The sequence below is a fragment of the Solanum lycopersicum genome, chromosome 1 (genome assembly GCF_036512215.1).
Source record: "Solanum lycopersicum chromosome 1, SLM_r2.1".
NCBI classification, from domain to species: domain Eukaryota; kingdom Viridiplantae; phylum Streptophyta; class Magnoliopsida; order Solanales; family Solanaceae; genus Solanum; species Solanum lycopersicum.
In genome coordinates, this window is record NC_090800.1 from 19309588 (window position 1) to 19381676 (window position 72089).

At 35.6% G+C, this 72089-nt stretch overlaps 3 protein-coding genes and 2 pseudogenes across 3 annotated transcripts; 2 read left to right on the forward strand and 3 right to left on the reverse strand.

Moving 5' to 3' along the window:
• Nucleotides 1-2553: 2553 nt before the first annotated feature.
• Nucleotides 2554-3293, reverse strand: LOC138341639 (uncharacterized). The gene is made up of 2 exons (XM_069293141.1): nucleotides 3193-3293; nucleotides 2554-3097 (listed from the first exon to the last, which is right to left on the reverse strand). The coding sequence occupies exons 1-2, from the start codon at nucleotides 3291-3293 to the stop codon at nucleotides 2554-2556; spliced, it is 645 nt and encodes a 214-aa protein (XP_069149242.1).
• Nucleotides 3294-10908: 7615 nt separating this feature from the next.
• On the forward strand, nucleotides 10909-11406 carry LOC138341640 (uncharacterized). Its single transcript, XM_069293148.1, has one exon. It carries the CDS (start codon nucleotides 10909-10911, stop codon nucleotides 11404-11406), a length of 498 nt encoding a protein of 165 aa, XP_069149249.1.
• A 20103-nt stretch (nucleotides 11407-31509) lies between these two features.
• Nucleotides 31510-34139, forward strand: LOC138341641 (uncharacterized). The gene is made up of 5 exons (XM_069293151.1): nucleotides 31510-32024; nucleotides 32322-32564; nucleotides 32663-32715; nucleotides 32969-33218; nucleotides 34049-34139. The coding sequence occupies exons 1-5, from the start codon at nucleotides 31510-31512 to the stop codon at nucleotides 34137-34139; spliced, it is 1152 nt and encodes a 383-aa protein (XP_069149252.1).
• Nucleotides 34140-42417: 8278 nt separating this feature from the next.
• LOC138341642 (receptor-like protein Cf-9) lies at nucleotides 42418-45823 on the reverse strand (annotated as a pseudogene).
• A 21-nt stretch (nucleotides 45824-45844) lies between these two features.
• LOC138340813 (receptor-like protein Cf-9 homolog) lies at nucleotides 45845-47188 on the reverse strand (annotated as a pseudogene).
• Nucleotides 47189-72089: the final 24901 nt, after the last annotated feature.

The following is a 72089-nucleotide window of genomic DNA, read 5'->3' on the forward strand; positions in this document are numbered from 1 at the left end:
ATTGTGAACACCTAATTTTTTATCAAAAGATAATATATTTTACACCAATTTGAAAAAGGTTATATTTAAAATAAAATAAAATAATAATAATAATAAATTGTAAAATAATAAAAATTATAAGATCAGTTATAGTTTAATAATAATAATAAAATTGATAAATAGAAGTTGAGAATTTAAGTTATTTGTTAATTATATATAGTATAAAAATCATTATAATATAGAAAATATTATGAAAAAATATTGAAAAAGAAAAGAAAAGAGGAGTCCTAAAAATTTCATATTTGTTTACCATATCCTAATTACTCCTAGCTTCCTAACTTATTCTCCTAAAATCTCTCATCCCATCTATTTATTTTTATTTTTTACTTCTTTTAAACAATTTTTTTTAAAGTTTACACATTTTTTTTTTATTTTTGGTTTGTTAATTTTCTATTATTATTATTTATTTATTTTACATCCTTATCTCAACCCCAATTTTTTTAACTAATTTTTAAATTAAATCCTAATCCCACCCTATTACGTTCCTTTTAATTATCACCAGACTATCACCCAAAAATATTATAAAAAGACATGTTCGGTTAAAAAAAAGATACAGAGATATATTGAGCAAACACAAAGAGAAGAAAAGTGAATTATTTTTTTGAGAATTAGGTTAGAGTTAGAGTTTTTTTGTGGTGATTTTAAATTCATGGCTCAAATAAGTAGATCGTAGCAGTTGTTTTCCGTGATACCCATTTTCGCAGCGAGGTAACTCAAAATTATCGCATTATTTAAATGTAATGTAACAGTATGAAAATTTAAATATAATAACATGAAGTTTTTTGAATCGTATGTTATTATTATGTAATAACAATCCGTGATGCATGTTATAATTTTTTTATCTATTTTTTCTCTCGATCTGAAAAACGAAAAAAAAATAAATTATTTCCATCTAACAAAAATAATATAAAATAAAAGATGTATCATACATTTTTTTGCATTTTATTAGTGTGTTATTTTTTATATGCAATTTATATCAAAATTTATTTTGTGATATTTAATAGCTAATGTTTGTTGGAGCCTAGTTTTCACTTAAGAATTATTTTTTTAAAAAAAATAATTTTTGTATATTTATAGGATTAGGAAATAAATTAAAGCTTAAGTTATTAGCAATTTGAAAAAGCTATACAAAACATGTTTCATTTTTTTAATATATTATTTTAATAAATAAGATGATTTTCCTCTGGAATAAACGTAAGATGTTCATCACTAATTCGTATTATATGAAATATAATTAGAAGTATAAATAATACTATTTTGAGAATTATGGTAAAAAAAATGACAAATTATTGGGAAGATTAATAAAAAAAGCATAAAAGAAAACAACAACCAAAATAATAATAATAATAACAATAACAATAACAATAATAATAATGAAACAAAAGATAAAAAAAAACAAAACAAAAAAAACAAAAAAACAGAAAGAGAATGTAAAAAAAAAGAGAGAAAGAATTAGAGTGAAAAAATAAATAGGAAAACATTAAAAAAAATAATATAAGAAGAACAAGTAGAATGTAAAATAAAAAATATAAAATCAATAAAATAGAAAGTTAAAAAAATAAATAAAAGAAAAAAAGAATGAAAAATAGAAGAACATACAAAAAAAATAATAGTAAAAAAACGTATTAAAAATAAAATAAAATAAAACAATTAGAAGAAAAATAAAAAATTAAAAAAATATAAAACATAATATTTATAAAATCAAAACGTCAAAAAAAATTAAGCACAAAAAACGTGTAAAAAAACAGAATAAAAAACAAAAAGAAAAGAGAAGAAGGAGAAATGAAAAATAGAAAAATATATATCTTTCTAAAAATAGTCATAATCTACTTAGACTTTTTGCCAAAACTAATATTTTATATAATATTTTTAATTTAACGAAAAATATAATCCTAAAATTATCAAAATTCTAACACTCTCATTCCTGCATAAATTATAATTCCTAACAATTTAATATATTTATATATTCTATTTATAATTAAAAATACGAGGTATCTTCATTTTCTTTAGAGAGAGATCATACTCACAAACTCTTTGCATAACTCGAACTTGTCTTTCGGTATCGTCTTGGTCAGCATATCTATAGAATTTTCACTTGTGTAGATCTTAGTGATGTGAATGGTTCACTCTCCACTTCCTCAGGAATTCAATGATATCTGATAACAATATATTTTGTTCTTGCATGGTACATGGAGTTCTTACTCAAGTCTATGACACTTTGGCTGTTAAATAGACAATATACTTCATCTGATTCAAACCAAGCTCTTGAAGAAATCTCTCTAGACATATCATCTCCTTGAGGGCTTCAGTAGCCGCAATATACTCAACTTCAGTTGTGGATAGTGAAACACACTTATGCAACATCGACTGCCATGATATAGCTCCCCCTGAAAAAGTAAACAAAATCCTGTAGTGAATTTTTTGCTATGAAGGTCACCTGCCATATCAGAATCTGTATAGCCTTTCAAGATTAGATTTGACGTTCCAAAACACAAACATTCATATGAGCTTCCTCTAATTCACAGTTTCCCAATGCTCTTTTCCCGGATTTTCGAGAAATTTGCTGATAGCGCCAACTGCGTGAGCAATATTAGGTCTAGTGCACACTATTGCATACATTAGACTTCCAACGCCGGAGGAATATGGAACTTTGGCCATGTTCTCTTTCCCCCCCCTAGCTGTTGGACACATTTTCTTGCGCAACTTCATATGACAAGCAAGAGGTGTACTAACAGGCTTAACATTCTTCATATTGAAGCGCTCCAGTACACATTCAATGTATTTCTTATGGAACAAATAAATCTTCCTTTCGTAGCAAACACTATTTGGTACATCACTTTGCAAAGCAACAACATGAGTTAGATCATTAACATGTGCAATGGTCAATAAAGCCTCACACCAAAATGAGTTCAACAACTTTGCTTCAGAAAGAAAACATCTAACCTTTCTCATCAAAGTCATGTTCATCATCCTCTCTGCCATACCATTAAGCTGAGGAGTCTTGGTAGGAGTCTTCTGCTGTCTAATACCTTGATGCTTGCAGTATCCGTCAAATGGTCTACAATATTCACCACCATTATCAGTACGAATACACTTTAGTTTCTTTCCATTTTCTCTTTCAAATGAAATCTGAAACTCCTTAAAGACCCTAACAATTGGTCTTTAGTCTTCATGACATAGACCCCAAGTTTTCTCGAGCAATCATCAGTGAAAGTGAAATAGTAGAGTGCACCACTCAATGTCTCTGTCTTCATTGGACCATATAAATCAGAGTGTACCAACTCAAGCAACTCTGTCTTTCTTGAAGTAGGATAAGACTTAAAGAAAACTCTATTTTTTTTTACCAGCCATGCAGTGCTCACACTTTTCTAATTTAGCACTTTTGAAATTTGACAAAAACTTCTTCTTGGCTAGAACATCAAGTTCTTTCTCGCTGATGTGGCTAAGTCTCTTCAGTCATAACGTTGAAGAGCAACCACTCTCAACCGCATTCACCATATCAACACAAGCAGATGCTGTAGTCCTGTATTGACCACGACGTTTGTTACCACGAGCCACAACTAAGGAATCCTTAATGAGCTTCCACTTTCCATCACCGTTGATACTAACATATCCTTCATCATCTAAAATACCAACATAAATTAGGTGCAGAGGAACATCAGGAGCATGTTTCACACTGTTCAAAACTAGTGTAGTTCCAAAACTAGTTTTCAAACAAATTTTACCGATACCAACTACCCTAGAAACAATCTCATTATCCATACTCAAGGTTCCAAAATCACCAGGAGTATAGAAAGAGAAAAAATCCTTCATTGATGTCACATGAGATGCGACACCAGTTTCCACAACCCAGATTGACTCATCACAAGCAATATTTATCGTATGTGCATCAAGGATAGTAACAAGATCTACGGTGGTAACGGTGGCTAGGCAATATTCATTGCCATCTTCTTTAGCATCCTCTTTGTTTTTATTTTCCCTCTTGAACTTCCTGCAGAATTTTTTTCTGTGCCATTTCATGCCACAATGATAGCACTCAATATCCTTAAGTCTGCCTCTGGATTTTCTCCTATTTTGTTCTCTATAAAAGATCCACGAGTTTTCTTTCTCACCCTAGGGCCAGATATCAGGACATCCGACAAAGAAGAACCTTGAGTTTTTGTTCTCATCTCTTTGTTCAAGAAACTACTCTTGGCGAAATCCATAAAGATCACACCATTCGGAGCATAATTTGACAATGAAGTTCTAAATGTTTCCCAAGAGTCTGGTAGGGCACGAAGTAGCAAGCCTTAAACTTCTTCATCAAATTTGATGCCCATAGCAGAAAATTGATTCATGATCTCCTGAAAATTATTCATATGGTCTGTCATCGGAGAACTATCATGATACTTTAAACTCAACATATGATTTATTAAGAACATTTTGTTGTTGCCAGTCTTCCGAGCATACAAACTTTCAAGATGCAACCATAGGGTGCGAGCATATGTTTCCCTAGAATTATGGTTCAACACATTATCTTCGACCCATTGCCTAATAAATCCACAAACCTGTCTGTGCAATAAATTCCACTCTTCATTTATTTTTATTATCAGGCTTTACAGTGGTAAATACTAGTTTGTAAAATTTCATAGCATAGAGCAGATCTTTCATTTTTTTTCTTCAAAATTATATAATTAACATCATTCAAAGTAACCATTCTACTTGTGTTGGACTCCATTATTTTCCCCCAAAAAATATAGTTATCGCAAATCAAAGTAAATCTTTTTTTTATGGAAGTTCAGACTGTGCTGCAGCCACAGAGCATACTCCGATAAAACCATGACTCTGATACCATTTTGTTGGGGGAAATGCGGACAAACACAAAAATATATATAAAAAAGTAATGGAAATAAAATGGAGAACGACACCAAGAAATTTACGTGAAAATCCTTCTAAATAAGAAAAAAACGGGCAAGAGGAGCAACTAATATTACTACAGTAAGGAGTTTTACACTGTGTAGTCACGAATACAATACTCAAAGTGACTGCTACACACTCAAAAAGAACAATACTCTTTTGGTTTCCACCTTACTAAAATATCGCTCACACTCTATTTTTCTTTACGTATTATTTTTCTTGTATTGTCTATTGAATACTTCACTTTGCTCTCAATATGGTTTTTCTCTCTAATTTGACATGTTCTACAAATGAGCAAGAATGTTCTATATATAGAAGGATAAAACCATTTCTATGTCAGTAATGACATAGGTAAATATAGCAAAGTCAAAAAATGATTGCAAGGCTTATCAATTTGCCAACCACCAAATCTTTTATTTTCAACTCCAATTATTATTCCTTTTTAACAATTGTTTGTAGCAATTGAATGGCTAAAGTTGACCAAAAAATGAGATGGATTAAACACAAACTGATATTCTAATAGTACTTCTAATGAATTTACATAGTGCCAAATTAATGCACAAAGTCATTGCAAAGAAAAGTTCAAATAAAACTACAAAAGAAAAATTGTATCACTTATAATTCATTTTGTTTGATATTTTAGTAGAAGAAAATTTTACAATTTAAAGTCTCTGCAGGTATTCCTGGTCCACAATATTAGTCTTACAAAAGTATTTTACAGTACTACATAACGTAGAATAATGCATAGTCGAAATTACATTTAATTTAGCGATAGTTAAGTAGAAAATTATTAGTTAATCAATTAAGTTTTTAGAAGAAATACAAAAAAAATGAAAAGTCTATGAACAGTATATGGTTATGTATGGTCATGACAAAACAATTGATTTCAAAATTCAAAAAAAAATGTTTGTTTAGTTAAGATAAGAGTGTTAGTTGTGTATGCACCTTGACTTGAAAGGTAAAAAAACATTAAATAGAAAAATCACTTCGGGACATTCATTATGTCCAGATATAAAAAAGATAGATGTGATGGATTGAATCTTATTTTAATGATGTATCTTGTGAACCGCAAATTAAACAAAGAAATATCTACAATTGTTATTTAGAGTAATCAATTTTGAGGAAGTCTCCTTGTCACTTTCATTCAAATTTTGAATTACCAATTTTATATTCTCAAGTCAATGGACAAGTCTGTGTAGCCCATTTTTGCAGTTAATCATTCAAAACTTGTTACTCGGTAGAGAAGAAATCAAGAAGTTTTTGCTTGTTCCGTATTTCAATAATTTTGATGTGGTATTATAATACAAATTAAGCAAAGAAATTTACTAGGGCAAAAAGAGAAAATCTATTCATCAATTTTGTGATTTAGAGTAGATATACCTCTCATTAAAAATGAAATGCATATATAATCGTGCCATTTAGTTAATAAATCTTTATACTTCTTTTCTTGTGGCTCACAACCTAACAAATAGTGAAGGGATAAAAATCATGACTTGGGTTTGGAACAAATCTTATGTCTCTTGTACTGGCGTTTAAAATTGTAGCATATTGCATATATATTGATTCCCAAATGCAAAAAATAAACCATTAATGCAATTCAAACGAGAATCTACTGGGATATTAAAGGGGAGTTCATCAAAACTCTCAATTTGAACAAGGTCCACATTCAACTGTAGTGGTGTGTCCATCTTCCTTTTGCTTATCAACAGTGTAACATGTAACAGATGGGCTTAGATAAATCCTAATATATCTAAACTATGTAATAGAGTGAGTAAGTCGTGATGTATTGAGAGACTATTTCTCCTCAATCTGTATTGCCTAGTTTTTATAGGTCTCTATGTTAGTCTACCTATATATTCATATTGCTGTACATATTTTATGTATGAATGAATATCTTATATGGTATCACAACCTTTTGTGGTTTAACGACTTCGTTCTTTTTTTCTTCAAAAAATTAGAAGTTCTTATGAATAATCAGAAACAACTATCGAATGGGAGATAAATTTGAGAGCTCTTCTACCCTTGTAGCTTCAGTTGTTTAAACGAATGGTATGGGAAACTACTATCCTACACCTAATCTCGCTCATTAGGTGCTTGTAAAGCTTACGTCAACAAATTTTTTGCTTTGGAAGACACAATTTCTTCCTATGATTTGCATTTGTGGTCTTAATCATTATATAGATGGTAGCGAACCAGCACCACCACGTGTTTTGGATGGTGATAAACCAACTCCTGCATATAAGGCTTGGGTACGTCAAGATCAACTCGTCTTGAGTTGGATAGTTGCTTCAGTTTCAGAATGTATTCTCCCTCAATTGGTGGGAGAGGAAACTGCTCGTGCGGCTTGGGACAAACTTGTTGCTGCCTATGCTAGTGGATCAAAACAATTGATTCGTGAACTTAAGACACAATTACACAGCTTGGGTCGGGATAATGCAACTATTGAAATTTACATGCAAGGGGCAAAAGCTATTGCTGATAAGTTAGCTGCCTTGCATCACCCTGTACTAATGATTATTTTGTAGAGTTTGTTCTTGCCGTATTAGGTTCTGCTTATCGCCCCTTAACAATGTCACTTGAATCATATCATGAAGGCATCACATTTGATGCACTTTATGGTATGTTATTGATTGAAGAAAGACAATTAAAACGTGAAGATAACAATATTGTTATTGACCCAACAACATAGTACATACAAAGCTCATTACCTACACATCGTGGACACGGCAGGGGGGGGGGTTATACTAATCGGGTTAATGAACGCTCTGCTAGCCATGAAAGTCTACAACAATCTCAAAGTTAGCATTATGCCACTGCAACTCATTCGGGAACTTATTGTTGAACTACCCCACCTTCCATAGGCTATTCTTGAATTGTCTGCCATAATTGCAAAGGAAAGGGACATATTGCACGAGTTTTTCCGTCAGTGAGGACTCTGAATGGTCGTCCCTCCTCAAATCTAGCAACTACATTTTATTCAATCAACCCGAAATTGGTTGATGGATAGTAGCACCACACATCATGTAACATCTAATCCTGACAATCTTGCTATTCACTCGGAATATCATGGTCCTGAAGAAGTTACTCTAGGTAATGGTTCTAATTTACCCATATCACATATTGGTAAAAGATCTCTATTTATTTCTGACAAGTCCTATGTTTTTGATAGTCTTCTTCATGTTCCACTCCTACCCAAAATTTGTTTGTTTATAAGTTCTTTTACTAATTCTAACCAACTCTCAGTTGAATTTTTTCCTCACCATTTTTTGATTAAGGACTTGGCAGTGAAGGCAGTTCTTCACAAAGAACCGAATGAGGGATGTCTATATTTCCTTCCTATATGGAAGTTCATTTTTTCACCAACTTCATATGCTCCTTCACTTGGTGTTTGGCATGCGCTATTGGCTAATGCGTCTTATCCAATAGTTCGTCAGAGTTTGACTTCTGGTACTGTTATTTAGTCTAGTTGTAGGTCTTCTAGTTTGTGTCCAACTTGTTCTGTTAGCAAGAGTCATAAAATTCCTTTTACTGATTCTAGTTTTCAGGCCACAAGCCCATTAGATTTAATTTGTTCAGATGTTTGGGGTCCAACACTAGTTATTTCGAATGATGGATACAAATATTATGTTATTTTCTTTGATCATTATAGCAAATACACATGGATCTATTTTCTTAAGTTCAAGTATGAAGTTCTTTCAATTTTTAATCAATTTCAAAAAATTCTAGAAAGATACATAGGTTGCTCGATTAGGAGTTTTCAACCAGATCGGGGAGGTGAGTTTCAAGATTTAACTTCTTATTTAAGAGACAATGGTATTACACAATGTTCTTCTTGTCCTTATACCCCGGAATGAAATGGTTGTGTAGAACGCAAGCATTGACATATTGTTGAGAATAGTCGTGCCTTATTAAAGCATGCAAGTGTTCCTTCCCGGTTTCGGACAAATGCTTTTGATACTGCTATTTATATCATAAAAAGATTACCAGCTCCCCGTCTCAATAATCAGTCTCCTTTTTCGCGTCCTATTTAATTTTTATCATGATTACTCCTTATTGCCTATGTTTGGTTGTCTTTGCTTTCCTTGGTTTCACCATTATACTAAAGATAAATTATCTCCTCGTTCTAAGAGATATGTGTTTTTGGGGTATACCAAAATTCACAAAGGTTATAAGTGTTTTGATCCTACTTACTCTATTTTTTTATTTCTAGTCATGTTGGTTTTTACGAAAAAGTTTTTCCCTTTGCTGCTCAAGACGATGCTACAAAGCCTGCTACATCAACCAATGTTGCCCCGCTCACTGTCCAGATACCTTCATCAATTCCACAATCAGTTGTGTTTGTTCCTTCCTCATTGAACTCCTCTAGTCCTTCTCCTGCAACACCCAATACAACATTATTGACTAATTCCACCTCCACTTCTACGTCGCAATGCTCTAAACAAGGTGGTGTAGCAGCACATCAGTCCCAATTATCATCACATGTTATGCCTACAGATGCATCTTCTCTATCTTAAGATATTCTGTCCAATACATTACCTACTGAAGGTGGAGACCAAGGGGTTGTTTTTGAACAATCTGGTCCATTGAGCACAATCCACCATCCTAACAGATTGTCATGCTCTTCATCTAAGTCTTATCCAATGACTACTGGATCACAAACAAGTTCGTTAAAACCAAAGCGGCCTACCTCTTACTTAGCTATGTCAACTGATATTGTTGAGCCCTCGTGATACTCTTAAGTTATAAAGTATGCGCATTGGCCTAGGGAAATGCACGACGAATACAATGCTCTCTTACAAAATGGAACGTGGCAACTAGTTCCACCTTTTCCTTCCCAAAAAATTATTGGAAGCCTGATAGGTCCGTTGATCGTTATAAGGCTAGACTTGTTGCTTAAGTATATCATCAAAGATCGGTTGTGGACTATGTTTATACTTTTAGTCCTATAGTGAAACAAACAACCATTCGCTTTCTTCTTTCCTTGGCTGTCTCGAATAATTGGCATTTTACTTTGTTGGATATATCTAATGCTTTCCTTCATGGTTCCCTTGATTAAGTATTATACATGTCTTAACCTCGTAGTTTTGTTGATCCAGATTGCCCCAAGAATGTTTACTTGCTCAAGCATTCCATTTACGGTCTTAAACAAGCTCCACGTATGTGGAATAAATGTTTAACAGATGCCTTGTTTTCTTATGGTTTTACTGGCTCAAAAACTGATTGTTCATTATTTAATTTTCCTCCAACAGTGATAAATTATTCTGTTTGGTGTATGTCGATGACCTTCTTGTTTCAGGCTCTCGTTTTTCTCTTGTAGGCTCTCTTGTTACTCGCTTGTGTTTGACAATTGACATTTTTCCAGCTTATTATTATTTTTACTATTTTTGCTTATTTAAATTTAGTGCTTCCTATTTTCTAGCTAGGATTAGTCAACTTTAGTTGCTCAACTTTTTGAAGTTAGTGACCCCATTACGGCTGTTAGGGCTCTCTTTTGTGGTAGATAGTGTCACATGTTCTTATTTTAGTTTTAATGTTTATATTTTTTTCTTTGTATAAATTCAGACTTTCTATAGATTAATATACACAAGAAATTTCATAAGTTCACTCTATTTTTATTTTTTCAAATTAGTTTCTTGAGTATTTTTGTTCTAACAGTGGCATCAGAGCCTCTAGTTGATCTTACAGGACAAAAAAGGTTTTAACCTACAACAGAAATGGCATCCAAAAACCTACCTTTAAATCCACCATTCACTTTCATTGGTGAAAATTACAAAATCTGGTCTGTGAAGATGCAAGCTTTTTTTGGAAGCCTATGAACTTTGGGAAACTGTGATGGAAGATAAACCACTTGCTGCTCTACCAACAAATCCTACCTTGGCTCAGATCAAATCCAACAATGAAGAGAAGGCAAAGAAATATTAATCCAAGTTGCTTATGCAGAATGTTGTGGCAGATACTCTGTTTTACAGAATAATGGCTTGTAAAACTGCAAAAGAGGCTTGGAATAGGTTGAAAGAAGAATATCAAGGCAGTGATAGAACACGTCAAATACAAGTGTTGAACCTTAAACGAGAGTTTGAGTCCTTGAATATGCAGAAGGATGAAACTATCAGTAAGTATGCTGATAGAATCTCCTTAATTATTAATAATATTAGACATCTTGGTGACGAATTTACAAATAAACAAATTGTGGAGAAAGTTCTTGTGACTCTTCCTGAGAGATTTGAATCTAAGATTTCCTCTCTTGAAGAATCCAAGGACCTGAGCAAACTTTCATTAGGTGAACTAATGAGTGCTCTTCAAGCACAAGAGCATAGGAGGGCTATGAAACGGGAAAAGTTCATTGAAGGAGCTTTCTCTATACAAAAGCAAAAAGGAAAGCAAAAATTCCACCAAAAGAATAAGGGCAAGCATGATGGAGGAAACTATAGTGGAGATGTGAAGCGGAAGTTCTCTTCTTGCAAACATTGAAAAAGAAATACACATCTGGAGAAGTATTGTTTGTGGAGATTTGATGCTATGTGCGACAATTGTAAGCACACGGGACATGTATCCAAGGTCTGCAAATCAAGAGCAAAGTCCTCTTGTGCTTTGCAAGCACAAGTACCAGAAGATGGCGATGCACATGAAGAGCAACTATTTGCAGTTTCCTACTTTTCAATAAGTGAATCTTCTGATTCATGGCTTCTTTACAGTGGTTGCACATATCACTTGTGCAATAATGTTGAACTGTTCAAATTCCTAGATGATACTTACAAATCTAAAGTAAAAATGGGAAACAGTGAGGCGGTAGAAGTCAAAGGCAGAAGTACAGTGTCTACCACAACAATATCAGGTATAAAAAAATATTTTTGATGTTTTGTACACACTTGATATCAGTCAAAAAATTTTGAGTGTTGGACAAATTCTAGAAAATAATTATTCTCTACATTTTAAGAATCGTGAATGTGTTGTTTCTGACCCCTCTAAAGTAGAGCTTTTTATGTCAAGATGAGCAACAAAATGTTTTCACTTGATCGGGAGAAAATAACTGAGCAGGCTTACACTATTACTTCACAAACATGTACAAACCTATGTCACAAATGGTTTGGTCACTTAAATATGAAAAGCATCGACGAGATGAAAAGAAAGGAGCTAGTGGAAAATATGCTTGAATTTCTTTCTAATGCTAGAGTTTGTGAAACTTGCTAATAGGGAAAGCAAACAAAATTTCCATTCCAAGAAAATCAAGTACGAAGAGCTAACCAAAAACTTTAGCTCATTCATACGGATGTTTGTGGCCCAATGAAAACAGATTCGCTGAGAGGTAACAAATACTTTCTCCTCTTTATTGATGACTACACCAGAATGTGTTGGGTTTATTTCATAAGACTAAAGACTGAAGTCTTTGATGTTTTTAAACAATTTAAGGCTTTAGTAGAAAATCAATGTAATTTTAGTATTAAGTCTTTAAGGTCTGACAATGGAGGAATACACTTCTTCTCAATTTGTGGAGTTTTGTAATAGCACAAGTATTGAACGCCAATTGACATTACCATACACTCCACACCAAAATGGCGTGTCCGAAAGGAAGAACCGGACAGTAATGGAGATGGGCAGATGTCTTTTACTCGAAAGAAAGATTCTTAATTAGTTTTAGGATGAGGCAGTCAATACCTCTATATATTTGCTGAACAGATTGCCTACTAAGGCATTGCAGGATATGACTCCATATGAATCTTGGTGTGGGAATAAACCATTAGTACACCATCTGAGAATCTTTGGGTGTATATGTTATTATTGAGTTCCAGAAACAAAAAGGATTAAGTTGGATAACAAGGCTCATAAAGGAATATTTATGGCCTATATAGTTCATCCAAAGGTTACATGATTTTTTGTATGAAATAAGAAAAACTAATTCTCAGCCGAGAAGTGAAGTTTGATTAAGCAGCTTTGGAATTGGAAAAACCAGAAGACCTCTTATGCTGATTCATTTTCAATAGAGCATCATCAACTTCATAAGACGAACTAGTGGATAATGTACCAGTGAGGGGAACTCGATCGTTAAAAGATGTCTATCAATGGTGTAACTTAGTTAGATATGAACCAACAAGCTATGCTGAAGCACAAGACTCTCAGGCATGGAGGAGATCTATGCAAGAAGAACTAGGCACGATCGAGAAGAATGGAACCTGGCAGCTTGTTGAGAGACCTAGAAATCGCAAGGTAATTTGTGTAAAATGGATTTTCAAGAAAAAACTCTATCTTGATGGAACAATTTGAAAATATAAGGATAGATTGGTGGTGAAGAGATACACACAACAATATGGTGTGGATTACCAGGAAACATTTGCTCCTATAGTAAGGTATGACACAATCAAGCTTATTCTTGCATTTGCATATCATAGTTCCTGGCAGATTCATCAACTTCATTTCAAATCGACTTTCTAGAATGGTTTGCTTTCTGAAGATATGTATGTAGAGTAACGTTATGGTTTCTCAACTCCTTGAAAAGAGGAGCAAGTTTATCTCTTTACAAAGGCATTGTATGGCCTAAAACAAGACCCAAGGGCATGGTATGAGAGGATAGACAATCATCTCATCCAACTTGGCTTTAGTAGAAGTCAAAGTGAAGCTACTTTGTATGTGAAAGTCAATGCTGCAGGTGAGTCCTTAATTGTCTCAGTTTATGTGGATGACATGTTTGTGACAAGAAGAAAAATTGAAATAATCCAAAGGTTCAAGAATGAAATGGAGAAAATCTTTGAAATGACTGATCTTGGAGTCAGGAATTACTTTCCCGGCATAGAAGTGTTGCAGTCCATTGATGGCTCATATGCCAGCATAAATACTTTTTAGATATTCTAAACTGGTTCAAAATGCAAGACTGCAAACCTTTCAGTACTCCAATATATACTGGTGTGAAGCTTGATAAGGAAGAGGATTCTGAAAAAGTGGATGATCGTATGTATAGAAGCTTTATTGGCAGTCTCCTATATGTAACCACAAGTAGGAGTGATATTCTATTTGTTGTTAGTTTTCTCTCTAGGTCCATGCATTCTCCTAGAGACACACACCTCACAGGGTCTAAAAGAGTATTAAGATATATTAAAGGAACTAGCAAGTTTGGAATTTTTTCCCAACATCTGCCGAAGTAACCATGAACCTGATTGAGTACTCTGATAGTGATTGGGGTGGTGGAGTTAATGATTCCAGAAGCAAATCTGGATATCTTGTCTATTTGGGGACAAGATGTTTTAGTTGGAGCTCTAAAAAATAAGAACTACATCTCATTCAACAACAAAAACTGAGTACATAGCTGCTGCATCTACTGTGAATCAAGTTATCTAGATAAGGAAGATGATAAAGGACTTAGGCCATGAACAAACAGAAGCTACCAAGATCATGTGTGACAACATTTCAACAATTTCAATATCAAAAAATCCAGTGTTTCATGGTCGAACTAAACATATCAAGATCAAGTTTCATTTTATCAGAGAAGTCCAACAATCTAATGAAGTGTTGCTTGTTCATTGTTCATCTGAGAACTAGCTAGCTGACATTTTCACCAAGTCATTGCCAAAGGAAAGGTTTGAAGATCTGAGACAAAGAATTGGTATTTGCCACAAAAATACCAACGAAGAGTGTTAGACAATTGACATTTTTTCAGCTTATTATTATTTTTACTAATTTTTACTTATTTCAATTTAGTGCTTCTATTTTCTAGCTAGACTTAGTCAACTTAAGTTGCTCGACTTTTTGAAGTTAGTGACCCATTATGGTTGTTAGTGGCCTCCTTTTGTGGTAGTTAGTGATATATCTTCTTATTTTAGTTTTAATGTTTATGTTTTTTCTTTACCTAAATTCAGACTTTCTACAGATTAATATACACAAGAAATTTCATTACTTCACTTTTAAAATCAGTTTCTTGAGTATTTTTGTTCTAAAAGCTTGAAGTCACACTTTGCTGTGAGAGATCTTTGTCACCTCTCTTATTTCTTAAGGTTTGAAGCATCATGGACCCTTACTGATTTGCATGTATAGAAACATCGATATGCTACTGAGTTGTTGCGAAAAATTACAAATGGATGGTTGCAATCCTCTTCCTACATCGTCTGCTTTTTCCTCTAAACTCTCATGTTTTTAAAGATCTCCTTTTCACGATGAAACGTTATATCGCAGAACTGTAGTAGCCATACAATATTTAACATTCACTCGTCCAGATATAGCATTTGCAATCAATAAGGTCTCACAATTCATGCATAGTCCAAGAGAGTCTCATTGGGTTGCTGTAAAATGCATTTTGCGATATATATAATCCACTTCCTCCCATCGTTTATTCTTTGCTCGCCAAAATAATATACTACTTCATGGTTATAGTGATGCGGATTGGGGTGGTTCTGTGGATGATCAGAAGTGAACTACCGGGTTTGCTATCTTTCTTGGGTCTCACTTAGTATCTTGGGCTTCCAAAAAGCAGCAAGATGTTGCACGTTCTAGTACTGACGAGGAGTATCATGCACTAGCCACTATTGCGTCTGAGCAAACTTGGCTGGAAGTCTTACTTTGTGAAATGGGGTGCTTTGAGACTACAACTCCTATAGTTTGGTGTGATAACCTAAGTGCCACTGATTTAACAACTAACCCTATCTTTCATTCCCTCACTAAACATATGGGGATAGACTTTCATTTTATCCATGAAAAGGTGAAGAAAAAATCTTTGGTTGTTCGTTATCTTAGCACGCATTACCAGGTTGCAGATGTTCTCACGAAAGCTCTTTCAAAAGCAAGATTTCAGCTTTTCAGAGACAAGTTGATAATGTCTACTTCCCCATTCAACTTGCAGGGGAGTGTAACGGATAGGCTTAGATAAATCATAATATATCTAAACTATGTAAAAGAGTGAGTAGGTCGTGATGTATTGAGAGACTATTTCTCCTCAATCTGTATTTCCTAGTTGTTATAGGTGTTTATGTTAGTCTACCTCTATAAATATTGCTGTACAGATTTTATTTATGAATGAATATCTTACATAACAAACTCCCCCTGCACCATGCATAAGGAATTTTGTCCCACCACAACGGGTCATAGAACGATAACTATGGATATCCACAAAGTTTGAATCAAATATAAGAAAATTATAGGATTTAGAAATGTAAATACATTAACGACTTAAAGAAAATCTATGAGAATATTTCAAACATTATTTTTTGAGGAATTAATACTCTTTTCCGACTAAATTAATCTTCTTATAGCGGCTAAACTTTTGCCTCTCCATTTCATTATAACATTTGGATTAGGATTGTGAAAAAACAACAATTGTGCGTTTTCAATTTGGTTGTTTGTTTTAAAATCCTAATTACAATATTACAAGTAGTTTTCTTGACTTCTTGAACAATTAATAAGTTTCAAGATTATTTATCTCATTGTTTATACAAAAATAATGAATAAGTTATCTCTGGCAAAGTCCATTTTATATAAATTAACAATGTAGAGGGTGTAAATAAATAAATAAATATTTGAGTCACTCCTACAATCAAATACTTAAACTAATTGGGATTTGGAAATGAAGATGGTATGGATTGGGGTTTTTTCTCTAGATTTGACAAAGCTAATTAAATCTTAAATTAAATAATACTTATATATTACTTGTAAGTTGGATTACAATTTTATTATTTATCTTGAAAATTATTCCTTTTGCATTTTATGTTTAAATAAGGGAAAATGTATAAGTATCTCCCAACCTATGTTCGAAATTTTAGAGACACACTTATATTATACTAAAATTCTATTACACCCCCCTCCGAACTTATATTATAAATATTGTTTTACCCCTTTTTGACCCACGAGACACTATTTTATAGGCCCACCACATTTTGACAACTTTTTCAATGATAGTGGCACGTAGGTTTAAAAGGGATAGAAAATTATTTATAAAAAATTCGAGGAAGATAGTAGGACCTTAGTAAAGTATAAATGTGTCCCTCCGAAATTCCGGACAGTGTGACTTTGGAATAGGATCTTGAAGCTGATTTTGTTTTAGAATACATGGCCTATGTTTTCTCCTTCGGTACTTTGTTTTTGTTAAGCACGTTCTTTAAACATGTTGGCTTATCAGGATCCTCTATTGGATGATGAGCTTCTCTCAGAATCATTTAAATATTCTCGTGGCTTCCCGACAAGTGTCTCAATTGCATTTACACATTTTGTATATCTCTTGTATTGGAATCAGTTTTTGTGAATATCCATTGTTGTCTTTCTATGACGTGTCCTCGTGGAATAAAAATTCTCTCTCCATAAAAGGAAAGCTTTTTATGCCTCCATTTTACAAGACTGAGAAATTTGTTGAACATGGCCCGGCATATTATTCTCATTTGAATTGCACTAATAGTTTTTTTTGCATTTCAGAACAACTATTTATACGACTTGGTGCGATTTCCATTGTAAGTCATTCTCCCTTATAAAAGTGCATTGATAACTATTAAAAAACAAAAATTCTCCTCAGCTCGACTGTTATTAAGAATATGTTTACTTGCAATTGAGTTCCGTATATGTATCTAAATTCAAAATGATAAATCTAAAAGAGGATGTCTGATATTTTTGTTTAGAAACTCAAAATTACGCTTCACACGTGAATTCGGGATTATAGTTCTTTTAAGTTATTTATGAATTACCTGTACATATTTAACAGTGAAGAAAACAAGTTGTTTTGACGACAAATCATGTTGTGGAACAGTACAAGCAAAAACACTGAGTTTTCACTTTTGGTAAATACGAGTCATGGAGAGAGAGTAAAAATACCCCTCCTTGTATGCGTACACATCCGGGGTTTACGTCAATAAGCTGCATACTTATGGTCCACAAGTTATGAAACAGCTTGAATTTGGCTGATGTATGTGGATTGATTGAAGAGTCAACACATATAATTGAATATCCGTGTTTTTATGAAGAAATTATCATTTGGAACCCGGGGTGGAGCTAGAGGTGAGACGAAGTTCATCCTAACCCTTTTGCCAAAAAATTACACTTTACATGCATGGTCAAATTTTTTGTTTATGTATATTCAGAAGACTATGAAAATTCTGTTTGCGATCCGCCACTGATTGTTAGTTCCACAACATTGCTTTTAAGAAATGATGGTTTGCTCATATTGCACATCCTACTTTCACTTTCTTAACTAATTATCGATCGATTGAGCATTGTGCTCCTCAGTAAATAGCCACAGTGATACTCAAAATAAGAGTAACACTATAGATTAGAATTTTCCGACGATCAGGCATTGTTTTATTTTCTGATAAGATTTTGTTCACACAATCCCCTGTGTTATCTAGTGGACAGTTCAAAAAGAAAACAAAGGCAAATGCTATTGTTCACAACAGAATGTATTTTACTAGTAGGACGCCACTTTGCTTATGCATTAAGATAGTCACAGAAGTTTACTATAGTGTATCTACTCAAACCGATTATATTTGCATCACTGGGTACATATATACTTAACTTGAATCTTGCAATTTTCAAAACTGAAAAATTGAACTTGAGAGTTTTATGGATGAATGAGATAAGCAAATTCATTGATAAAGATCAAATTTAATACCTAGAGGTAACACACTAATATCTTTTCTTGTGCCATTTCATTCTTGAAAGAATTTTGTGTTCCAATTTTACATCCATCCTTGAAATCCATCTTGGATATTTAGTTGACAACATTATGCATATTTTGGACAGTCCAATAATTGTTGGTTTTTAAAAGGTGTGAATGGAAATAAAGAGTTTATACTTTTATGAAGAGTTGCGATTTTCATGAAAGGTTGCAACTTTTATGAAAAGTTATGATTTTTATGAAAAGTTGCGAATTTTATGAAAAGTTGTGACTTTCATGAAAAGTTGTGACTTTTATGAAATGTGACGACCTTTCCCAAAGATTGTGACTTTTCCTAAGGTTTGTGACCTTTCCTGTAAGACACAATAAGATCCTTTTCGCACTACCATTTGTTTTATATAAATTGAGGAATTTCCTCTCATTTAAAAAAAAATACAATTTATGGACTTCTCTTCTACTCTAAATCTAGTATACTAAGTGTACTATGCTGCCGTTGAGTGGTTCGCTGACACCAGCGTTTTGGGTATCAATATACTGGTGATTGAAATCATTCTACCATGGGGGACGGGTTCCAAATCAAACCTCGAATACTAGAGGGGAATAATTTCCTTAAGGGGACACTTTGCATTTAGTGAGCTTAACCTTCTTTTTCTTTATGTTTTTCCAGATTTTGGTATGTGTTACAAATTTTAGATTTGTGAATTAATTTCAGTTCTTCTATTCTTTTGTTCTTCACTGGTTCATTAAAGTTTGGTAACTTCGTATTTCTGCAAAGTTTGTTGGAATTAGTAAGATTCTTTAGACACATATTAACAACAATTCTTCTTTAACAAAAATATTTTGTATATTTTTTCAAATCTGTTTATGATTCTAGTTTCGCTAGTAGTTTTAATTTTCTAGTTGTGAAATGTTCTTAATCTTTTTTTTCTTACAAAATTCTGAAATTTATTGTTCTGAGTATCTTAGGAATACAAGAGGAATAATAATCTTAAGGAAATTATTATACAGTTAGTATTTCTTGTATTCTACTAATTGAGAGAATATGATCATGGAAATAGAAGATAAATGCATTACTTCTCAATATTTGTTGCTTTGTTTAGCAAAGTTGAAGTGAGAATGTACCAGAAAAATAGGTTGTATTCCAATCAAAGATTACACCCGGTAACCTTCTTATTGTCTATCTAAGGAGGAAAATAGTTTCTAAAGGTTAATAATATTGATATTTATCATGTGTGTATTCGGAAAAAGTTTTGCAAATCGTATATTTTTAAATTTTTTTGTCAAATATTGTTGCCTTTAAAATTTACTAGTTTGCATAATGAGATATGCATATATTTTGTTTGATACTTAGTATGTTAAAATGTTATAGTTGGAAGACTATTGGAAAGAAAAACATTTCTATGTGATGGTCTAGAATATGTGTTATTATGTTTGGAGAAAAAAAAGACTTTTGTAGTTTTGTACTCCATGTGAAATGATAGTATATCTGATTTTTGTAGACTAAAAACTTTTGTGATTTTCTACTCTGGATAAATTGGACTATGCATTTGGTTTGAAGAATGTGAAAACATCACATAATAAGTCATTGTTGTACTTTTGATTTTATATAAACTTCATTGTTATCTAGAAATAAATTGTATAATTTTTTTGGTCCATATTGTTAGTATTTAGAAAACTAAGTTGTATGTCTATAGTGATAGAGGAAAAATACCAGTGACTTAGAGTTCGTGACTTTATGCCTCTATGGAATAAACTTTGACATTGTTTAAACATTTTTAAAAAAATTGAAGGAATATAATTCTTTAATCGAATAATATTTTCAAAAGAGATTTCATATTGTTAATGACATTTTGAAAGTCTAGGAAAGTATGTGTAAAGACAATTTTCAAATACTTGAAAAATATTTTTGATATTACATTTAAAAGGTGGGGGTTCTTTGTTTATGATTAGACTTGGTGTCTAATTTAACTTTGGAGCAAAATATATGAAATTCAATGATACTTTTATATCATGTTAGACCCACAAAATTCTTGGAGTATATTCGGTATTGTGGTTGTTGAGTTTCTCTATTACTAGTATACGGTATGACTAGTATGAAGCTACCAAATAATATGTATACTTGTTCAAAATGAATGTGTTCTTTTATGATAAAGCGTCACTCTATAACAATCAAATTGAAAGTTATGGAAAGGTCCTTATGAAAAGGACATTTGACAAGGTGATGACTCTAAACAATGTTTGTGTCACATAAAATTGTATGAAATATGAACAAAATATTAGTGAGGAAAAAACTACCTCGGGAAGAGCTTTTCAAACTCAATAGTTTTATCTGTTCTTACTTGCTTGAGTCAATGATTGTGACATGAACACTTGGGGCATGTTAATTACAAAATCTTTTAAGGAAGACTAATAAACTTAGAAGTTTTGTCTAACTTGGAGTTTAATAAATAAAAATGTCAAGTTTTTGTGGAATCTAAAGTTAACACCATCTCATGGTGGGAAAAAGTATCTTGTTACTTTTGTTGATAATTGCATTAGAAATAACTATGTTTATTTGCTGAATGGTAAGGATGAAACAATAGAAATGTCTAGACAATGTGATATGAAAGTTGAAAATCAGTGTGGAAAAAGATAAGAGGTGATAAGAATGGAGAGTATAAATATCCTTATGCAGAAACATGTCTTGAAAGTGGAATTATCCATCAAACTACTGCCATATTCACCTCATCTAATGAAAAACCGAACGTTGAAATAAATGATGGATACATTATTTATAAGTTCGGGTTTACAAGAAAACTTGTGTGGAGAAACTATCATTAATGCATAAGGTAACAACAAAAAATTGTCTTTTTAGAAAGAAAGCGATTTTGTTTGTTCAGGATACAATATTTTCCATATGATAAATAAGAAAGGAAATCCCACTTGAAATATTTTAAAGTGTGGGGGTATCTAGCCAAAGTCCAAGTTCTTATTCCTAAAAGAATTAAAATAGGACCTATGACTGTGGACTGTAAAATTAGACTTGAGTAGTCCATAGAAGGGTCTAAAAGGCCTAGGAAAGGAAAAATGATAATATAATTAATAAATATAACACCCCATAGCCAAAACAGACCATAAATTAGTTTTTTAGAAAAATCTGCAGGTGCTACCAACAGTGGCATCGACGGACCATAGCCTGAACCATGGTCCATCCTTCATAACCGTCAATGGGATCAGAAACTCCAAAAAATTTGAGCCTAGAAAAATTGGTCAAGTCTTGGACGACGGACGGACTTACGGTCCGTAGGTCAAACGACGGTCCGTAGTCTGTGACCGTCGATCAAGACTCCCTTCAACCATTATCTGAAAAGAGCTATGGATGACCAACATGGTTCGTAGGTGGACCTACAGTCCGTAGGTGGAAAATTTGCAGCCAGTTAAGGGGAAATGCAGTTGTGTCAAGTTAAAATTATCATAAGTCTTAGCACCTACCCACAATTACATAATTAATTTATCTTTCATTATCCACCGACATTGGTAAAATCAGACCTCCGAGTAAAATGTTATGCTCATTTTAGTAAAGGACTGTCGAATAGGCCCTCACAACGGACCCAACGATGGGGCGTCGAGCGCATGATGGACCGTTAGGCCTGGCCATCGTGAGGCTCGGCAACAACCTTCCCAGGGGTCTTGACCTTTCCTACTGCATTTAAACCTTATGTTACGTCGTTTTGACCCTAAATTATCATATTTTAGTCAGTTTAAGCCTAGAAACATAATTAAAACATATCTAAATCAAATTGTTAAATCAAAACTTAAAAATTTAGAAGCAAGAGAGGAGAAAAAACTCAAGAACCCTAGTTCAAGAATGCCACAAGCTCCAGTACTTCCAATCCCGAACATAAGTATTTGTCCGTGGATTTCATCACCAGGTATGTGAGATTTCACTAGTGGGTTCCTTTTACCTATTGGGTCCTTAGTTTCAGTCAGTTCTTGATTCTCTTATCATGATTAAACCTATGGTTTCTAGAACTTTGATACAACTTCATGAATTTATTAAATATATGTTCCAAATCAGATTATCAAGTAATTACTCAAATTATCGCAGACATTTCAGAACCCTAACTTTGTATTTCTTTAGTTCTTGTATTACACATTCTAGGTGATATATTTCAAACACTTCAGATATACATGCCTCAGTTATAAATGCATAATTACTAGATTAATTATTGCATTCTCAGTTTGCATGTTCAGTTTCGAGCTATCCAGTATTTATAGAAATTCAGATATAATCAGCTAATTTACAAAATACATTACGAGTATCATAATATCGAGTCGGACCAGGGTTTAGCGTACCCAATAGTCCCAGAACTACTAGACTAGTAGGTTGTAAGTCCCCTCTATGGGCAATCAGCTTACTGATCACTCCAACATGCCTTTATACCATTTTTCAGGGTATATTGTGTCCTCTCAATGGGGCGTATACAACGGACTCCACATTTAGCTCATGTTGTTTTGTTATCGATTATTAGTATCTCCCACAGTTAAGTCAGACTCTCTACCTTGACCATTTATCCGTATATTAAGTATTCAATTCCAGCATGTTATAAATTGGTCATTGCATCCAAATAGCTCATATATTAGCACATAACGTTCAGATTATTATACTTGCTTTTATGCTTGTTCAGTTATGTTTTATTTTAGCTTTACTGTATCCTCCATGCTCAGTACCTTTCAAGTACTGAGGCATACGTGCGCTACATCTTCTCGTGATGTAGGTTCATGTTCTCAGCATCCAGGTCATGCATAGATCTTTTTCCCGATCTCTAGTTCAGCAGATCCAGTGGTGAGCCCTCATTCTCCGAGGACTTTTACAGTCATGAGTTTCATTTCAGTCTTTAGTCATTTAGTTTTAGTTTTTGCTAGATTTAGCTGGGGCTTGTCCCAGTATTTATATTCTATTTTAGAGGCTATTTTCACACATAGTTAGATTCAGCTTATTATTGAGTTAATATTTCTTTTGTATAAAACTTATTGTTTTCAAATATCTCAGTTATAGAATGTGGGTATTCCCCATCTTTTAAGTTTAAGTATGATTTGGCTTACGCTGTAGTTTATTATCTTTAGTATGCTCATGATCATGCTAGTAGCATTAGCTTAGGATCACTTGTGGTCCTAGGTTCCGTGTCCCCGTCTTGGGGGTATCTCGGGGCGTGACAAAACATTGTATCAGAGCACTAGGTTCAAGAGTCTTAAGATGTCTGAAAAAGCCTCACTAAGTAGTGTCCTTTTCATGGGTGTGAAGTGCACTACATCTAATGTTAGGGAGGCTATAAAGTGTTTTTGGAAAAACATCACTTTCTTGTTACTCTTATCGTGCATAAGGTATGATCTTATTCCATTGTAACTTGGCGTTCTACGTTTCAAATCATGTCTTCTCATAGAGCTAATGCTAATAATGCGAATTCCAGGAATGCAAATGCAGCTCCTCCCATCCTAGATGAAGAAGTCTCCAATGCAAAGTTCAGGAATTCCAAACTGATGTTGGCTCAAAGTATGACTAACCAAAACAATCAGTAGGTTCTAGTTCCTACTAAAAGAAATGACCAATTAGTGGAAGCCATAGTTTGTGATTTTGTTAGGATGAATCCGCCTATGTTTTTAGGATCGCAAGTTGGTAAGGACCTACAGAAGTTCATTGATGAGGTCAAGAAAATATTTGGTGTGATGTCAGTAACTGGTAGTAATAGTAGAGATTGGCATCTTACAAACTCAAGAATGTGACTCACATATGGTTCACTCAGTTGAAAGACAACAGACATGACTTTGTCTTTTGTAACTACGTATAGCAGTCCAAATTAGTATCAGTCCAGAAACTCTCTCAGAACCCTTCTCAATCTCTACTCCAGTCGGTGACCCAGATATAGCTAGACGGATATACAAAAATTGGCCTATCACAGTCTCTCAGAAAGTCACCTCAACAGATCTAGTAGAATTAGAAATTGTAGACTTTGATTTCATTCTAGGCATGGATTGGTTACACTCATGTTATGCCTTAGTTGATTGTAGAACTGGGATTGTTCATTTTCAGTTTCCAGACGAACCAATCTTAGAATGGAAAGGTAGTAGCCTAGTGCATATAGGTCGATTTATTTCTTTCCTAAAGGCTAGAAAGATGATATCTAAGGGTTATCTCGATCATCTAGTTCGGGTTAAGGATTCTAGCCTTTAAACTCCATCTTTTGAGTCAGTTCTAGTACTTTGTGAATTTCAAGATGTATTTCAAAAAGATCTTCTCGGGGTTCCTCCCGAAAGGAAATCGACTTTGGAATTAATCTCTTTCCAGATTCCCAGCCTATTTCTATTTCTCCTAGTAAAATGGCTCCAGCAGAGCTTAAGGAATTGAAAGAGCAATTGAAACATCTTCTAGATAAGGGTTTCATCAGACCTAGTATTTCACCATTGGGTGCCCCAATATTGTTCGTAAAGAAGAAAGATGGTTCTTTCAGAATGTACATTGACTATAAATAGTTGAACAAGGTCCCAATCAAGAATAAGTATCCCATCCCCAAGATTGATGACTTGTTTGACAAACTTCAGGGTTCTAGTTATTTCTCAAAGATAGACCTTAAATCGGGTTATCATTAGTTCTGAGTCATAGATAGTGACATTCCGAAAATAGCCTTCAGAACTCGGTATGGTCATTATAAATTTGTAGTTATGTCGTTTGGACTAACCAATGCTCCTGCAGCTTTCATGGATTTGATGAACAGAGTGTTCAAACAGTACTTAAACTCATTGTTTTCAAATATCTCAGTTATAGAATATGGATATTCCCCATCTTTTCATTTTAAGTGTGATTTAGCTTTCGCAATCATTTATTATCTTTAGTATGCTCCTTATCATGCCAGCAGGGTTATCTTGGGATCACTTGTGGTCCTAGGTTCCGTGTCCGCATCTCAGGGGTAGCTTGGGGTGTGACAATAAAGATATTTAGAGGCTTAGTAAGTTTTAAAGGACATTTACTTCCTTCGAATGTGATTTTCTAACATTTCTTGTGTCTTCTGTAGACTCATCCTTTGGAAAGCTTGTTTCAATAAACAATATTGAAAGTTAATTGATCTTCTTCCAGAAAATAAACCTTTGGGTTCAAAGTGAATCTTTAGAAGGAAATAACAGTTGATAGAACTGTTGAAAAATATAAAGCAAGACATTGCGTCAAAGGCTTTAGACAAAAAGAAAGTTTTGATCTTGTCGATATATATACTCGTTAGTAATTAGAATTACATCCATTCGGATGCAAAAATTATTAGTTGTTATATGTGACATAAAAATTCATCAAATGAATATGAAAAGAACTTTCATAAATGTAAAATTGGAGGAATAAATTTACATTAAACAACCCGATGGTTTTGTGGATCCTGGTGAATAAAAGAAAGTATACGAACTTGTTAAGTCACATTATGGACTAAAAGAAGCAACCAAACAATGACATTATGGAAGTGATAAACATGTTCACATTAAAATCATAAGGTCAATGTTTGTTCGTACATTGGTGATATGTAGATCATCAATAGAGACAGTAATGACATAAATGCTACTAAACATATGCTAGAAAGTTTGGAATGAAAAATATTGGAGTTGCTAATACGATCTTAGATATATTAATCCTTAGAAGTCCATAATGTTTAGCATTTTCACAGTCTCATTGCATTGAAAAGGTACTTGACTAGTTCAAATATTTGGATGTCAATATTTTTGAATCTCCTATAAATGTAAGTTTTGCATTTCAAAAGAGTAAAAGAAAAAGTGACTCACAATTGGGTTGTGCTAGAGTATTGGGAAGTATGATGTATATCATAAAGTGTGTGTGATCAGATATAGCATTTGCTCTTATAAACTGAGTTGGTTCACAAGTGATCCCAAATAAGCTCATTAGATGACAATAAATAGAGCTTTGGAGTATTTAAAATAATACGTAAAACTACATCTTGACTTATAACAATATCCAACAGTATTGAAAGGATATAATAATGCAAATTGGATCATCAGACAAATTAAGTAAAATCCATGAGGGGATATGTATTTACTCTTGGTAGAGGAGAAGTCTCTTGGAAATATTTCAAAAGAGACATGTATCGCTTGCTCTACAATGATCTCTGAGCTAGGTTCTCTAGATATGGTCGGTGAATAAGTTGAAAGACTCCAAAATTTCTTGATACATATTATATTTTGGCCCAAACCATTGGCATTAGTATGCATACACTTAGATAGTCAAGATGCAATACGCAGGGCATGAAGCATGACGTATAACGGAAAGTCTCCTCATATATGACATAGATATGATACCGTTAGAAAAATACTCTCTAATGGAATTATCAGAATTGACTACGTGAAGTCAAAGGATAATGTTCCATATTCACTTACAAAAAAGGCCTAACTAAAGACAAAGTTTAAAGATCATCTAAGGGAATGAATTTATGGCTTAGGATAAGTCATCATGGCGGTAATTCTATCTACAAGACAAGAGATCCCAAAAGATAGATTCAAAGACAAAAACAAATTGTGAATGACGATTCGACATTGTCAACAAACTCTATCCATTCTCATGATGAAGACAATGCTCAGGGACAAGGATACAACATTAGGACTTATTAAAGATTTAATAAAGTTTAATGGTTTTAATGATATGCTAAGTTTGACAAAGTTGACCAAATATTGTATCTAAGCGATAACACAATTAGAAATCACCTATGTGAGTGCGAAGTGTGAACCTCTTCAAAGAATATGATTGTCAAAAGACCATATCTCTATACACTCATGAAAACAGGAGGTGTTCATGGCTGAAACAAATACAATCGTAAGAATGATAAACGGTAAAGGGTTAATTGTGTGACATATGGTTGTCTAGGTATACACAAAAGCTTGACGATTCAAAGATATCGCATCTACCGATTGACCGAGTATATCAGACATATGGTCACTACGAAAAGCCCGAGAGTAAACCTACTTATCTAGATGCAATAAATTCTTGCTTGTAAAGTACACATACTTGTCCATTTCTTTGCCTTGTAGTCATTCCCCATTCATGTGGGGATTGTTGAGTTTTAAAACGTGCGAATGGAAAATGAAGAGTTTCGACTTTTAAGAAGAGTTGTAACTTTTATGAGAGGTTGCGACTTTTATGAAAAGTTGTGACTTTTATGAAAAGTTGTGACTTTTATGAAAAATTGCGACTTTTATGAAAAGTTGTGACTTGTATGAAAGGTGATGACCTTTCCGAAAGATTGTGACTTTTCCAAAGGTTTGTGACCTTTCCTGTCAGGCATAATAAGAACATTTTCAGACTACCCTTTGTTTTCTCTAAATTGAGGGATTTTCTCTCATTTTCAAAAATAAAATTTACAGACTTTTTCTTCTACTACTAAATCTTTTATTCTAAGTGTACTCTACTGCTGTTGAGTGGCTCGGTGACACCAGCATTTTGGGTATCAATACATTGGTGATTGACATTATTCTACCATAGGGGGACACATTCAAAATCAAACCTCGGATACTAGAGGGGAATAATTTCCTTAAGGGGACAGTGTGCATTCAGTGAGCTTGATCTTCTTTCTATTTTCCAGATTCTGGTATGTGTTACAAATTTTAGATTTGTGAATTAATTTCGGTTCTTCTATTCTTTTGTTCTTCACTGGTTCATTAAACTTTGGTACTTTCGTGTTTCTGCAAAGTTTTTTGGAATCAGTAAGATTCTTTATAAACATATTAAAAACAATTCTTCTTTATAAAAAATATTTTGTATATTTTTCTAATCTGTGTATGATGGTAGTTTCACTAGTTTTAATATTCTAGTTGTGAAAATGTTCTTAAACATTGTTGTCTTACAAAGTTCCTCAAAGGTTTGTTCTGAGTATGTTAGGAATACAAGATAAACAACAATAACAATTCCACAACCTTAACCCATGAGAACCTCCTGCAACTTATTATTAATGAATCTCCTTCTCCTTCTTCTTCATCTAGCCCAAATGGAGTTGTTTCTTCTGGTATCCCATCATTACCGCCACAATCTTTTAAGAGTGGCAATCCATGTAACCCATAGGTGCCTTGGTATGAACTATTCTTAAACGTATCAAATTATTTTCCTTTAAGGATGCATCCAACAAGATGATTGCGAGTGAGATTTAAGACTTCAAGTGATGTGACAGATACAAGTTGTGGAATTTTTCCGTTGATTTTGTTAGATGAGAGATCCAATGATTCAAGTAAAGATAAATGATGCAATGATGTTGGTATATAACCTTCAAAGCGATTATGAGATAATTTTAGCGTGCGAAGCCCAATGACATCTCCAATAATACTTGGGATATCACCTTCAAATCTATTCCTTTTGAGATTGATAATAATCTCTGCAGTCAAAACTCAAGGAAGTTCAAGCTCCTGGCCCTTTGTTGTCACTATAAAGGAACTTGTGTAATAAACAAAAAACCTATCTACTACATACTCTAGTCTTCCATTTCTCTCATTAATTATTTTCATAGCTTCAAATTCTTAAAAAGACTCACTAGTAATCTCCACTAAATCCATTGGATGAGAAATCTGATGTACCGTAGTTTCACAGTACTTTCAATATTTTATTCATAAAATTGGTGTGGGTCTAGAACCTTTTTGTAGTAATTTTAATTTGTTTTTGTCTTTGATTTGTAGGGAAGTTGACCAAAACTGAAACACAGGAGGCTGTGGAAATTAAGTGCAGATTCGACCCATGAAGGCCATCGACGGACCTTCGTCTCATCGATGGAATGTAGGTGGTGACCGTCGATTGGAGGTTTAGGCATCTAGAAGAAACTCGGGGAATTATGACTAAGTCTTGGGCTACAGAAGGATCGACGGTTCGTCGACTGATGATGGAACGTCCTGGTAAATCGTCAATGTGATCATAGAATGTCCCAGTGCACAGTGTTATAGAAAAAGCTAAGTATTGAACAACGAGATACATCTATGGAACGTTGATGAATCGAAAAACTGTGATCTTAGTCCGTCAATTTGATTAGAGAAGATGCAAAGTGCAAGCTTTGAAAAGATGCTAAGTATGAATGGATGGAGGCAGTCAACGGTCTTCGTTTCACCGATGAACTTTCTATGGGGTTCGTCAATTGAAGTCTTTTTTTGCGAAAACTTTCCTTATTTTGAATCCTTTTTTATTTAGTACTCTTTTTATTATAATAGGGTTAAAAAACTCGTATTTTAGGTAGGATTCTTTTACTATTTTCATACTTTTGTTCTTGGAGATTTGTTTTTGCTATAATTCAAATTTCCATATTTGGTTTTCCAGATAATTGTGTGATTTCAAGTTGAATTTCTGGATTTACTTCAAATTAGTCAAAGTAAGTTCATGATTTATTATTTATCAACAATGAACTGTGTTCTTCTAAGCATGGGTAACTAAATTCACAACTAGGGTAGTGGAAACCTTGGGTAATTAACAAAATAACCCTAGTTAAATAACATTTCTCAATTAGGTTAATGCATGCATCGATAATTCATTCATTAACTTTCTCCGTCGGTTGATGCTCACAACCAAGTGATTGTGGAGAACCCTGGTGCTGGTGCTTAGAAGAAGCAACCTCACATCCCATGCCCTTAAGGGTTCTATAGGGGCAACATAAACATCACCGACTCTGATGGGCTTCTTCTCCTACCTCCTCTACCATAGGGTCACACATTCGTAGTAACTAGTATCTTGATGGAGATGCTCACCACCAGAGTTTGGTTTTCGGAGCTACCATATGAGGATCCTCATGCTCACATTGCTAAAATTAGGTTGGTGTGTAAGAGTTGTGTAGAGAGGCTAGACTTGGATAGGAATGTCATTGGATTAAGGGTGTTCCCTTTCTCACTGACGGGAGAAGCCACAATATGGTTCACTAAGTTCTCCAATAATGGATCTATACTTCAGAACAGTTGAGGGATGTGTTTCTAGCACGGTACTACCCAATGTCTAAAAAGATCAACCACAAAGATAAAGTGAACAAATTTGTGGCATTTCCAGGGGAGTTGGTGAGTAGCTCTTAGGATAGGTTCACCTAATTTGTGTGAAGTCCCAAACCACCGCATTGATAATGAGTCATTAAAAGAGTACTTCTATTGGGGGCAAGATCATAATGATAAGTCAGTACTTGATACTATTGCATGTGGTACTTATGGTGAGTGCACATATGCATAGATTCCACAGAAGTTGGAGAAAATCTCTCACAACAATAAGGCTTGGAGAACTGGAAGTCAGACACTGGGAGAAGCACTTTTGCAATGCAAGCTACACAAATCAGACCGCAAATAAGATTCTTGAAGAGATGGCCCAATGAGAACTGAGCTCGCATTAGTATTTAAACATGTCACTAGGGTGCAGAGAAAGTGAATGCGGTAAATTTTTTTACTAAACCACCACCGCCAGCGGATGACTACTACAATAAAAATAATTCTTATGCAGTGAGCAGATAGGGGTTTTTCGACTGAACGCCCAAGGCTCCAATCTGGAGAATTAGCGCCAAGGTCAAGGAAATCAAGGTCAGAATTTTGGGAATTACAAGAGAAAGGGCCATTATGTTTGAGATGGAAATTACAACTGTGACAATAACTTCAACCAGGGTAACTATGGTAATAGAAACGATCGGAGTGGGCCCTATGTTCTGCCTCAAAATAAGAAATTTTCTCCTAAGGATGGTGGAGGTAGTATGGAGCGAGTTGAAGATATGTGGCAAAAGATGTTGAGGAGGTTTGATGCTACTGATGAGCATGCCAAAGAGATAAGAGGTGATTTGGCTAATATTGGGCAAAAGATGGATGCACATGTAATCTCAATCAAGAATTTTGAGGTTCAAATTTCCCAATTGTCTACTATTGTGAACCCACGTCAACCGAGTACTCTTCGTAGCAATACTGTCCAAAATCAGAAAAATGATGGACATTTCATGACAATCATAACTTGAGAGGGTAAGCAAACTATTGATCCACCTATGCCATTTGGTGTGGAAGATGAGGTGAGAAAAGATGATGAGGTAGTTGAAGATAATGATGAGTTGGTGGATAAAGTGGTGAAAGAAGCAGAGATACCCCAAAAGGTGACTCCAGTTCCCAGACCACAACCACCATTTCCGCAAAGATTGGTGAAGAAGACTGAGGATGGTAAAAACTGTCATTTTATAACTATGTTGAAACAACTTTCCATTAATGCCCCTTTCATAAAAGCTCTTGAACAAATGCCCGGTTATGTCAAGTTCATGAAAGATATGGTTATTAAGAAGATATCGGTAAGTTTTGAGGATGATGATCAAATACAACATTGTAGTGCTATTGCTACAAGATCTCTTGTGCAAAATAAAGAAGATCCGGACGCTTTCATTATTCCATGTACGATCGGGTTGTTACACTTTTCTAAAGAATTATGTGATATTGGTGAAAGCATAAATTTCATGCCTCTTTCTATTTACAAGAAGTTTGGTTTGGGTGACCCAAAGCCCAATGGGAAGCGGTACTGATGGCCGATCGAACGATGAAGAGGCCTATTGGGATAGTCCATGGTGTGTAAGTGAAGGTGAAGTTATTTATATTTCCGGTTGATTTTGTGATTCTTGTCTGTGAGTGGATTTTGAGCTGCCTATTATTCTTGGAAGGCCATTGCTTACTACTGGTCGCGCCTTGGTTGTCATGGAATAAGGGCAAATGATGTTTATGTTAAATGATGAAGAAGCAACTTCAACATTTGTAGGTCCATGAAGAAAAGTGGTGAGCTATAAACGGTATCTGTTATATCCTACACGATTGAGAGTACGTCTGAGGTACAAATCGAAGAGCGCCTTGGTGTTGAGGCACTAGTGGCAGTTATCATGAATTTTGAGAGTGATGGTATTGAAGAGTATGGGTCGTTTGTTGCAAAACATGATAGAGGTAAATTTCCTTTCAAAGCAAAGAAATTGGAGTTAGATATGAAGCATCGCGAGTCTCCACTCGCAAAACCATCTATTGAGGAGGCCCCAAAATTAGAGCTTAAGTCTCGACCACCTCATCCGAGGTATGTATTCTTCGGAAGAGATGAGACTTTGATATTAATCATTGTATCGAATATGAATATGGAACAAGTAGAGTGTCTTGTAAAAGTGTTAAAAAAAGGTTCAAACGAGCCATTGGTTTGACTATTGCGGACATTATTGGGATCCCACCTGGTATTTGTTCACACAAAATCCAACTCATGCCCGATCACAAGCCAAGTATTGATCACCAAATACGTTTAAATCCACCTATACAATAGGTAGTTAAGAAGAATATTATTAAGTAATCGGAAGCAAGAGTCATATATCCTATCAGAGATAGTAGTTGGGTATGTCCTATTCAGTGTATGTGTAAAAGGGGGAATGACAGTGGTCCCTTATGAGAAGATTGAGCTTGTTCCAATGAGTCTTGTGACCGAATGAACAGTTCGTATGGATTACCGAAAGTTTAATGCATGGACTGAGAAGGACCATTTTCCTATGCTTTTCATGGATCAGATGTTAGATAGGCATGCAGGAAAAAGGTGGTACTATTTTCATGATGATTATTGGGGTTACAATCAAATCTCTATTGCACTGGAGGATCAGTATAAAACCATCTTTACTTGCCCTTATGGGACATTCGCATTCAAGAGGATGCCTTTTGAGTTGTGTAATGCGGATGATACTTTTAAGAGGTGTGTGATATCGATTTCTCCGATATAGTGGAGGATACTATTGAGGTGAATATGATAAATTTTTAGTTGTTGGTGACTCTTTTGATCGTTGTTTGAGTCACTTGGTCGAGGTTCTTAAAAGACGTGAAGATTTCAATCTTGTGGTAAATTGGGAAAAATGTCACTTCATGGTGAAAGAGGGTATTGTATTGGGCCATCGTATCTCAGAGAAGGAGATAGAGGTGGATTGAGCCAAAGTTGAGGTTATAGAGATACTTCCTCCACCTATCTCTGTATAAGTGTGAGAAGCTTTTTTTGCCATGCGGGCTTCAACCGGATGTTTCTTAAGGATTTCTCACAAATTTCACATCCTCTGTGTAAGTTAGTTGAGAAAGAATGTAAGTTCTATTTAATAATCCTGTCTGAAGGCATTTGGAGAGTTGAAGGAGAAGTTGGTGTCTGCGCGCATAATTATTTCCCCCGATTAGAGTAAGCCATTTGAGGTGATGTGTGATGCAAGTGGGTTGCTCTTGGTGTGGTATTGGGACAAAGAAAGGATAAAATCCTTCACCCAATCTATTATGCAAGTAAGGCCGTAACTAAAGCACAAAAGAATTACACTATGACTTACAAGAGCTCCTTACTGTGGTATTTTCTCTAAAAAATTTCCGCTCCTATTTGCTTGGCACAAGAGTTATAGTGCATATTGACCACTCTGCTTTGAGATATTTGATGGCAAATAAGGATGGGAAACAAAGGTTGATTAGGTAGGTGCTACTCTTGCAAGAGTTTGATATTGAGTAGAAAGATAGAAAACGGATGAAAAATCAAGTTAACGATCACTTGTCCAGATTAGAGGATGAATCTATGCGAGATTTGGGTGAAAAGGCTAATATTGATGATACCTTCCCTGATGAGCATTTATTTGGCCGCTTCTCATGAATTGATTCCATGGTTTGTCGATTTTGCAAATTATCTGGCTAGTAATATAGTCCCGTCGGACTTTTCCTTCCATGTGAAAAATTTCTTTTGGAATGAGCCTAATTTATACCGGAGTTAGGATGATGGGCTTATTTGTTGGTGTGTACCGGAAGTTGAGATGCTATATGTTTTTGAGGCACGCCATTCCTTGCCTGTGGGTGTGCATCAATTGTATCTGGACTTCCCATAAAATTTTTCAGTTTGGGTACTATTGGTCAACCATCCACCAAGATGCTCATGAGTTTGCCAGGGAATGTGATAGGTTCCAAAGAGATGGAGTCATTTCGAAGAAGCACAAACTCCCTTTAAATCCCATTTTAATGATCAAGTTATTTGATGTATGGGGCATTGATTTTACAAGCATGTTTGTGAGTTATCAAGATGAAATATATTCTTTTTGCGGCGGATTATGTGTCTAAATGGGTGAAAGCCATAACACTTGCCAACAATAAAGGAAAAAGTGTCATTTCGTTCTTGAAAAAGAACATCATTTCCAGATTTGGCACACCTAGGGCCATTATTAGTGATGGGGGGTCTCACTTTTGCAACAAGTTGATTAAAGGGATATTGGAGAAATATAGGGTTCGCCACAATGTAGCCACCCCATACCATTCACAAACTAGTGGGCAAGTTGAGTTGTCAAACAGAGAAATCAAGCAGATCCTGTCGAAAACGATGAATGTTAATAGAACGGATTGGTCAAAGAGGCTTGATAATGCTGTTTGGACTTACCGGACTGCATATAAGACTCCCATATGTATTGTCTATATACCAACATGTATATGGCAAGACTTGTCACTTGTCGATTGAGTTACATCATAAGTCCATCTAGGTTATGAAGAAACTGAAGATGGATTGGAATGAAACAGTGGATCAGAGACTTAATGCGTTGAATTATTTTGATGAGTTTCCCCTAAAAGCATATGAAAGTTCATCCCTCCACAAAGATAAGATTAAGAAGTACCATAATCAAAAGATTCAGAAGCACACATTTGTAGTTTAGGATTTGGTGCTTCTGTTTAACTGTAGGATGCACTAGTTTCCGGGTATACTCTAGTCCAAATAGACTGGTGCATTCTTGATCACCAAAATATTCTAACATGGAGCGGTTGAGTTGGAGAACAAGGAGGGTGCAAGGTTCACGATAAATGGGCAAAGAATCAAGATCTACCAAGGGTATGTGGAGAGTGCCCATGAAGTGGTTGAGGCATATCACCTTGATAAAGTCTGAGTAATTAAGGATCATGCCTCGTGCCTCAACGTTAAATCAAGCTCCGCTTGGGGGACTACCTAATGTGTATCTCGAGCCAACACTATGTTTTCTTGTCTTTGTAGGAAATTTTGCATTCTTTTGTTTCATTTTCTTTTACTAAATTTCATGTGTTAATTTTCGTTTAATATTTTTTTAGTATGTTGGCTAGAGAGTAGTTAAGGTACCGTGTCTAAAAAGTTTTGAGAAAACATAAAAAGAATGTCTCATGGGTGCTCAATTTATAGGGACCAAACCACAAAAATTTTGCAGAAATTTGTTTGGTGCACAGATCTATGGACCAATCGACTGGTCGTCATTCCATCGACGGACTATCGATGGTGCTCGTAAATCCTAGGTATGCTTTATGTTTTTGTCTAATCTAGGGCACAATCAACGAATTTGTCTACGGACCGTCAACTCACTAACGGACCGTCGACGGGGTACTATCATTTCATAAAAACTAGTGACCTGACCCGACCGACTATTTTAAGAAATAACCATTTAGTTACCCTCCTGTATCTTTTCAAATTTCTCTCCCAACTGTTTCCATACCCTTATTCCCCTCTTTCTCCATTAACTCCAACACTAAATTCACTTTATTCTCTTTCAAATCACTCAAGATCTCCCAAAATCCATATACCAGTTTCTATTAAAAACTTCATAGTTTCTTTGATCGGTGTTCGTAGGTGGCACAAAGGATGGTTGTTGCAGGATCAACCACTTATTAACTCCACTAAAACTTATTTTTATTTGATTCTCCTTTGACCAATGAATTCTTGTTCATTTGCTTATGGAAACGAATAGATTGTATGTTGTTCTTAACTTATGGACAAATTTACATGTTACAATTATTGCAAATTGGGTTCTATGTCCCTTAGAATGATAAAAAGTGAATGGGTTGGGGGTGGAATCTGTGTACATTCTATTAGCTTGATGTTTTTCCGACAAAGGGATTGATAGTCTCTTCGAATACATGGTTGAAATTTGAAAAATCGAAACCCTAGGAATGACGAATTGGCCTTTTGCTTGTTATTGCATGTTGGGTATACTAGTGTGTGCTTGAAATTGTCCATTTTGTGGGTTAAAACCAAGTCCAAAAAAATTATTTCAAACCAACAAAACGAAACTCCATCTACGGACCGTCGGTTGATCGATGGACCATCGAGGGGTAACCCTTGAATCTGCTTTATTATGGAATGACAAAAGTGGACTACGGTCCGTCAATCCAACTTACCGTTATGAACGTCTATTGTTTCTAATTGAAAGCTTGATCTCTGAACCAATCTAAATTATACTAAGTGTCAAATGAGGGATGTGGACAACGGTCCATCGTTTAATCGACTGGCCGTTCTTCACGTCCATCGTTTCTAAATGCTTGTTTTGTGGAAAGTAGACTTCAAAAAATTTGCTAAGTTTCCACAAACGGAAACTATCGACGGACCGTAAATTCATTGACGAGACATTGATAATGCCCGTCTCCCACTTCTGAGATTCAGCAATAAACTTGTGTCTTATGTATCTAGGTTCTGTGTCGATTATGTTAATTGTGTAGGTTGATTACAATAAAACTAACAACTTTCTTTGCAGGTACTCATGGCCCCCAAACCAGATATTATTTATTCCAGGAGACGGTACAAGTCCGTGACACCATCTTGGAAGATGATTTGCTCATCCAATGATGAGCGTATCTAGAATACGTGCCCCCAGGTACCCAAACCCCGACACCAGCTGCTGGAGCCAATCGGGGCACCCCCAACAAGGTGGTGCCAGGTGTAGTCAGTGCCTCCTAGTCTGATGAAGAGCGCATAGTGACCGACAAACCGTCTGGGTCTGCATCATGCTCTGCGGGAGCATCTGGATCTTAGGAGGCTCCTGTTTCATAGTCGCCCCTCACTCTACAGGGTCGAATAAGACCACAACCTCCAGTTTCAGTTCACAGGGGGCCATTCTCATAGCTTTGCCTGCCCACAATGACTCGTTTGATGAGGCCTAGTGTTCGGAGTCTGCTTTGGCACCCCAACATGAGGTCCCTGCACCGATAGAAGATGAGCCCGACCGGTGGTGGTAGATGGCTAGTACTACATATACAAGGATGCCAAATTGTTGAACTTACCTAGTGAGCATACATTAGGAAACTCCCAAGCTTTCTGAGGAAGGAACAAAACAGAGAATGACACTGTCCAACCACTTTTTCATGTGCGCGTACCACTTTTTAGTATCTTTGCACTGCTAGATCCCTTAGATCTCACACATTAACAATTGAGTAGAGGGTTCTTACAAGGAGCTTAGACTTAGTACATGCGGTGCATGATTTGTTTTCCAGCCACCGGCTCGAGTGGATGGCGAGGAGTGTGGGGTGCTACAGTAAGGATATTGTGTGGGAGTTCTACACCTTATTCGTAGCATCTCTATAAAGTTCTTTGTACATGCGGGTGAACACCGCCAAACACGCCCCACTTAGAGATGTTCGCGTTCGAGGCTACCATGTGGACATTTCTTCTCCTTCCATCCGCCGCTTCCGATATAGTGGGTTCGCCGATGCTGCGAGGGTTCCCCTCACCGCAGAGTTTGACTATCGATGGGATGTGGTCAAGAGTGGCCATTTTTAGTGGAGCAGAGAATTGGGAAAATCCACCAAGAGGTGGATTCCACAGTGTCTCTCCATTGACGGTGAGGGAGCAGACATGGTGTGGGACCTAGATACCTTATCAAGAAGGGAAACCTTACTTTTGCAGTCAAGTTTTTCTTGTTGTTGGTCCACCACCGCCTATCCCCCATGTTTGCAGATAATATACTCACTTGGGATAGAACGGTTTTGGTAGCAGCACTAGTAGCCGGGTTGAAGATCGATGTTTTGAAGTTATTGACTTTGTGATCCATGAGAGGTATTTAAAGTCCTCTACCACTTACCCGTTAGCCTGTATGATTTTTCAACTGTGCAGGGTTGCTGGAGTTCTCATTTGGCACAGAGATTTCCTCCATGATCCTATTGGGATAATGGATATCAGCGTCATTCGGGATCAATCCCATGAGGCGGCATTACGGTGAGGGCCCAGAGTTGATATACAGCCGCTGGGTGAGAACTTGGGCTATACGATAAAGCGAGCACAAGGGGTTTATCATGCTACTGTAGAGACTACTGGTACCACCCCAGCCGAGTCTGCCCCTGACAGTAGTAGGGCGGCAAGTTCCTCTCGGTCTACCCCACCATCAGCAGCACTGGTCCCGACTGCTAGGGTCCAGAAGCTACATACCCAGATGGACACCTTGTTGCACCATATCCTACCTTAGATGCAGAAATCTATAGCCAAGGCTGAGGACCGGATTAAGAAGAAGTGGCGTAGAAGACAGAACTGAAGATTTGGGCAGTCCATCAGTGCCTAAATGCATTCGAGCTTCGAGTTCTAGACCTCCCAACCCCACCATTGATCTCACTACCCTTAAGGAGGTTGTGGTGAGTCTGCGGGTTGATATGGACAGCATCATTGAGATGAGGGGACCCGACCCTGAGTCTGCTCATGTTGAGACAGTAGAGGACATAGTGCTTACTAAACTATTCACCGCTCCCACTTTTCAACCGCTTGTGCCTCGTTAGCATGTCAAGAGGCACCATTCCAGCCGTACCAGTGAGGGTGAGGATGCTCGTGCTTAGAAGGGAGTGAACAGATTTGGAGGCTGCGAGAAGAGATTCGTTGCTTGATGAGAAGGCCATCAGATAAGGGATAGAGTGTTGGCTGTTGGGGCGCCTAGCTCCAGAGTAGAGGTTATTGAGAAAAGAACCAATGAGGGTTCACATACTACTGTGGACACTACTGAGGGGGACCGTATTGAGGGTGTAGATTCTGGGAAACCGGACCCGCCTGCTTGTTACTCATCAGCGCTATGCGCCTCAGGTTTGATTCACCTACAACCCTTTCTTTATTTTATGATGAATTGGGTACTATTGCATGTGTTTTTGTTGGGGTGGGGTAAATGGAAAGTGATTTCTAGGGTGAAGTCTTAGTAGCCAAACTCACAATCCACTCTTAGTGGTTTTCTTGCCTGTGTTCTTTTGCGCCAAGAGACTGATTTCTTTATTGTTCAACTGACATGTGTTATAACTTGTAAAAAGTATGAAAATAAACTAAATGAAGCATGACGGCTAAATTTAAATGATATTCCGTTATAAGAAAGTTCTTGCATGAATAGGTTGAATGAGTGTTAAATGTTGGCTCTAACCATGACATAGATATGCACCCACTACATGATCCTCACTCAAACACTCAAACTGGGTGACCGATAATCTTATAGTATAATGAGGTTCCAAAAGAGTGTAAGGATATTTCATTGTTCCCCTGTTGGTACCTAGCTAGAAGATTCCCAGTTGGTCCTGCAAAAGGAACATGTGTTAGACAATTAGGAGAGGATCATAGGCCCTTGTTCAAACTAGAAAACATCTACCCTAAAGGTCAGTGAGTCGAATGAAATTGTTATCCTTGATTGATCCAAATAGTTTGAGGAGCATATAATAGACCTTTCTTTCTTTTCCAGCTCAACTTCCCTAGGTATAATATTTTGGACCTTGTGCCTCCTTAGACATGTTTACCTTAACTTAGGACAAAATCATAAGTTGAGGGTGGATAATACCGAAACTGACCTCGTCTTTGCCCTGACCCAACCTTGGGTAATGTGTACCTCGACTCATGGCAAAGCAATAAATTGAGGGTGGCTATAATGAGTGATGACCCAAAAAGTGGGTATGACTAAGTGTAATGTGGAAAAGAAAAGGTACAATGAACAAGATAAGTGACTCAGTCATAATTGTCAGTCGAATATAAAAAAAACAAAAAAAGAGTTAAAGAGTGTTAACAAAAATAAATAAGAGTCACTTCCACAAACGAGAAAGAAAGGAGAAAATAAGGCAAATTTGACAAGAAAAATAGGGCATAATATATAATGAAAGAGGTAGTACGCTTAGTCGTAATGTCAAGGAGGGCAACAAGTCACTAAAATCTACCCATATGTACCATACCAGACCCTGAGCCTATGTTACAAGACATGAAAGTCCTATCTTGATCCAAAGAGTCTAATATAGTGAACTTAAGCAGTAAAAATAAGGGTAAAACTATGGCGACAAGTACCAACTCGGTGTGAATTTTTTTTGAGCGTGAGTGTTTAATAGTGATCCTGATACTCACGTTTAAAATCACTGTGTGAAAAAAGAGGATATATTTTGAAGTGAGGTCACTAGTTGCAATATTTGAAAATTGGTACCTTGGCGAGCGACAAAAAGAGTAAAAGTGTCAGTTCATTGTGAGTCTGTGTCATGGTCTGACCCACAAGAGCAAGTCCATCAATCCTAATAGAAGAAACATGCACTAAAGTAACGAAAAAGTTGGGATTGATAGTCATATGATTATGGAATCTTATATAGGATAATTGTGTACAAAGTGTTTTTTTGAGTCATAGTGCATCGCTTGAGGAAAAACAACAAATTTAAAATGAGGGTGTTGATGAACCGTGGTTTCACGATACATTCAATACATTTTCCTTAAGATTTGTGCGTGTCTAGAGTCTTTTTGTAGTAATTTCAATATTTTTTTGTCTATGTTTTGCACGAAAGTTGTCCAATACTGAAATTCAGAAGGTTGTGGAAATTAAGTGTAGATTTGACCTATGAAGGACATCGACAGTCCGTCGTCTCATCGACAGACCGTAGGTGGTGACTGTCGATTAGAGGTTCAGGCATCTAAAAGCAACTCGGGGAATTCTGACTAAGTGTGGGGCTACGGAAGGATCGGGGATCCATCAACTGATCGATGGACCATCCTGGCAAATCGTCGATGTGATCAGAGAATGTCCCAGTACCCGGTGTCGAAGAAAAATCTAAGTATGGAACGGTGATAAGCATCACAGACCATAGATGAATCGATGGACAGTGTTGTTGGTCCGTCGATTGGATCAGATAAGATGTTAAGTCCAGGCTTTGAAAAGATGCTAAGTATGGACCGACGAAGGCAGTCGACGGTCCATCGTTTCACCGACGGACCATTTATTGAAGCTGCGTTTTGGACAAACTTTTCTGATTTTGAATCTTTTCTAATTTGGGACTTGTTTTATTAAAAATAGGGTGAAAAACATTGATTTTGGGGTTAGATTCTTTTACTAATTTTATACTTTTTTTCTTGGAAATTTGTTTTTGCATTTAATTCAAATTTCTGGATTTGGTTTTCAAGATAATTGTGTGATTTCAATTTGAATTTCTGGATTTTCTTCGAATTTGTCAAAGTTCATGATTTATTATTTATCAATTATAAATTGTGTTTATCTAAGCATGGGTAACTAAATCCACAAACCCTAGCTAAATAACAATTCTCAAATAGGGTAATGCATGCACTACTAATTCTTTCATTTAGAAGTCTTTGTAACGTGTGCACGCGTTAGAACTCACCTTATTGCTACTTGCCGGACCAAGGGGGTTGATAATGGAAAAATATTATTGACGTAGATTTAGCGGATGCTATCTAATAGGCTAGTTTCGATTGGTGAAGAGTAATAAGTAAGCCAAACATCGAGTATGACGCTTATTATGAAGTAAATGTAAGGGTTCGTAACTTTGAAACACGTAGACGAACCAAGGTAAATTCTCTAAATGTCGGACCAAGGATTTAGAGATGCATAACTTATCACTTTGCATGCAACACACTACGAAGGAATTGTTATATCTAGGATTATGGCGCTATGAACCTATGGGAAACACTTACACCCTAGTTTCTCTCACAACTTGATAAACACCAATAAATCACTTTTGCTACTTGTTTGATTTCACAACATTGCAACACTTTATTTTCACAAAGGTCCCCCCCCCCACACTTTAATTACTACCTTTCAGAAAGGACTTGACTACATAGAGGTAATCGTACATTAAAGTTGAGTCTAAATCATTTTCATTGTGGGATCGAACCCAACCTAATAGTTGAGTTCTTTACTTGATATGACCGCTTCTACTTATTTAGGGAATTGTAATTTAAGCGTATCAATATCTATGACTAGAATTCGAGAAAACAAGTTGTCAGTCCTTATAGGGACATAGAACTTATTTGATCTCAAGTTAAGAATCTGCAAATAAGGTAGGGCTCCCAACCATTTAGGAAATATGTCACTCAACTCATTGTTACCTAAATCAAGAACTTCCAACTCCGTGCAATTGATAAAAGATTGCGAAACTTTCCCCTCTAGCTTATTCCCGTCAAACTTAATGACTATTAGTTGGGTTCCAACACTATAAGTAGTTTGAATTGTCCCGCTAATACTATTTTTGATTACATCAAAAACCCAAAGTCCACTCATCTCACCCAAACATAGTGGGATTTTTCCATCCAAATTATTGCTACCAAAATCTAGCAGATGTAGTGTTTTAAGATTGCAGATAGTTGATGTGATTCGCCCACTAAGATTATTGTGCGAAAGGACAAGATATAATAGGTCATGCTGGTTTAGGGGTGACTTTGGAATAGGACCTTGAAGCTGATTTTTTTGTAGAAAAACTCGAGACAATGTTTTAGACTTGAATTCATGAATGTTTCCACTGAAATGGTTATCATTCAAGTCTAATTCAATTAGTGAAGGGAGGGAGAATATCATCGATGGTATAGTCGCATTCAAATGGTTTGATGACAAAAAGAGTGAATCTAGGTTTTGCAAACCACTTGCATTAGAGTAATTGAACCTGTTAGGGAATTGAATGAAAAATCAAAGGTTTCAAGTGGTGTTAAGCTTTTGTTAAAAGATAAAAACTCAAGTTTGCCCTCAAAGTTGTTATTTTTATGTGATAACCACCAGAGCTTTCTAAACCTAAAGAAATAAGAAATTTATCCCTCAAGATGGTTATCATCAAGGTGCAATTGCTCTATGTTGGTGAGATGCAATAGATGTATAGGAATAGAGCTTGAGAGGTTACAAGAAGGAAACTCTAACGTACCGCAGTGAAGCTAGATGCCCAAATGATTCAGGTATCCTACTAGTAGCATTCACTATATAGAGATATAACTCCATGAGTGATGCATTGATATTTCATTTGTTTATGGGAAACGTAACAGTTAGCTGGGACTGTCCGATAAATCAAGAGATTCTAAGTTGGAAAGGTGGAAAACTCCTTCGAGCAATGTCCCGTATATATGTGTGTTTGGAAGTTCTAGATTTCTTAAATAAGAACATAAATTTAGAGGAATGCTGGAAGAGATGTTCACATACGTAAGCTGGAGCTCTCTTAATCGGGTCAAGTTCCTAAGGAGCATTTCGAAATTGTGAGGTTCGTATCTAAGCTCATATGGATAACTTCGGATACGAAGAACTTGTAATTTAGAAAGATAAGAGATTTCTACTGGGATTAGAGCTATAAAACTTGAATAAGACTAATCAAGATACGTCAAACTAGAAAACTCACCAAATTTAGGCAAAATGTACGATCCAGAGAAATTATTATTAGACAAGTAGAGCGTTTTAAGATTGGAGAGTTGAAAGAGGCTAATGTTAGAGTGCCTTGAAGTTTGCTGCAAGTGAGTTTAAGCTCAATCACTTTTCCAATCGTCTCGTCACAATAAACTCCAACCCAAGAGCAACAATCTGTGCTCTTGTTCCACGAAAGAGTTTTTGGATATGAGTGAATCAGTTGCCCTGTTATGTCGAAACAAGGATCAAAAGCATCGTCATTAATTGTAAACATGTGCTTGATTTATAGAAGCGCAAGAGCTTGATCTTTGGGGCATACATGAGGTGAGGATGAGGAGAAAACATGTTGAAAGAGCACGGGATATATCATAAAAATACATGGTTTAGCCCATTTCTGCACTAAAATGTTCAAAACTAATTAAGTTGGTAAAGGAGAAATCAAGAAATGTTTGATCTGTGTCAGTATTCAACAATTTGAAGAAGTATATATAGCATAAATTAAGCAATGAAATTTAGTATACACATTTAATAACACAATTCCAGGTAGGTCACACCATTCAAGAAAAAACACATGCATTTTGTCTTAACAACCAAAATAAATATTGTTTTCTCTCAAGATACACATGTAAGCATTTCACCTTGTGTTTACTGGCAAATTCCAAAAAAAAAAATTTAATTTGTATCATAAAGTGAATAAAATATTTAACCTGAACCTGTTCAATGTTTGCTAGTTACTTTTGCATATTCATATTTCCACAATTTGAAAGTGATCAAGTAGAGATTTGTTTTTGGAGTTAATTCTGCAGGTATGAGCTGCATATGATAACCGCGACGGAATGCCTCGATGTTATGTCGGTTGAGTGTATGAACAAAGTCTCACATTAGAATTTGATTAGAAAAACAGATACATTTAAAGTGAAGTGATTCCCTTAATTAATGATTTGAGGCATTTGGGAGGAAACAGTGCAAGTTTTTATGCCATGTCTTAAATTTGTTCCCATGAGCACAGAATAATGCATGTTTATGAACAGAATTTCTTAGCTCTAGGTATTCAAGACCTTAGACTTAGAGTAAACAATCGTAATCCTTTAAAGCTTATTCCATTCGTGACATTTTACACTTCTCTTTGAACTTCCTACCAGTATGATTAGTTGGTGTATAAACTTCGACAAAAAAATAACAAATCCAGTCAAAAATCTTTTGAAGTTTTGACTAGTCAAGTGAAGAATAAATTATCTTTATCTTTTTTGATTGGTTAGGATGATATGTTAGTTGATACGAATGAGTCTATAGGGAATGAAGGAATGCTTAAACTATAAATAAAACAACAGCTTCTGAACTGTTTGATGAAGGTGGAAATTGTGGTATCAATGAACTTTTATCAATTTGTTGTAGCAACATTCAGTTTGTTAGAAAGAAAATTAATAGTCAAATAACAAATCTTATATAGCACAAATCAAGCAAAGAAATTTAAAATCCACATTTAAGTGTTGCTTTTAAGTAATCAATTCCAGAAAAGGCCACCTAGTCATTTCAGCCAAGTTTAGAGTTCTCAATTACATATTCACATTGAATGTGTCACACAATATGTAAAAGCTATTTAATCTTTCTCAAGTTATTGTCTTGTATGTCGTATAACATTCTCAAGTCAATTCAAATGATTGTCCCGACACATGCATTTGTTCTGATACACATGTCAGCGTTTCATCGATACCCTTCATTGCCTCTGCGTGATTCATTATTGTTTATCGATCTACCCGTCATTGTCTCTGCTGACCTTATGTTGTGTCTCTGATGTCCTATTCCTCCATGGGGTCGGTATTTCATCCTGTCGGAGATTGTAATTGTGTTCATCCTTGAACTGCTCCTTTTCACTTCTTAACTTCTTGATTTTCTTCTTCATAAACCAAGGAAATGACCAGATTTTGGCATAATGCTTCTGCGGCTGTGCAATCCATATCATTTGGTGGTGCTTGAGCATGTTGTTTCTGATCTTCTATTGATGTATGTTGCTAGTGAAATAACTCCTTCCCTTTTTCTAATTTGGTTACTCCGTGAATCTGTCCTCATGTGCTTACAAATCAAATATGTGGACTAATAATTATGATATAAGCAATGGTTCCTCTACACCACAAATGATGATATATACTAAAAATAGAATTTATTGTCAGGCTAAGACTATTGTTGCTTAAATCCAAAACCCAAAGTACACTCATCTCACCCAAACATAGTGGGATTGTTCCCTCCAAATTATTGCTGCCCAAATCTAGCACTCTCAGTATTGTCAGATTGCAGATGGTTAAAACAATCTCTACGCAGAGATTATTGTGCATAAGGAGAAGATAATCTAGATCACGCTGGTTCAGGCGTGACTTTTGAATAGGACCTTCCAGCTGATTTTGTTTTAGAGAAACACTATACAATGTTTTAGACTCGAACTCTTGAATGTTTCCACTGAAATGGTTATAACTCAACTCTAACCTTTTAAGTGAACGGAGGGAGAATATACAGGAAGGTATAGTCTCATTCAAACTGTTTGATGACAAAATTTTGAGACGTTGAGGTTTTGCAGACCACTTACATTAGTTGGAATTGAACGAAACATCTAAAGCTTCAAGTCGTGTCCAGCTTATGTTAAAGGATAAGAACTCAAGTTGGCCAGTAATGCTGTTATTTGCAAGTGATAAAAACCTGAGCTTTCCAAATCTAAAGAAATCAGAAATTGGTCCTTCAAGATGGTTATGAGCAAGGTCAAATCCTCTATGTTGGTAAGATTCCATAGAGGTGTAGGAATAAACCCTGAGAGATAACAAGAAACTATTCCCAATGTACGCAGTGAAGTTAGATGACCCAATGATTCAGGTATCCTACCAGTAGAAGTCACTCTATAGAGATATAACTCCACGAGTGATGCATTGCTATTCCACATAATTGTGAAAAACCTAACAGTGAGCTTGGGATTGAAAGATAAATCCAGAGATTCTAAGTTGGAAAGGTGGAAAACTCTTTTGGGCAATATCCCGTATATTTGCGTGTCTGAAGGTTCTAAATTTGTTAAATTAGAAGAGAAAATCAGAGGAATGGTGGAAGAGATGTTCACAAAGCTAAGGTCAAGCTCTCTTAATCGGGTCAAGTTCTTAAGGAGCAGTTCAAACTCGTGAGGTTTGAATCTAATCTCATATGGATCACTCTAGATACTAAGATTTTGTAATTTAAAAAGATGAGATATTTCTGTTGGGATCAAACCTATAAACCTTTAATACAACAAATTAAGATGCGTCAAACTAGAAGGCTCAAAAAATTTAGGTGAAATGTACGTTCTTGAGAAATTATTTGTTATGCCCACAAAATTAAGATGTCATTCTATATAAGATATGTCAATCCCACCACACATAAAATAACTTTGTTTTTCTAGCTTCACAATCCTCCATACACACACCATACAATTTTCCCTTTTCTGTTACAAAAAAAAATAGCTGGATGGCTACATAGACGATACACAATATTGATTGGTTAGGATAAAAGTGTTTGTTGGTGTATAGGTCTTAATTTCCAATTAAAAATGCAAACTAATGAAAGAAATGAGTTGAACAAACAGAGAAAGAGATAAGTAATACACTTTCAGTACTTTGGTCAAGAAATTTCAGCACATCATCAAAGCTGCCTCATTCACTTTTGGTTTTGGACACGGAATTAGTGAAACCGATTTAATTGCTAGATTAGTTATGGGCCATGAAGGTTTATATTTCTCTCCCATTCTCGTTTTGGATTCTACTTTAAAATCTACAGTCAAAGTATCCACTTAATCATTTCACATAATGTATGACCGCTAATTTCCCCATCACCTCTATCAAATTGTAATTATTCACCCATTGTCCATCGAGATGCATTACACAAGGTGATAATTTTAACGTTTTCATATTTAACTCAAATGCAGCTATAACATGTTTATGATTTATGAAGTGAAAGACTTGGTTTCTACTCTCTGAACGCATCAATGTTACAATTATGGATATCCACAAAATTTGATTCCCATACAAGAGAATTACTAGGATTTTATTAATGTTTTTAATTAGTTAACAGTGAAATTTTCTATACTAACATCATCTGGCATTGGTTTAGAGGGGTTGTATTTGACATAATAAGACAGAATAAGGGAAAAGAACACACAACTGCTCAAAATAAATATTTGTTTATACACCTACTGGATTATTAATTATTTGACCGGAATGAGTAAGTATTTACCCTACTAAAATCTTCCTTGTAGACTGGATATCGAGATTCAAGAAACAAAATACACAAACTGTAATGATAGTGGGAAATGTAGCAGCAGAGGTACCGTTCGATGTCGGACAAACTATAATGATAGTTGTTGTTGGCTTATCAATTATCGATAGTGGTGTATCATTTTATTTCCTTTATTATGGAAGGACATAAAACCCGAAGTCATATTGTTCAAAGTTCAGGCAAGGTTCTTTATGCTAGTGTTATGATGTCATTAGAAAATTAGAAATAAAGGAATTTAAGACGCGTCCTAAAAGAATAAAAGTCTTTCTCCGTGAAAGTAAAGGTTTTTATGCTTGTGAGCAAAAGCAATATAGAAATATTTATTCCTCTCTTTTTCAGACTGAGGGATTTATTGAACATGGCCCCGTATATTCTCATTTGTATTGCGCTTATGATTTATTTTGCTTTTGGGAACCATTATCTATACGACCTGGTGCAATTTGCATTGTAAGTTATTCCACCTTATAAAGTGTATTCTAAGCCTAGTGTTTGCATTACCGGAGTTATCTATTAGTTTGTTAAGGTTTCGGAACATGCTATAGTTGTATTTAATGTTGAATCTGAAAAATAAAAAATTATTGCACTATGGAATGCATCTCATTGGGTGTACTATTATGAGTTGATAGAGGGAATGGTAAATTAGCAGTCACTAACTATGGAATGGTAAATAGATACAACGACCTGTAGATTTTAAATCAAACTCCAAAAGAAAATGGCAGAAGCATGTCATTCAATACGCAATGACATTGTGCATGGACCTATATCATCCTGCACGGCCCCTGATGGGGAGATTGTATTCTCCATAAACTTAAAGTTATGTGTTTTATAATGACATCAATTATTAGAAAGAGCTGGAGGAAATTATGAATGAAGGGGCTTCCGAAGAGACACACATCCACTTAGGCATTTATAGTTATGTGGAGGCTTTAGATTGAAGCATTCAGTGTTAAGAGTCTCGTATAGTAAGATGTTGTTTAATTGTGAGTTCCGGTTTATGGGATTTGTTAATTTTACAAAATTCTCTATATTAGAGGAACCAATGACTCTGTGATTGTCTCCAATGTTGGCAAAGTCGACAGAGTTTCTCTATCAACCTCAATAACCTTTTCAGAAATGTGGTGACCCAGAACTATCCCCTCTTTCACCATGAAGTACACTTTTCCAATTGAGCACAAGATTTTAGTCTTCACATCATTTCAATACCTTGTCCAGATGCATCAGACAACCATCAAATAAGTCACTTAGGAGTCTACAAATTAGACTAACTAATGCTTATTTTATCTCAATTTTTGATGAAAACTCTTAAGTTTCAGGTATTTGAGTTTACAGAAAACCGTGGACACTATGTTATATAAAGGAGAAAAAGGCAGAACAGAACTAATAAACATAAGCCAGAGGATCGCTGAGTCCATTTGGCGGATTGTCAAAGAGGCATACTTCTCCTTTTGTTCCAGTGTGCAGAGCCTCAAAGGAAAGGATCAAATTGGTGGAAGAGAGGAGCAGTCGGTGCATCACCGAGTAGCTATATAAAGCAGTATCTTATCATCCAATTAACCAAAGCACGGTGATGTTGAAGGTTGTACCAAAAAGAGGTTAAATACACCAATGGATGGATCGCCAAGTAGATTGGCGATTACGACTAACTCCGTCAAATGAATCATTGAAACACAAATCCAAAAAAACTATTAATACTAGTAGAGTGAAAGTTTCGAGTATTGTCGAACATTATTAAAACTTTTAGTACTTCTTCATATTTTTCTCTCAAGTTTGTAAGTGTTTTTGAAGACTTAAAAAAATGGATTTCATTTGTTTAATTTTGAAGTGGTCTCCTTGATTCTTCTTTCTTTTCTCAACAGGACTGTATTTCTCATACCCATTTGATTTCATCATTATTAAAGGTGTAATTTGTCTTCCTTCACGTGTGGCAAAAAAAACCCCGTTCTTGGGGTGTGATTTGTCAAATATGGATTAATATTATTGTTGGTTTTTGCTAGTTGATATATTAAATGTAGTTTAGTGGTGATTTCAACTAGTTAGTTTAGTTTAATCGAATGGATTTATAGTTTCAAATACATATCTACTCATATGTTTTTGGATTTTTTGAGAGAGAAGTCGTTAAACCAAGACCACTAGATTGATGGCCTAAGGAAGGATTCAATATGAGGCTCAACCCGAGAGGTTTAGGCCTAGTGCTATATCCTAACAGTCAGCTCGAGAGAGCCAGTGGGGCTAAGAGGTATGCTGGTCTTCATGCGGCAAATAAGTGTCCTAGAGGAACCCATTCGAAACAGGGTAAGTTGCTCGAGAGAGAACTTATTTCCATATAAATCTCAGTGTGGTAACTATTATTCTATAGGTTTACAATTTATATTAATTAAATAACTCGCTCAACTTTACAAGTGTTGTTTCATCTTGCAATCCTAGCTATCGTAATTTTATTGACCATCTTAAAACGATTAGATGTGGCCCCTCTGCAAAGTTAAAAATCAATTGAAGACCATTTAAATATAAAGAACTATGATAAAAATAAATAAAATAATCAATTTTTTGGCGAACCTTGGTGTTATAACCTTAAGTATAGTATTTCTTTACTTCTTCTTCATATGGACCACAGAGAGAGAAGCTATATCATCTGTTAAAGAGAGAAGAATTTACCAGATCATTTAAGTTAATTCGTATAGTGGAAGAAATAAATGGAAATAACACATATCGGTTACAACTTCTAGTGGGAGCATGGAAATTCTCTCGAGTCTTGTACGCACTCTTATCTTGATGCCACATCCATGTCGGATTCTCTAAAAATATATTATTTCAGAGAATCCAATGTGCACTCATTGTTATTTTAAAAGATCTTGAGCAACTAAAATTCCCTCAATAATAAGATGAGGATATGATTTCCATCACACACCATGCAGAAAAAAGAAGAAGAAGAAGAAGAGGTCCTATCTTTTTTTGACATTTTCATTTAATTCACATCCAGGTCATTTAACTATTCATGTACGAAAAATCTAAAATAGTTACTGGCAAGGAAAATCTTAAAAAAAGTCAGATTCTTTTATATATTTTTTTCACCCAAAGAAAGTCCAAATATGTATATGTTAACTCTTTAACATTACATCCAATCCCTCAATTAAATCCTCCTATGCAATGGTTTGCATTTGATGCACTTATTTTAACTTCTTTTGAATTTAATATTTTTTTTGTAGTTTTAAATTTAGATTAGGGAAAAAATAAGCTAAAATCTAAAAATTGAATATGACTTTTAACTTTTAGCTTATAAGCATCTTATAAAACCAATCCAAACAACCTCTTAGTAAGATTCACCCTTAAACAGGTTACTACCTCAACAGTTAGGAGAACCCCTTCCATTTACATATCAACAAAATGATAATTGCATATAAAATATGAGAAAATCTAGATTTTGAACCTTCCATTCTACCAACATGCAACCCCTTTCTCCAACCGATATTCTCACCCTTTTTTTTGGTCATTGTATTGTGAATCTTTTTCATCTAAACAAACAAATATATGGGGAAAAAAGAATTCTCGTCTCTCTAAGAAATTTTAAGAAAACTTGAGGGTTTCCATTGATGAGAACGAAATTTTCACTATATATATGCAAAATTCAAAATTTCACATGCATCAAAGTAAAAATCATGACAATATGAGAATCATCACAAAAAAGTTTTCGACTAAAACTTTATATAAGTACATTAATGTACGCGATAGAGAAACATAACAAGATATTACTCAAAAAGTCATTACTAACATCTCTGTCAAAATTAACGAAATACTAAAAAATAATAAAAGAGAACGTGAAACTACTCCACAAGATGTGTTATTAACTTTTAGAATATGATACCTGTCAAAGTAGACCTTGAATCACCACGTCCATCTTCAATTGGTCAATTGCATCAGGAAAGTTCCTGCTTTCCTCGTTTTTATACTCGTTTTTAAACTGAAAAAAAAAATTTCAGGATCAAATTAATAAGAATAGAGGTAGTGTATGAGTTATCTTGAAATACCAAATAATAAAATATCATGAAAATCTATATTTATATCACAATTAAAGTAACCGTGAAAAGTTACCTTTTTGACCAAGAAGGAGAAAAATTTCTTATAGTTTACAATGCCCGTGCTGAGCACGGGCCCAACATAATATCATAGGCACCAATACAATAGATATGGTCTTTGCAAATAATAAAGTCTGCTAAATATCATGCAACTATGTATATAAACTATAAACGACAAGCAATCAATTTATTTCAAGTTGTGTATGTATGGTCAAAGGGATCAACAAGTGAGCTATAAACACAATGTAATTCATTTATTCTAAGTAGATTCAAACTTTACAAAAAAAAACAAGAAGAAAATACTTGAAAAGTTTATTGAAATATTATAGAAAATTAAGAAGGAGAAGAACAAACTTTGAAATGGAGGTATGGCATTTTACGAGAGTAAGAGCAAGTTGATAGAAAGTTAGAGGAGAGTGATTCGAGTTTCTAGATGGTGCCTCAATTTGGTGATGAAATTTTACATTAGCCTATTGAAATTGGAGGTAATTTTTCATTCTAATCATAGTTTGTTTGGATCTCCTTTCCATTTTTTTTGCTAGATTTGTTTCTGAGTTGTTGATGTTGCCTTTTACTTCTTATGTGTTTTTGACGTGGAACTAGAAAAAGTTACATGTTCTCCATCACTATGAAATGGGTGCAACAAAGACAGAAAGAGAGTGAAGTAAAAACTCACTAAATAACCTGTGAGCTAGCCAGTGCGGGTAAGAGGTAGGCCGGTCTTCATGCAACAAATAAGTTTCCTAGAGGAACCCAATTGAAATGGGGTAGGTTGCTCGAGAGAGAACTTATTTCCATATAAATCTTAGCCTAATCACTATTATTCTACATGTCTTCTATCACAAGCATGTTCCCAAAAATATTAATTAACTTTTATTATGGTCAGATCCCGAGAATTCCCCAATATCATCGCTTATATTTCTTTTTAAATTTTGTATTTTACTTCTTGTGAACCCCCCCCCCCCCCCGTATTTAACACTTTAGTCACCCCCTTCATCTGTAATGTTTTTACTCATAAATTTCACTACAGCTCAATTGGGACACGACCCCAATCATCAGTTGGGTTACTATATTATCAAAGACCATAGATATTAGAATCGGAATTAGTGTTGTAGGTCACGTTAAGTATTCAAATGGATCCACTTCCAGGGAGTGATGTTATGTTAAATATAGTTAATCAGAGTTTTTGTTTTTGTTAGTTGTAGTTTACTAATTTTACTTTTAGATTTTTTTTCTTTTAGTTAATTAATTTAGACAAGCATGGATGAGCAAATTAGTGGCATATTGGCTGAACTAGACCAAGAAGTCGAGGGTTAGTTCAAACTGACCACACTAATAACTCAGCTGAACAAACTAACCACCAATATAGCTAAGGTGGAAGTCCAATGCAACAACAATGGGAGATACCCACCTCCTCATGAGCCAAGGAAGTCCAGAGATGGAGAAAAGAATTGTGTCGAGGACACACTTCAAGTAATTCTCCAAAAGATCATCGATCAATATACGGTGTTGGAAGAAATGAGAGAGAATATTGAAGTGTTGAATCAAATTATTGGATCTCACTCTACATCAATCAAGCAATGAGATTACTCATGGCTGTTGCAGTTCCTTATCTTCATCCAAAGGACATATTGGTGTTTCCTAGTGACACTAGGACTAACCTCAATAATAATGATATGAACAAAAGTCATCATTTGTCAAAAAGGGAAGCAAAGAAGGATAAGTCTTTAATGTTGAAATTCAAGCCTGAAGAAGAATCTAATGAATATGATGATATGGCTTACCTCACTAGAAGATTTTAGAAGATTGTGAGGAAAAACAAGGGATTCAGAAAGGGAGGAAATTTTCCAAGGGCTGCAACGTCCAATGACATATGTCACAAGTGTTGAAGGGGTGAACATTTTATAAGGGATTGTCCATTACTCAAGGCTAAAAATAAAGAATACCAAAGACCCTGAGGCAAGAAGGAAAAATGCAGGGACCTTGTACTTGACAAAAATGATCAAAAAGTTGCACCTGATTATGTAGTAAAGAAAGCTCTTGTTTCATGGGGATATTCTTCAAGTGAATCAAAAGACTTTGAAAAACCCAATGATGCTTCAATGGTGGTAGTTCATGATGAGGAAAATGTATTCAATGAAATGTTTAGTTTCATGGCTCAATCAAATCAGAAAGATGATGAAGATAAGATAACACTTTGATTTTAAGCAAAATATGAAAACCTATTCTTAAAGGTTGAGAAGATTAGCAATTGTTTTGATTGATTTAGAAATTGAGTTAACTTCTGAAAGAGATTCCATGAATGCTGTGTTTGAATGTCTGAATGAAATTAGAGATAAAATGGGTGAAAAAAAGTCAAGCATTGAAGACCAAATGTTTGTTCTAAAATCTTAAAAACTAAAACTCAAAAACCAACAGGACTTGATGATTGAGAAATCTAGATAAAGGAAAGGAGAGTCTACTAGTTTCCAAAATGAACTAGAAGAAAATTTTGAAACTACTAAGACTAAACTTGCTTTAGCATTCGAAAGGTATGATAGCTTAGAAAGAGATCTTGTCAAACTTAATGAGGAACTCACTAATTCCCTTAAATGTACAAAATCCTCAAAGTTGCTATCCATATGACTAATCAAAGAAATTATAACAAAAAGGGTCAGGAAGTTTGAATATTACTTCCCCTTACAATTGTCACAGTAAATATGTGTTTGTTTCCAAATAATTGTTGTGTCTTCACTGTTGTAGAAATGTGCATTTAAAAAGGGAATGTAAAGCTTTGAGAGAATCACAAGAACATTCTAAATTATATAGAACAGAAAAGAATTTCAAAAAGGGGACATGGTCCTTCTCGAAAGCCCCGGAGACTGTTTATCCATAAATGACCTCACTGGGCAAGAAACACCTTGATCACTCCTTTATCTGTTTTCTAGGAGCTCAAGTTGAAATGGGTTCCCAAGTCTAACGAGTGATTCTTGATGCAGGTGAGCGAGAGGCGTAGCAGTCAATGTTGGTACATGGATAGTGTGTCACGCCCTGATCTACCCTTGAGACGCGGATACAGAACCTAGGACCACAAGTGATCCCAAGCTAACCTTGCTGGCATGATCATGAGCATACTAAAGATAATAAAATGATGCTGAAGAGAAATCATAACTTCTAATGAAAAGATGGGGAATACCTATATGCTAATACTGATAAATATGAAAACTGATGAATTTAATAAAATGAAGTTACTAACTCAACACTAAGCTGAAACTATGTCTGAAATAAGTATCTAAACTAGACTAGAAATACTAGGACAAAACCCATGCTAAATCTTGAAAAACTTAAACTAAATGACAAAAGACTGAAATGAAACTCATAATTGCTGTCCTCGGAGAATGAAGACTCACCACTAATCTACTGAACTGAAGATCGGAAATCTATCTTTGTGTGATCTGGATACTGAGAACCTGAACCTACATCACAAAAAGATGTAGCGCACGTATGTGTCATTAGTTGAAAATTATTGAGCATGTAGGATAGAATAAAGTTGAAACAAAACATAATTGAACAAGTATAAAAGCAAGTATAATAATATGACATGATACACTGAATTCTAAGCTAACTGGATGCAATGACCAATTTATAATATGCTGAAACTGAATACTGAATATACTGATAAATGGTCAATATAGAGAGTCTGACTGATTTTTGGGAGCTACTAATAACCGATAATAAAACCACTAAGCTAAATGTGGAGTCCTACGTATACGCCCCATCGAGATGACCCAATATACTTGCCAAAGGTATAAGGGCATGCTAACGTGATCACTAAACTTATTGTCTATAGAGGGGACTTACAACCGAATTAGATAGTAGTTCTGGGACTAATTGGGTACGCTTAACCCTAGTCCAACTCGTTATTATAATACTCCCAATGAATTCTTTAAATTTACTGTTTATGTCTGAGTTTCTTTAAATATTGGGTAGATCAAAATTAAACATGCAAACTGAGAATGCAATAATTAATCTGGTAATTATGCATTTATAATTGAGGCATGTATATCTGAGGTAGGTCTCGCCATTTTTTTACTGCTTCTATCGTTTGTGAATCCACTCAGATCCCCTTTCTAGATACAATATGACCAAAAAATGCAACGAATTGGAACCAGAACTAACATTTCCTAAACTTACCAAATAACTGGCGATCCTTGAGAGTTTGCAGAACAACTCTCAAATGACTTGCATGTTCTTCATCACTCCTAGAGTAAATGAGGATATTATAAATAAAGATGATAATGAACAAGTCCAAATACTGTTTGAACACTATGTTCATCAAATCCTCGAAAGTTGGGTCAGTCCAAACGACAAATTATAAATTCTTAATGAGAATACGAATTCTGAAGGTTGTTTTCGGAATGTCACTATCTCTGATTTTAAGCTGATGATAACCCGATAGGAGGTCTATCTTTTAGAAATGACTAGCTCCCTGAAGTTGGTCAAACAAGTCATCGATGTAGGAAATGGGATACTAATTTTTGATTGTGGCCTTCTTCAAATGTCAATAGTCAATTCACATTTTGAGAGAACCATCTTTTTTCCTTATTAACAAAAGTGGTGAACCCCATGGTAAAAAATTCTAGGTTTTAAGAAGAACTTATTTAGAAGGTCTTTCAACTGCTATTTAATTTCCTTAAGCTCTCTCGAGCCATTCTATAAGGAGGAATAGATATAGGCTGGGTATATGAAAGAAGATCAATTCCAAATTCGATTTCCCTTTCGGGAAGGGTCCGGGAAGATCTTCTTTGAACACTTCTGGACACTCAGAAACTACTGAAACTAACTCAAGAGTTAGGGTTTCAAGGATAGATTCCCTAACCCGAACTAGATGATGAAAATAACTCTTAGAGATCATCTTTTTATCCTTAAGGTAAGAAATAAATCAAACCATACGCGCTAAGCTACTATCCTTCCATTCTAAGATTGGTTCGTCTGGAAACTGAAAATGAACAATTCTAGTTTTACAATCGACTAAGGCATAACATGAATGGAACCAATCCATTCCTAGAATGACATCTAAGTCTACCATTTCTAACTTGAGTAGCTCTGATGAGGTGACTTTTTGAGATACTGTGACAGGAAAATTTTTGTATATCCGTCTAGTTGTAACTGGGTCACCGACTAGAGTAGAGAATGAGAAAGGTTTTGAGAGAGTTTCTAGAATGACATTGAATTGGACTTCTATGTAAGGAGTTACAAAAGAAAGAGTTTCCCCTAGATCTAACAATGCATAAATATCAAGGTCAAAGACGCGTAATGTACCAGTGACTACATCAGGAGAACCTTCCTAATTCTGGGGAGCCTGAAAAGCATACAACCCGTTCTGGCGCTGACCGCCACCTATACCAGATGAGTTAACCTACTGAGTTTGGCAACTTTCTCGTGATGCTGAAGTTGTAGATTGAACTCTACCATTTCCACCTCCTTGTCCTTGTGTAGCAGGACAATCCCTTAACATGTAACCAGACTAACTGCACCCAAAACACCCCTCTTTTCCTGCAAGACACTCACCCGGATGGTTCTTACCACACTCAGGGCAAGTGGGGTAAATCTTGGTGCTTGAAACACTTCCCTGAGATTTAGATCCTGGTTCTCTACCCTTCGGGTCATACCTGTTCTTGGAGGATAGAACACTTGCTGATGTAGGGGCTGGAGCCAAAAACTTTTGCTTACCCTGTGAGCGACTTCCACCACCCAATTTTTGTTGAGAATAGTCATAGTTCCAAGTCCTAGCCTTCTTATTTTCCTTAGCATGTTCCCTAAGCTTATGACCCTCAACCTGATGAGCATGAGTCATAAGTCTAGACAAGTTCATACCTCAAAGTAATATCAGATTTCTGCACTTAGTTTTCACCAAATCTGACACTCCTTACAAAAACTTATTCATCTGAGCCCTAGAGTCAGCAACCATGTGAGGAGCATACCTGGAGAGTTTGTTAAACATGGGTCCATACTCTTGGACTTCCATGTTACCCATCCTTAAGTTCATGAATTCTTGAGCCTTTGCCTCTCTCAAATCTATTGGGAAAAGCTTGTCAAGAAAGTCTCACTAAAGCAATCCTAAATGAAAGGAGCCAGATTTCTAGCCGTACTCTCCTTACACTTAGTGTACAAGATATGAGCAACATCCTGCATCTTGTATGAAGATAACTCAACCAGATCATTCCATGTGAGTCACATTATCTCAAAGATCTTCAACTGGTATGATACCAAGTTTTGTTACGCCCCGAGCTACCCCCAAGACGCGGACATGGAACCTAGGACCACAAGTGATCCCAAGCTAACCCTACTTACATGATCATGAGCATACTAAGGATAATAAACTAATGAGGAAGCTAAATCATAATTTATAATGAAAAGATTGGGAATACCTATATGCTAAAACTGATATATATGAAAATTGATGAGTTTAATACAATGAAGTTACTAACTCAACACTAGGATGAAACTAACTATGTCTAAAATAAGCCTCTAAACTGGACTAGAAATACTGGGACAAGCCCCCATCTAAATCAACCAAAAGTGAAACTAAATGACTAAAGACTTAAACGAAACTCATAACTGTTGTCCTCAAAGAATGAGGACTCACCACTGAATCTGCTAAACTTAAGATGGGAAATTGATCTATGCGTGATGTGGATGCTGAGAATGTAAACCTATAACATGAGAAGATGTAGAGCATGTATGCATTTGTACTTGAAAGATACTAAGCATTTAGGATACAATAAAGCTGAAATAAAACATAACTGAAGAAGAATAAAAGCAAGTATAATAATCTGACAGAATAAACTAAATTCTGAGCTAACTGGATGCAATGACGAATTTATAAAATGCTGAAACTGTATGCTGAATATAGTGATAAATGGTCAATGCAGAGAGTCTGACTGATCTGTGGGAGCTACTAATAAACGATAATAAAACCACATGAGCTAAATGTGGAGTCCGAGGTATACACCTTGTCTAGAGGACCCAATATACTCTGCCAACGGTATAAACACATGTTTTTGTGATCGCTAAATCAATTGCCCATACAAGGGATTAACAACCTACTTGGCTAGTAGTTCTAGGACTAATTGGGTACGCTGAACTCTAGTCCAACTCGGTATTATGCTACTCCTAATGAATTATGTAAATTTAATGAGTATGTCTGAGTGTCTGTAAATACTAGATAGCTCGAAAACGAACATGAAAACTGAGAATGCAACAATTAATCTGGTAATTATACATTTATAACTAAGGCATGTACATTTGAAGTGTCTAAAATATTTGACCTAGCATGTATAATTCAAGAACTAAAGAAATACAAAGCAGGGGTTCTGAAATTCATACGATAATCTGAGTAATGATGTTACAATCTGATTTGGAACATATATTTAGTAAATTCATGAAGTTCTGTTGAAGTTCTAGAAGCCCTAAGTCTAAGCATGATATGAGAATCAAGAATTTGACTGAAAACTAGGGACCCAATGGGTGAAAAGAACCGACTAGTAAAATCCCACATATCTGGTGATGAAATTAATGGAGAAACACTTACATTTCAGAGCTGGAACTGGTGGAGCTTGTGGCATTCTTGAACTAGGGTTCTTGAGCTTTTTCTCCTATCTTGCTTCTAATTTTCTAAGTTTTTATTTATCATTTTGACTAAGGTAAGTTTCAATTATATTTCTAGGCTTAAGCTCACGAAAATATGATGATTTAGAGTCAAAATGACGTATTTAGGGTTTGAACAAAGTGGGAGAAGTCCAAAAGCTCTTTAGGAATGTTGTTGTTGGACCAATCGACGGCCAGTACTGACAGTCCGTCATCTGACCGACGCCCTATTGTTGGGTCTGTCGGGTGGGCATGTTCGAAAAACCTTTAGTTAAATGTGGATAATTTTTTTCTTGGAGGTCTGATTTTAGCAAGGTCGGTGGCTATGGAAAGCTAATTGAATTATCTATCTGTGGTAGGTTTTGAGTCACCTAATTAATTTTGTGCTAATAGTTATGACCAATTGAATTTGACCCAACTACATTTCCCCCTTAACTATCTGTTATTTCCCACCTACGGTCAGACCTACAGACCGTAGGTCCACCTACGATCACACCTACAGACCGTAGGTCCACCTACGGACCGTGTTGGTCATTCGTAGCTCTTGTCAGAGAGTTGATGAAGGGAGTCTTGATCGACGGTCATAGACTACGAACCGTAGTCTGACCTACGTACCGTAAGTCTGTCGGTCGACCAACACTTAAACAATTTTCCGGGGCTTTGATTTTTGGGAGTTTATGATCCCATTAATGGTTGTGCAGGACAGACCGTGGGTCATTCTACGGTCCATTGATGGTCTCTTCTGTTGCATCTGCAGATTTTCTGGAAAAACTAATTTTTTTGTTTTTTAGCTACGGGGTGTTACATTTTCTTCCCCTTGGGAACATTCGTCCTTGAATGAAGAGTAAACTAGTTGAAATAGAGGAGGAGAGCTTCAAACCCCACTACTAAACACTGCGAACTGAGTTTCTGACTGAATTGAGTTCGGAGTACATGCAAATATGCTAAAAATGCAGGTACAAACTGAGGGAACATTATTCTAAGACTGAATTTGCGCATGAATGAATGAAAAAAAATGGAAATATTACCTCAAGTTGGAGTGGAATTGGAAGGACAGAGGTGAGGATACTTGGCTTTCATGACTGCTTCTGCTTCCAAAGTAGCTCCCTCTATGGGCTGACTCTTCCACAAAACCTTGACTAAAGAGACTTCTTTGTTTCTCAACATTCTAACTTGACGGTCAAGAGTCTCAACTGTTACATCCTCATAAGAAAGACTATCTTTCACCGCCACACTCTTTAATGACACTATAGAGGCTGGGTCACCCACACACTTTTTCAAGAGTGAGATATGGAAGACTGGATGCACTGCTTCTAATTCTGCTGGCAACTTTAACTCATATGCCACCTTGCCAACCCATTTAAAATCTTGTAAGGGCTTACATATCTAGGACTTAGATTCCCTTTCTTTCTAAATCTTTTCACCCCTTTCATAGGTGAGATTTTCAGAAACACTCAATCATCAACTTGGAACTCTAGTTCCCTTCTCCTTACATCTGCATAAGATTTCTGACGACTTTGGGATGTCTTAAGTCTATCTCTAATAAGTTGCACTTTCTCCATAGCATAAAGGATTGACTCTAGCCCTGTCAAAACTGCTTCAACTACTTCAAGCCAACCAATAGGAGATGTGCATATACGACCATATAAAGCCTCATAAAGGTTGGGAATGGTAGCTATTGTTGTAGGAGAACTCAATATGAGGAACATGATCATACCAACTACCTTTGAAATAGATAACATAATCTCTCAACATATCCGCTAAAGTCTCAATGGTACGCTCTTCTTTCCCATCCGTCTGTTGATGAAATATTGTACTAAGGTTAACTTGAGTACCAAGACCTTTCTGAAATGACTTCCAAAATGAGAGGTAAATTGAGAACCTCTATCTGAGATGATCAAAAAAGGAACCCCATACCACCTCACAATTTCATTAATACAAAAATTGGCATAGTCCTTTGCTGAATTTATAGTCTTGACCGCCAAAAAGCAAGAAGACTTAGTCATCCTATCAACTATCACCCAAAAAGAGTTATGTTGTCTACGAGTACGCAATAACCCTGTGATGAAGTCCATATTGATCACTGCCAAATTCCAAGTAGGAAAATCAATCACTTAAGTCATACGCCCTGGTTTCTGATATTCTACCTTGACTTGCTGGCAATTGGGGCACTTACTCACAAAGTCTGCTATATCCTTCTTCATGCCATTCCATTAATAGACTTCCCGCAGATCGTAGTACATCTTAGTGGCACCTGGATGAATAGAATACCTAGAGTTGTGGGCCTCTGCAGAAATATGATGTCTTAACTAGCCCACATCAGGAACACACAATTTTCCTTGGTAGCGAAGTACACCATCTCCCCAATTGGAAAAAACCTCCACTCTGTGATTATGGACTACACCATTAAGTTCAAGCAATATTGGATCACTGTCATATTTTTCCTTCACCTCCACCACGAAACAAAATTTTGCCCCATTCGGAACTATTACACCATTGTCTGATATGCTCATAAGGCGAATTCCTAAGCGAGAAAGCCTGTGAACATCCTTCACTAGCTCCGTCCTTTCTTCCTCAACATGGTGTAAACTACCCATAGATAATTTGCTGAGGGAATCTTCAAGTACGTTTGCCTTACCGGGATGATAATGCACACTCATATTATAATCCTTAAGGAATTCAAGTCATCTCCTCTGGCTAAGATTCAACTTTTTTTTGGTGAACACATACTGAAGGTTGTTATGGTCAGTGAGCACATCTACTTGAACACCATACAAGTAGTGTCTCCAAATATTTAGTGCGAACACTACTACTGCAGGCTCAAGTTCATGAGTTGGATAGTTCTTCTCATGCCCCTTAAGATATTTAGAATCATAAGCTATAACCTTATCTCGTTGCATCAACACACAACCAAAACCAACTATGGATGCATTGCAATAGATAACATAACCATATGAACCTTCTGGTAGAGTCAAGATAGGAGTTGTAGTCAATCTAGTTTTCAATTCTGCAAAGCTTTTCTCACAATCATCTGACCATTTGAACATCACTATATTATTAGTCAACCTAGTCAATGGTGAGGCTATCGATAAAAATCCTTACACGAACCTTCTATAATAACCATCTAGACCTAATAAACTTCTGATGTCTGTAGCACAGGTAGGTTTGGGCCATTTTTTCAATGCTTATATCTTTTGTGAATCCACATGGATCCCTTTTCTAGATACAATGTGACTAAGAAAAGCAAAGGATTACAAACAGAACACACATTTGTTAAACATAGTGAATAATTGGCGATCCTTGAGAGTTTTTAGAACAACTGTCAAATTACTTGTATGTTCTTCCTCACTCCTAGAGTAAATGAGGATATCATCAATAAAGACGATAACAAACAAGTCCAAGTACTATTTGAACACTCTGTTCATCAATTTCATGAAAGGTGAAGCAGAATTGGTTATTCCAAACGACATTACTACAAATTCTTAATGACCATACCGAATTCTGAAGGCTATTTTTGGAATGTCACTATCTCTGACTCTAAGATGATGATAACCCGATCTAAAGTCTATCTTTGAGAAGTGACTAGCACCATGAAGTTGGTCAAACAAGTCATCAATCCTGGGGATGGGATACTTATTCTTGATTGTTACCGTGTTCAAATTTCTATAGTCAATGCACATTCAGAGAGAACCATCTTTTTTCCTTAGGAACAACACTGGTGCACCCCATGGTGTAATACTAGGTCTGATGAATCCCTTATCTTTAAGGTATTTTAACTTCTCTTTCAATTCCATAAGCTCTAATCGAGCCATCTATAAGAAAGAATATAAATAGGCTGGGTATCTAGAAGGAGATCAATTCCAAATTCTATTTCCCTTTCAGGAGGGACTCCGGGAAAATCTTCTGGAAACACTTCTGGAAAATCACAAACTATTGAAACTGGCTCAAGAGTTGGGGTTTCAATTCTAGAATTCCTAATTCGAACTAGATGATAGAGATAACCTTTAGAGATCATCTTTCTCTCCTTAAGGTAAGAAATAAATCTATCCATATGCGCTAAGCTACTACCCATCAATTCTAATATTGGTTCGTTTTGAAATTGAAAAAAGAACTATCTTAGTTCTACAATCGGCTGAGGCATAACATTAATGTAACTGATCCATTCCTATAGTGACATCAAAGTCTACCATTTCTAACTCTACTAGATCTACTGAGGTGACATTTTAATATACTACGACAGGGCAATTTTTGTATACCCGCCTAGCTGTAACTGGGTAATCGACTAGAGTAGAGACTGAGCAAGGATCTGAGAGTGTTTCTGGACTGACATTGAATTAGACTGCTATGTAAGGAGTTACATAACAAAGAGTATCCCCTGGATCTAACAATGCATAAACATCAAGGTCAAAGACACGTAACGTAGCAGTGACTAAATTTGGAGAGCATTTCTTATCTTGGCGAGCCTGAAGAGAATATAACATGTTCAGGCATTGAAAACCAGATGTACCAGATGAGTTACCCAACTGAGTTGGGCGACTTGTTGGTGCTACTGAAGTTGTAGACTGAGCTCTGCCATTTCCACCTTTTTTTCCTTGTCTAGAAGGACAATTCCTCAAATTGTGACCAGACTAACCGCACCCAAAACATCCCTCTTTTCCTGCAAGACACTTGCCCGGATGGTTCTTACCACATTTAGGTCAAGTGGGGTAAATCTTGGTGCCTAAAACACTTCCGTGATATTTAGAGCCTGGTGCTCTACCTTTTTGGTCATACCGGATCTTGGAGGATGGAACACTAGCTGATGAAAGGCTGGAGCTAAAAACATTTGCAGACCATCTGAGCGATTTGTACCACCATATTTCTGCCGAGTATAGTCATATTTCCAAGTCCTAGCCTTCTTATTTTCCTTATCTTATTCCCTAAGCTTATCACCCTCAAACTGCTGAGCATGAGTCATACGTCTAAAGATGTTCATATCTCCAAGTAACATTGGATTTCTTCACTCAGTTTTCACCAAATCTGACACTCCAAACAAAAACATAATTTGAGCCCTGGAGTAAGCAACTATGAGTGGAGAATACTTAGAGAGTTGTTTAAACTTGAGTCCATACTCTTGGACTGTCATGTTACCCAACCTTAAGTTCATGAATTCTTGAGCCTTTTCCTCTCTCAACTCTATTGTGAAAAACCTGCCTAAAAAAGTCTCATTAAAGCAATTCCAAGTGATAGGAGCCGCATTTGCACCCGTTTTCTCCTTCCACTGAGTATACCAGATATGAGCAACATCAGTCAACTGCTATGATGCTATCTCAGCCCGATCATTCCAAGTGACTTGCATTACCTCAAAGATCTTCTTATCCACAAAATTCTGAGGATCCTCATTAGCTTGTGATCCTAAGAACTCCGTAGGATTCATCCTAACAAAGTCACGTACCCTTGCTGCTATTGATCCACCATTTTCATTCACATGAGCATGAACCCGATTGTTCTGTTAAGTCAAACTCTGAGCCAACATCCGTATGACATTTCTAAACCAAGCATTGGAGACTTCCTCATCTGGGGCTGGAGGAGGTGCGATTCCATTTCTGGCGTTCGTATTCTTATTATTAGCTCTACGAAGAGGCATGATCTGAAACGAAGAACGTCAAGTTAGAATGGCATAAGATCATAACTCACGCACGATAAGAATACCAAGAAAGTGAAGCTTTTTCCTAAAACACTTCATAGATCTCTCTCATTAGATGTGGTGCACTTCACACCAATGAAAAAGACTCTACTTAGTGGGGATTTTCAGGCACCCTAGGAAACTTAAACCTAGTGAATTTATACCAAGTTTTGTCCCTCCCGGAGCTACCCCCGAGACGCGTACAAGTGACCCAAGCTAACCTTGTTAGCATGATCATGAGCATACTAAAGAAAATAAATTGATGTTGAAGCTCAATTATAACTTATAATGAAAAGATGGGGAATACCCATATGCTAATACTGATAAATATGAAAACTGATGAGCTTAATACAATGAGGTTACTAACTCAACGCTAAGCTGAAACTAACTGTGTAAGAAATAAGCCTCTAATCTAGACTAGAAATACTAGGAAAAACCCCCTGCTAAATCTAGAAAAAACGGAAACTAAATGACTAAAGACTAAAATGAAACTCATAACTGTTGTCCTCGGAGAATAAGGACTCACCAGTAATCTACTGAACTAAAGATCAAAAATCGATCTATGCGTGATCTGATTGATGAGAAGCTGAACCTACATCACGAGAAGATGTAGCGCACGTATGCGTCAGTACTTGAAAGTTATTGAGCATGTAGGATAAAGTAAAGCTAAAACAAAACATAACTGAATAAGCATAAAAGCAAGTATAGTAATCTGACATGATAAATTGAATTTTAAACTAACTAGATGCAATGACCAATTTATAATATGCTGAAACAGAATACTGAATATACTGATAAATGGTCAATGCATAGAGTCTAACTGATCTGTGAGGGCTACTAATAACCTATAATAAAACCACGTGAGAAAATGTGGAGTCCAGTGTATACGCCTCATCGAGAGGACCCAATATATTCTGCCAAAGATATAAAGGCATGCTGGTGTGATCACTAAATTGATTGCCCATAGAGGGGACATACAACCTACTTGGCTAGTAGTTCTGTGACTATTTGGGTACGCTAAACCCTACTCCAACACGGTATTATGCTACACCCAATGAATTCTGTAAATTTATTGATTATGTATGAGTCTCTGTAAATACTGGATAGCTCGAAACTGAACATGAAAAATGAGAATGCAACAATTAATCTGATAATTATGCATTTATAACTGAGGCTTGTATATCTGAAGTGTCTGAAATATCTGAACTAGCATGTGTAATGAAGAACTAAGGAAATACAGAGAAAGAGTTCTGAAATTCATACGATAATTTGAGTAATGACGTTACAATACGATTTGGAACATATATTTAGTAAATTGATGAAGTTCAATTGAAGTTCTAGAACCTCTAGGTCTAAGCATGATCTGGGAATCAAGAATCTGACAAAAAACTAGGGACCCAATGGGTGAAAGGAACCAGTAATGAGATTCACGGAGAAACACTTAGGTTTCGGGGCTGGAACTGCTGGAGCTTGTGGCATTCTTGAACTAGGGTTCTTGAGCTTTTTCTCCTGTTTTGCTTTTAATTTTCTAAGTTTTTATTTATGATTTTAACTTAGAAAGTTTCAATTATGTTTCTAGGATTAAACTAACTAAAATATGATGATTTAGGGTCAAAACGACGTAACATAGGGCTTAAACGAAGTGGGAAAGATCCAAAAAAAACTGGGAAAGTTGTTGTCGGACCAATCGACGGCTAGGACTGACGGTCCGTCGTCTAACCAACGCCCCATTGTTAGGTCCATCGACTTGGCCTGTTCGACAGACCTTTACTAAAATGGGAATAACTTTTTACTCGGATGTCTGATTTATGGACTGTAAGTCCATCCGTCGACCAACACTTAACCAATTTTCCTTGGCTGAGATTTTCGATAGTTTCTGATCCCACTGCCGGTTGTGGAGTACGAACTGTGGGTCAGGCTACGATCCGTTGATGGTCTCGTTTGTTGCACCTTCAGATTTTGTGAAAGGCAGAATGATCTGATACACCCTCGTACTTGTATCAGTTTGTATTTTGGATACTCTTTCTTAGCCTTTAGTCATCTAGACCCCTTTTGGATACTCTTACTTAGCCTTTTGTCATCTGGACCCCTGAACCTAACCAAAATGAGATTTTTAAACCCCTCTAACCATGTGTGTAGCTCACTCTTCTTCACATAAATTACATTTCATATCCATGTCAGATATATTAATGCCACGTCATAATTATTTCATAACTATATTTAAAAATTATAATACAAAATTATTTAATAAAAAATAAAATAATAAAATCTTAATTTAGTTTTTAGAGTATTATTTCTCCATTTTCTATTCAACTTTCTCTTCAACTTCATTACTCCATTTTCATGTTTTGCATTCTCATATATTTTTATGTGTTTTGTTTGATCTATTGATGTCTTTGTTAAGGAAAAAACATTAAAAATACCTTGAAACCACGGTATATCAAGGGCCGTGTTCAAAGGGAGTGGTAGTGACAAGTCATAGCTGATTAGAATTTCATTTTAATTAGTCGAAGCTAAAAAAAATTACTAATAAAAAAATTATAAATCAAGGGGAGTGACGTGAAAGTCTCAAATATCAATCACTGTTTGTCACAAGAAGAAAATATAGCAAAATAAACAAAAAAACTAAGCAATGCAAGGGGGAATTCTTGGTATGTGACAGCAATACAAGTTAATATAGATTTTTGAGTACATTCGTTCAATAGAAAGCTTGTACAAAAATAGTGACTAGTTGAAGCTTTAATTGATAATAAGTTCTCTCTCTAGCAACACACCTCATTTCAAATGGGTTCCTCCGGAAATCTATTTGTGGCATGAAGTCCAGCCTACACCTTAACTGTCTCGCTCTCTTGAGCTGAGTGTTAGGATATGGGACTACGGCTCCTCTCTTGTGCTGAATCTCATGTCGACCACTCCTTAGGCCGTCAATCTAGTGATCTTGGTTTCGCGACTTCTCTCTCGAGCAAGCCAATAACACATAGGTGAACTTGTATTTACAACTTCAAATCGATTAGATTAAACCACAACCACTAGAAGAAATCACCATTAAACTATATCTAAGCTATAAACAAGCAATACCCACAAATAATATTAACTCGTGTTTGTTAAATTACTCCCCAAGAATAGGGTTTTTTATCCACACATCAAGAAATAAAAAGTATAAATTCAATAATTTTGGAATGGGATAGGGAAATAAGTCTTGATTTGAGCAAAGAAAAACGAATCAAGAAGACCCTCTTCCTATTTGGGATGATTAAATCCTTCCTTCTTCAAGTCTTCCAAAAACCCTATCTAAACTTAGGAGAAAATCTGAAAACTAACATTTTAGTGTATGTCATACAATAATTTTCCACTCTCTTGACCTCTATAACATAAGTTAGATTTGTAATGCTCAGATTTTATGTTGGTTTGTATAATTCGACGAGGTTAGTAAGAATAGTCGATCGACTCTGCAATTTTCCCAATTTCTAGTTTATCAGCGTTTTTTTTTCTTGCCTACAACATTTGTGTGTCCTGGATCATTTGATTCTCTTCCTTCAGGGCTCATCACATTTCAATAGAAGGCGAAGTACATCCCTTTGGCGATTCACTAAGTGTACTTGGCGATGCTTAGACTTCAGTTTCTTCATTCTTTTCAGCCTTTTTGTCCATTCTTTCTTTAAATCTTGAAATACCTAAAACTTAAGAGTTATTTTTTTATATTGGGAAAAAAACGCGTTTGAGGACACTATTTCCATTAAAAATATAGCCCTAAATGAGTCTAATGTGTTGTCTCATTAACACCCCCAACTTAAGCTTTTGTTTGTCCTCAAGTAAAACACAAGTTTAGCAGTTCAAAAAGGATATCCAAAGTAGTATCACACAAGACTAAATCATGAACCTACACAATAAGACTCATACTAGTATCACACAAGACTAAATCATGAACCTACACAATAAGACTCATACTACTTAAGCAAGGATCAATTGTGTACAAACAAAAAAGTTGTGACACACCATTATCAAAGATTCTCAAGCTCGCATTACTTGCTTCAAATACAAGTTCAAGCTCAACATAAGCATTCAAGTTGACTCACACAAATGATGATTCCATTTTACACACAAGTGTTATATATTTATAGTTTAAGAATCAGATACAACACTGACTCTCAAAACGAGGAACACAATGTGTGCTTTCACCCATAGATTTGCCCTTATTATTCAGTCAAAATTTGTTTTAGCTTTCCCAAGATCAAAAAGGTGTTTCTAAGTCTTGTAATGGAGTTTAGTGAAAAGGTATAGTCATTTAGGCTTAGTGACTAATCATCATCATGAATTGTGCTACTCACAACACTCCCTTTTCTTCTCTTTATTTTATGAATTTTTCTTTCAGTGCTTCTAAGTCATCTCATTATTCACGTCTATAGGACTGCTTCGAACCCCAATTTTTTTTGTACTTTTATTCTATAACATTATTTTTCATTCTTGTCTTTTCTATTTCCTTTTATACATATGGAGGGTTTCCATTCCTTTTCAATGCCATGGGTTAAGGGAGACTTTTCTTGCACTTCTTGACTTCCCCTTTTCATTGTCACAACACCCCAACTTTAGAGTTTGGCTTAAGGTTTCTATTCACTAAACTATAAGTCCCGAGGATTATACGTAGTTGATGAATAACGGTGTAGGTTTTATCAAGTTTCTTCCAAAGAAAGTTATAGTTCAAAAGGTTTTGAAGAGAGGTTCACATACTCACAAGGCAGATAACAAGGGATATATGTCAAATTGACTTACACTCTATAATATTGCCTAAGATCGTATCAAGATAAATCATTACTTAGTTGACTATACTAACGGGGAAAATTCTAGGTTTATTCATGCATTTTAAAGTTTATCACACTAGACATCGACATTTAAGTCAGTGAAGACTACGCACTTTAGCTTGTGTACAATGGCCATCACAAGAGAATCAGTTTGATACATGGCTTATGACAACGAGATGCAAAAAATTCACATTTTGTTTACGCAACTTCATTTGGTCTCGTCGTAGACACACATTAATGTTTGTTCGATTGAGATCACCATTCAAGTCATCCGTATTGACCAAAAGCGATACTCGAACTTGCAAGAGAACACAAAATTCAACCCATGCGGTGGCAAAAAATTTTGTAAAATAATTTTTTTGAAGGGTCCAAAATCGTTTGCAATTTCACAAAAAAAGAGTCACAATCTCAAACAATCACACAAGTAGTTTAAAACCTAATTTTAAAATAGACCTCCCAAATGTGTACACACGACATAATTCAAATTAAGACAAACATCCGTAGTAGCAAACAAATGTGACCCTCACCCAACCATAAATAAATGTGTTTGTCCTCAAATGCAATTAATAGAAATATCCAAACAATCTTGTCATTGTAAGAGAATGAGGTTTCGCAACTTATCTCTCGAGCAAGACAAAAACACATGGGTGAACTTGTGTTTTCTACTACAAATCAATTATATTAAACCACAACCACTAGACGAAATTACCATTTAACTACATCTAGGCTATTATAAAGAAAGACCCAACAATAATATTAACTCATTTTTGCCAATCAAACCCCATGAATGAGGGATTTTTAGCAACATATTAAGAAATAAGAATTTTACCTTCAATGATGTTGAAATCAAATGGGTATAGAGATATAAGTCTTGATTTAAGCAAAGGACGAAGAATCAAGAAGACTGATGAGTCCTCAAAATTAGACTCATCTAGGGCCGTATTTTAATTTAAATAGTGACCTCCATTGTTTATTTAATCTCATATCTGATAAAAATCCTATGTTTCATGTATTTGAGGATTTGGAAGGAGCATTGAAACTTAGGTGCAAAAATAAAGTAAATAGTGGAAGAAAAGTTGAAGATTCCAAGGTGTGCATCACAAACCACACTTGGGGATTCGCTGTATAGCAAAAATTTTCCTTCTACTACAGCAAGTGATCCCCAAAGGAAGTGGATCAAAAGGAAATGAGAAAGCGCAATCGGCATTACGCCGATCAGTTCTGCAAAGCAAAATATTTTCGCCCATCGATCCAAAATGCATACACAAGGAAGGAAATGTGCAAGTAGTGATGAACTGAACGAAGAAAGATTTGCCGAATCACTCGTGAATCACGACTAACTGCTCTGAAAAGATTCGCCATCACAATTTTGAAGTCTACAAATATTATATAAAAGAAAATTAGAGAGTGAAACAATTACTTTAGATATTTTTATAATAGAAACTTTGTTCTTAAGTTTTCTGTCAAGTTCAGAGACAGTTTTTGTTGAAGATTGAAAGAAAGAAGCTCTTCTTCCAATTTTGGGTGTGGGTATTCTCCATTTACCTTCCTTTGCTACTTTTAAGATTTAATTTCTTATACCCACTTTATTCCTTTATCATTTTATGTATATTTGATTATTGCTTGACGTGTGGATTAAAAACCCATACTTGGTGTCTGATTTAGCAATATTGGGTTGATTAATTTGTTGAGTCTTGCTTTGTTGTAGCTTAGATTTTATTTTAATGGTGATTTCACCTAGTAGTTGTGGTTTAAATCATGATTTTGTAGTTGCAA

Coding starts and splice junctions, on each gene's coding strand:
- LOC138341640 (XM_069293148.1), top strand. CDS start 10,909: ATGGCTTGTAAAACTGCAAAAGAGGCTTGGAATAGGTTGAAAGAAGAA.
- LOC138341639 (XM_069293141.1), bottom strand. CDS start 3,293: ATGAAGACAGAGACATTGAGTGGTGCACTCTACTATTTCACTTTCACT. Junction 3,098..3,192: donor ATGAAGACTAAAGACCAATT/GTTAGGGTCTTT, acceptor TGAATATTGTAG/ACCATTTGACGGATACTGCA.
- LOC138341641 (XM_069293151.1), top strand. CDS start 31,510: ATGCCATTTGGTGTGGAAGATGAGGTGAGAAAAGATGATGAGGTAGTT. Junction 32,025..32,321: donor CCAAAGCCCAATGGGAAGCG/GTACTGATGGCC, acceptor CACGATTGAGAG/TACGTCTGAGGTACAAATCG. Junction 32,565..32,662: donor TCTCGACCACCTCATCCGAG/GTATGTATTCTT, acceptor TGTTAAAAAAAG/GTTCAAACGAGCCATTGGTT.